Raw genomic sequence first — 70,943 nt, forward strand, 5'->3', positions numbered from 1 at the left:
CCCAGCTTCCCCACCCCAGATTCAAGCTGGAAACCCCATATGCATGACCCCAACCATGTCCACAGAGCCAAGCCAGTAGTCACCTCCATGCTGTCCTTCCCCAAACCCCAAGGGATCCCAGAGCACACCGAGCCCTAGGAGGATAGGTTTCAAGGCAATACCCACCCACTTAAGCCATTCCCTGCCTCTGACATCTAGGTAAAGGTAATACAGCAGAAAGGGCCCAGTGTTGTATCTTCAAATCATTAAGAGATACAATCAAGGATTCTCCTCTATCCTGGGACCATCGTGATGTTGGTTTACTCCCCTTTTGTATTCCAAATTGTCTTTGGGTGTCTTTGTGTGTATGGAGTGTGTGAATGGTTTTTATCCTTTTGTCTTTCTTGATTTGGGTACAGCTTTGAGTCCCTGCAAATAATAAGGTATTTTATGTCTCTTTTCACAAAATAAATAAATAAAGTCAACTTGCAATGTACACATTGCCAATGTCCTGAGAAGTCTCAAAGGTCCATTCTCGATAAGATCCTCAGAGAGTGGAGACATGGCCTTGGCCCCAAAGGCACAGCCAGGGAAGATCAAGTTGTCTGTCCACATCAGGAGGTCCCAAGGGAGAGCCCTGGATGGAGGTGGCAGGGCTCCAACCCCAGCAGGGAACTGGGGGAGCAGGGTGCAGGGTGGGGAAGAATAGCCATACTTCTGGGCCTGCCAGAAATATAGTGGCCCCACTCTGCCCCAATGTCAAGTCTTCAGAACTATATTTGTTTGTACTCTGTTGCTGGACTGTAAAACCAAGAGCGGAAACCTCCTTGAATGACTGAAATCCATGTTGATAAGAGACCCAATAGCTCAAATACACTGATTATACCAAATCCCACAAGATGGCTACTGTTCTCACCTTTCCAAACAGTGGCTTCCTGCCAGGGCATATTCTTCACAGCAACTCCAGCCAGAGTTGTACTTCCCTGGTTGTCCATTTACTCCAACCAAAACTCAGCCCTCTGGGTTTGACAATGGGTTGTATCTGACATAGACATTGTCCAGGAAATCAGAAAGAGCTGGGTGGTTCTTGGTGATGCTCCTGCCAGCTCTGAGGTGGTATGGAGTTCTGCTTCTGGGTTTGGGATAGTCATGGGGAAGGGCTTCCACTTTGGAGATACTCACTGCTTGGTCATCAGGCCCCTGGCCCCCCAGGAAAGGTGTTAGGGCCCAGGAAGGATTTTCAAATCTAGCCTCTTCTCAGAGACAGGGTAAGGGCTGCTATTTATGTTGCTTCTGGACACGGGGCAAGAACACTGGTGGTTTCTAAGATTGATAGCACATGGGGTTCAAAGCAAAAAGCCCATGGGGCACTGTGGGCTACCACACGGTCACCTAGTCCTGATCTCTCTGGGAGAAGTCTCCTTTTCCTGTCCTTTCTCTCTGCCAGGAGCCAATTGCTCCCTGCTGGTTTCCCCAGCCTCCCTCAGCCCACAGTCCTGCAGAAATAAAACCAAAAACACAGCCACAAAACAAGAAAGACACTAAGCCATAAATAACCTAAAATCCCCAAATAAAACACCCAGCCCATCCTGCGTTGAGCAATACTCTTCCCAGAGCCCTAAAGGCGGAATTCCAGACACTAGTTGTAACCATGGTGACCAGCTGGCTGACCTCTGCCCAGGAGGGAGAAGGCAGCCTTCTCAGGGGAGGGAGTGCATCCTGGTGTGACTTCTCCCCCAGGAGCACTCTGTGCTTTCTTCTTGGCCCTGCTCTAGTTGAGGACTGGCTAGAAATGGCAGGACTGTGAGCTGCCTTTTGCCTCCAGGGACCACAGCTGCTTCTGCCAGCCAGGCCCCAGGCAGCCTTCAAGTACGGACAGTGAGCCAGCAGAGCTGGTGGCGCCTTTGCCACACCATTTCAAAACATCCTGCCTGCCAGTGTAAGGATGTGGAGGGTGGGTCGGAGGAGGTAGCCATGAAAATCTAAGGTGGGCAGAGGCTTTGGACTCTGCAATTCCGAATCTGTTTAGTTCCAAACCTGGGCAGGACACTGTGCCATTGCCCTCCACTGTGTTTTCTTCCCTGCCTCTCCAAATAGTCCTAAAAATGCAATTACAGGCTCCTCATCAGGTGTGTGATACAGACAAACACTGTGGGCAAAAAGCAACAGGGAAGGCTGTCTGTATGTGTGTTTTATGTTTTGAAGATGCTTTTCTGTGTGTGTGGTTTGTACATTATGTCTATCTTTGTATTTGTTTGTGCTTTGTTGCTGTACACAGAGCTGATACTCATCAGTAGCCAGAACAGCCATCCTGTTTATGGAAATATTGTTCTGTACCGGTAGATAAACAGCCACTGTCACATTATAAGCCTCATATTCCACCCCTGATACCTTGGGCTGTCCCTGCATCTCTCCAAGGGCCCACCCATACAGGATTCCCCAAATTTAGAACAAAAGGGCTACAGTGATATAGCAGGAGGGCTGGCTGTGGCTGGCAGGTGACTTTGCCCCTTCTGGTTGTTAAACATTTGGACTCTGGCCCACAGGGTCTCCATGTATTAATGTGTGTGAGAGAGAGAGAAAGAGAGAGGTGCGTCGATAGGCCTGGGCCTGCCTAGGCCTGCTCAGAAAGCTGTAGCCCCTCAGGACTGGGTGACAGTCCAAAAAGGGACCAGGCACTGTCCTGTTCTCAGAGACACCCCAGGGCCTGTGGCTGCGGTGGGGATGCTAGCTGGCTGGGGGCCTACTGCTACAGCAAGGGGCTGCCTGCTTACGGGGCAGCGTCCCAGCCGCCCTCGGCGAGGGCTGCATCTCACCACTGGCCTGGGTGTGAGGAAGGCAGGGCGGGCCTTTTACCAGGAGGGGTACACAGGGCCCCAGGGCCCCTACGTGACCCAGAAGGTGCCCCGTTCCTCCAGCAGGCTGACGGAGCGGTTGGTGAGGGAGGCGGCATCCCGTGCCAATTTGTAGCCGAAGAGGTGCATGGCAGGGCCACAGGCGGCCTGCACTACCTGGGCCAGCTTGAAGGGCATGCTGAAGCGCCACTTCTCGAACTGCTCTGAGGAGTTCTTCTGGGTGGAATAGATGCCGCTGCTGTCGCGGGTGGCCTGCGTGTTCTTCTGGATCCAGTCCTCCACCTGTGGGGTCAGGGGGATGCCTGCGAAGCGGTACATCTCGCGGGCCTTCTGCAGGGGCCTGCGCGCCACGTCCTCGTAGCGCACCAGCATGTAGCGGCCCTGCAGCCAGGGCGGCTGCCGCAGGCCCAGCTCCGCCGATAGGCGGATGCTCTCGCAGTTGCCCCGCAGCCGCTGCACCTCGTCCTCTCGCAGCTGGTCCTCCCCCTCGGCCAGCCACTTCTTCCAGGTCTCGTACTTGCCTGCGAAGGCCACCATGCGGGAGGCCAGCACGGCCCGGGGGTCACGCACCAGCTGGATGACCCGCAGGTCCAGCCGGGGGTCCTCGGCCAGCGGCTGCAGGAACTCCAGCTGGCGGATGCGTACGGCCTTGAGCGCCATGTGCTCCTTGCGGCGGCAAGCCTCGGCAGCCAGCGTCACGTTGAGGGGCCCGCAGCGGCGGTTCTTGCAGTGGTACTTCTCAAAAACCTTCTTGACGAAGGGCGTGCAGACGGGGTCCTCGCAGAGCGAGCGGCTGGAGCCCCGGCGGAACATGAACTGGGTCAGGTGGTCCTCGGGCAGGGGCGAGATGAAATGCTCCAGGACGTACAGGTCGCACAGGAAGAGCTGCTTGAGCACGTCGCGGTACACCAGGGCCGAGGCCGCGGCGCTGGCGCCCCCCGACTCGAACGCCACCGTGCGCTCGATGTGCCACAGCGGCTCGAAGAGGTAGAAGATGTTGCCCTGCTGGTTGAAGAACTCGCCCACGAACGAGGAGCCGGTGCGGGTGGTGGCCATGAGGAGCACGTGGCGCCGGGGCCGGCCGGGTGGGGGCGCCGTCTCCTCCGCCTCGGCCTCCGCTGCGGGCTCCACGCCCAGCTGCATGCTGACGTTGCGAAGGCGGCTCTGCAGCTGGGAAAAGGCGGAATCCAGCTCGGTCAGGGACAGGAGGGACGCGTTCTCAGCCAAGACCAGGGCTGGATCGGTGCTGTTGGCATCTGCCAGGGTTTGGGGGATCTGCTTCAGCTTGTCGGAGACTCTGTGAGGACAAAGGAAGACCGTGGTCAGATGGGGACCCCATCTCCTGCGCAACTCTCAGGAGTCTTCCCAGCAGACCACCCAAAGGCTAAGTTGGGCTTCCCCCAAAGCAGACTCTGAGACAAGGACCTGAGTGTAAGTAGTTCATCTGGGACATGAGCTTAGGAAGAACCGGGAGGGGCAGGAAAAGAAGTCCACGAGGATGTGCTGCCGGGGAGAAGGCTGCCCCTAAGGCAGATGAGGCTCACTCTGACCGCAAAACTCTGGGAGGCGCCTGTGGCTGAAAGGAGTGGGGTCCCGGCGCCATATACCGGAGGTGGAGGGTTCAAACCCGGCCCTGGCCAAAAACTGAAAAAAAAAAAAAAAAAAGTTGCTGGGTACAGAGCCGCAGGGGCTTACAGTAGGACCCAGTAGGCATGAACCAGAACAGTTCATGCCCAGTGCCCCAAATGGAGCACTGACAGCGTCTGCTACACGGCTCTGTCCCCGCTGGTGCTTTGGCTGACCTACCCATCCAGGTCTAAGAAATCCTTCTACATCGAATAGGCCCACTGCACACAGAAATAAACTGCTGACTCAAGGAGGCTGGGGGCATCCCCCGAGGGCCTGTTTGAGAGACATTCCCCAGAAGTTGAACAATATACAACCCAGGAGGCTGCAGTATCCTGCCTTGCCATGGACTCATTGTCACACATGACATCAAGACTTCTATAGAGGATGTGCTGCTAACACTAGGTGTCATTCTAGGCCAATAACTAAGTTGATAGTAATAGTCACAGCCAGCAAATAATGGACACCAACTATGTGCTAGGCACTGGGCTAAATGCCTTTACATTTTCTTATTTAATCTTTATAATAAGGCAGGTCCCACTAACCACATTTTACTGAAGAGGAACTGAAGACTCAGAAAAGTGAAGTATTGGTATTATTAGTGTTTTCTTAAACTTTTCTTTTCTCTTATACCTGCCATCTCTCCCAAAATTGGGCATTAATTAATCTCTGAACCAGTAATTCCCTTAGTTGCTAACTTAGTAAGTGCCTTTCTTATAGAACCTTAATTTATTTAGGTGACAGGGATTGGGTACAGTGGCACCATCAAGGCTCACTGTAGTTTCTAAACTCCTTGGCTCAAGTGATCCTCCTGCCAAGCCTCCCAAATAGCTGGGACTAGGGGTGTACACCATCACACCTGGCTATTAAAAAAATTATTTTTGGTTAGACATGGTGGCTCACACCTATAGTCCTAGCAGTCTGGGAGGCTGAGGTGGGAGGATAGTTTGAGCTCAGGAGTTTGAGACCAGCCAGGCAATTGAGACCCTATCTCTACTAAAAAAAGAAAAATTAGCTGGGCATTGTGGTGGGTACCTATAGTCCCAGCTACTTGGGAGGCTGAGGCAGGAGGATTGCTTGAGCCCAGGAGTTTGAAGTTATTGTGAGGTAGGCTAAGGCCAAAAACTCTAGCCTGGGCAATCTGAAAGTTGGTCTCAAAAACAAAATTATTATTACTATTATTTTTTTGTAGAGATGGGGTCTTGTATGTTGCCAGACTCATCTCATACTCTTGGCCTCAAAAACTCCTCCTGCTCAGTGTCCCAAAGTGCTGAGACTATAGGCATGAGCCACTGCATCAGGCTCGAACCCCTTCTTAATGACTAATGTGCCTCCTTGGATTTTTTTTTTTTTTTGAGAGTCTCATTATGTTGCCCTCTATAGAGTGCTGTCGCGTCACAGCTCACAGCAACCTCAAACTCCTGGGCTTAAGCCAGTGGTTCTCAACCTGTGGGTCGTGACTGTATTAAAGGGACGCAGCATTAGGAAGGTTGAGAACCACTGGCTTAAGAGATTCTCTTGCCTCAGCCTCCCAAGTAGCTGGGTCTAGAGGTGCCTGCCACACCGGGCTATTTTTTGTTGCAGTTGTCACTGTTATTTAGCAGGCGTGGGCCGGGCTCAAACCTACCAGCTTAGGTATATGTGGCCGGTGCCCTACTCACTGAGCTACAGACCCTAAGCTGCCTCCTTGTATTGTAAAATCTTTCTGGTAATGCATTAGAAAATTTTTTTTGTAGATTAGTAAAAATGCCTTCCTGTTTCCATGTTCCTTTATTCAAAGCTAATAGGTGCTTTCCTTCGTTTTCCAGTAACTAAGTATAAAAATCATGTTGCTTTATAGTTTTAAAAATATTTTAGATATTTTTATCGATGAGCTTTCTTAATGTCACTGTCTTCACAGATTATTGACACTGTCACCTGACCCATGTGGCTACATACTTCCTGTCTCTACTTTGCCTAATAATGTTCCTTTGGGTCTGCAAGGTTCTTAAACTGGGCTAGCATTAATGATGTTTGTGCAACTTTTTTTTTTTTTTTTTGAGATAGAGTCTTCCTCTGTTGTCTAGAGTGCAGTGTTGTCATTGTAGCTCACAACAAACTCAAACCCCCGGGCTCAAGCAAATCTCCTGTCTCAGCCTTCCAAATCGCTGTGACGGCAGGTGTGCTTCATCACAACCCTCTAACTTTTTTGTAAAGATGGGATCTCACTCTTGCTTAGGCTGGCCTCAAGGGATCTTCCCATTTCGGCCTCCCAGAGTGCTGGGATTACAAGCATGAGCCACCGTGCTCGGCTAGATGTTCTGTACAATTTAACTCACTGGCAGAAATACAACGTTGGACCTTTTAACCACTAGAACAAAATTGTTTAAATTGACAGTCGCAGAATTGTGGTGTTTCACATTGATCTTTTGCTAATGCAATTAACAGTCTATTTGCATGTATGACTTAATAAAACTTTGAATCATTTTTTTTTTATATATATAGAAAGAAACGTGAAGTATCTTGCCGAAAAAGGCCAAGGCAGAGGACTCCAATCCAGGCTGCCTGAGTCCGGAGTCCACGTCTCATCCTGTGCTGTTATGAGGATATGTAACTGCCTGGGACATGGGAGGGGCCTGGTGATGACTGGTTGAAGAAAAGCATTTGCAAGTCCACAGAGAGTCTTGTAGTCACCTTCCATCCCCACTCAGCCCACCTTGGTAAGAAGACTTGTGCTTGTGTCCCTCACCTTGATATGATTTTATTTTCCTTTTCAATGAAGACAAAAACTATCACCACAAAAGCCAAGAAAAGGGCATATTTGCCCCGCATCCTCAGGCTGTGCACCAAGTCCCGGCAGTCCTGGGGCAAAGAGAATCCCTTCTCCATGGGGAAAGATGGGGACTCCTCAGGCTGGTCGTGGACACTCAGCTCAGGAACATCACTTGGGACCCGGCTTGTCTTTTTTGTCTTCAGGTGGGGGACACCCTTGTCCTGTGGAGAGACAGGCAGTTAGGACACCCATGTCTGTAGACAAGGAACATGGAGGATGCATCTTCACCAGACTTTTCAGCCAGGAGCCCAGGCCCATTCTCCAGACAGACATGCCCCCCGTAGACTTGAGGTCTCTTGAGTAGGTGATTTAAATGCTAACGAACTCTCCAATTCATCTATCCCACCTCCTCAATTTCTCCCTTGATTTCACAAGTCAAAAGCATGTGTATATGGAAAAGAATATTCCTTGCAGCATAAATGTTCATAACAGCAAAAGACTGCACACACCTACATTAAAAGATGAGGTCATAGCCACGCAATAGATTTTGTGATCACATAAAATAATGAGGTGGATCTATAAATGCTGCATGAAAAATCTAAAAATGCTTTATTTTTTTTTGAGACAGTCTTACTATGTCACCCAGACTAGAGTGCTGTGGTGTCATAGCTCACAGCAACGTCAAAGTCTTAGGCTTGAGCGATCCTCTTGCCTCAGCCTCCCAAGTGTCTGAGACTACATGTGCCCATCATAATACCTTTCTATCTTTAGTAGAGATAGGGTCTTGCTGCTCTTACTTAGGCTGGTCTTGAACTCCTGAGCTCAAGCAATCCACCTGCCTCAGCCTCCTAGAGTGCTAGGATTACAGGCGTGAGCCACCGTGCCCAGCCACAAAATACATTTTTTTTAAAAAGTAAGGTACATACACAGTGTGTTCCTGTACAACAGAGTTTTTCAACCTCAGCACTGCTGACATTTCAGACCAGATAATTCTTAGTTGTGGGGGCTTGTCCTGTGTGTTATAGAATGTTTAATGGTATCTTGGCCTTTACACTAGATGCCAGCAGCACCCCATTTGTGACAATCATAAATGTCTCCAGACATTGTCAAATGTCCCCTAGGGGTGGGGAGGTGAAGGATACAAAATCATCTTGGGTTGTGAATCTCTGATGCAGCATGATTCCATTTGGAAAAAAAGTAGAAAAAAATATAGATGCTGGATACTGGGCTGTGCCTACAGGGACACACAGCCATGGTGACCATGGTTACTTCTAGGAAAGGGGGATGGGTGGGTGGAGTGAGAATGGTGGGTGAGTCTTATGTTTACTGAGAGCACTGTACATTGTTAGACATTTTACCATGTCTGTGTATAAATTTTTAAAAGTCAACTAAACAGAAAAAAAAAGTCATAGCAAATACATTCTACCAAAATCTCTAACCCAGCCTTAGTCTTAAACTCTCCAATTTCTGGACAAGCTAAATTAGGGCTCCCTACAGCCCCACCACTGTACAAAGATCTCATTAGTACCTGATGCTCGTCATAAAGTGACAACTATACAATACTGAATTTCCCTTCGCAGGGGACAGGGAGTTTGTCTGGGCTTCTTATTACCCCTTAGCCTGGGCTAGGACTGTAAGAGACACTCAAACACAGTGGCTGAACGACTGGATGGATGGATAAAGGAATAAATGACCCTCAGCTAAAGCCATATGTATTTTTTAAAGCCAGAGCAATTACAACATTGCCCCGTGGAGCCTGAGTCACCGTTTTTTAATTCACTCTCATGACCGTGGCATGCCCTGTTGCTCCAAATTCCTACACAGCACCCCCCCCTCCAAAAGTCTCTCTCCTTTCTCCATAAGGACAGTCATGCATAGGGACAACCTCTCCAATTTGGAGTTTGGAAACATCTTACAGTGACCTGGTACAGGGCACCCAGGTCCAATTCTTGCTTGCCACCACTGCTTGTCCCTGTTTCTGGATAAGATGGATTTTCCCTGAGGGTTGAGGCTGATGTTGACACAGGAGAGTGGGAGGGGAGGAAGGAGTTTTCCAGGGCTGTGCTTTCATCATATAGTGAAGAGGCTTCAGGGATAGCCAGAAACATCTGCTCTTTAGGGAAAGCAGTGAGGTAGGTGGGTGAGCAGATGGGCACGCTGACAGTGGGAGTGGAGGTCTCCAGGCTGTGATGGGCAGAGGGTGCTGGGGGTACTCCGGAGTATGGATGAATAAACAGGAGCCCAGGAGGGAATCCACAGGACAGCTCCAGGGCAACTGGAATAGACCTGCCTCTTCCTGATTCTCTTAGGCCTTTCTCATGAGCTCATTGAGTGCTTGCTTCTCTGTGCCAGGTGCCACGCTAAGCACTGGCATTCCTCATCAAATTTTCAACAAAGCCCCACTAGGTAGCAATTACCTCATTTTACAGATGAGTAAACTGAGGTTGAGAGAGGTTAAGTAACCTGCCCAGGGTTCCTCCAGCAGCAGCCCCTGACTGTCCCTCCCAGGCCCAGGTCATGAGTCTCTTGGTGCACCCCAGGGACCCCTATTATAGACTACAGCTGGGCTTTCCTGCTGAGTATTTGCACTCCCTCCCTAGACCACAAGCTCCCTGAAGTTGGGACTGGCACCTAGAATATCACTTGGCACATACCAGCTGTCCAACAAATCACTGGTGAGAGCATATGTGGAGGCTGGTGCCTGGTGGGCTGCTGGCATGAGTGTGTAGGACGACCAGTGGGGCCACATTCCCCACTGTGTAGCCTGTTGTGGGCTGTGAGCCTGTTCTACCGAGTGGGTGAAACTCAACAGTGAGCCTTCAGAGCACAAGGTGTTGAAATCCTGACTTTCTGCCCTCTTGGCACTCTCAGCTGCAAGTTCTTGGATTTGATGATATGAGGGAAGCAGACGGAGCTCAGGTCAGAAGTGCTGGGTTCTAGTCCTGCCTCTGCCTCTGCCATGCTGTGCACCCTTGTATAAATCACTTAACCTCTCTGGCCCTCAGTCTGTTCACCTGTAGCATGAAAAGGGCAGTCCCTACTACCTAAGGTTGCTGTGGGGACCATATCTGGTGTACAGTAACGTTCATTAAATAGGAGAGGCGTTCATTAAATAGAAAAGGCGGGGTGGGTGAGGGCACGTGCCCTAGCTGCCCTTTCTCTTCTGGGTCTAGCACCTTTGGTAAGATTTAAAAGTTGAAATGTCTTCATGACAAACTCCTGAACCTCTTCCTATTCTCCCTTCCAAGGGCTGTTTCTATTTTTGAGTTGCTATCCCAGCCTCCTCAGCCCCAGAACAATACAAGGTTCAAAGATCCTTCCTGACATTGCCCTAAAAGGAAGCAGCAAGGGTGGAAACTGACAGGAAGCACAAGGCAGGCTGCTGGCTGCTTCGCCCTGGCCCAGGCCTGCTGCCCTCTGCTTGGCTTTGGAAGCCAAGGGGGCGATTTAGAGGGCATGAGGGGGGTGCAGCAGGTCCCAGGGCCAGGAGGTGGAAGAGGGTTAGTGCCAAGAGGTCACAGGGTCATGAAGGAGGGCACAGGGCCAGGATGGGGGTCACGCAGCAAAGCCCCAGGAAGAACCCGCCCAGCCGGAGGCTCTCTGTAAGAAGTGGGGCCGTGACATCTGTGACACTGAGTGAAACTTAGTGCCATCTCCTTCCCAAGTTGCACAGCACAAGGGCTAGTTCTGCCGCCCCTGCTTGGCTCATGGGAAGAACTGAAAAACCTCATCCTCCTTCTCTTGGCAGATACCCCTCCTGGCCCTGAATACTTACTTGATACTTTTCATCCCCTCAACACCCCAGCAACCATGTACAGTCCAAGAAAAGGGAGTGTTCGCCCGCCTGGATCCCAGCAGAGGCCGCATTTGTGGGGCAGCAGGGCCGACGGTGCCGTGAAGAATGCCAGGGGCACATGCTAGCCCCACTCTGCCCAGTGCAGAGAGAGTGGGACGGCTCCCATTGTGCCCAGTGCTGGCCCAGTTGTCTGCACACTGAGCACGGACACCAGAGGCAGGCGGAGAAGCACAAGCATCTGGCGAGTGCCCACTGTGTGCCGGGCCCAGGGCAGGTGCTGAGAGTCAGCCGAGGGCGCAGCACTGGCTCAGGCCCTCCAATTGCTGGCAGTAAGGTGTGGGACATGGGCTTATACACCACCTCTAACTACCATACGGTTCTCAAAAGCACCCTCATCCCTGTCTCACTTCCTCCTACCCCTCAGCCCTCCCTCTCCAGCTGGCTTCTGCCCCCATCTTCCACATCCCAAGAGCTCAGCGATCTCCTGTAGCTCTAATGTGGCTGCCACGTGGGTCCTTCAGGCTCCAGGCTGCAGACTGCCCACTCCCTCCCTGCCGAGACTTCCCCACGCCCCTCTCCTGCCTCCCCCCTGCCTCTCTGGCTTTCCCAGGCTTGGCCTCCTCACAGAGCACACGCAATCTTCCCACCCAGGTGGGTGAGCATTTGCTCACAGCTGCACCATCATCCAGCTCCTCAGCCACAGGGAAGCTTCTCAGAGGCACAGTCAGCACTCGGTCCTGCCAGAGCAGCTCCTGCTTACAACACCAATGCACTATTCAGAGTAAAACACAAGCCCTCCAACGGCCTCTGAGAGCCAGACCCTGCTCACCTCACCCACCTCTGCCCCTGCCCCCTGCCCTGCCTGCCACTCCCTTCGTGGGGGCTTCTGCACAGCCGGTCTTCTGGCTGCCTCCTCCTAAGCAGTCAGGCTGCAGCTCAAATGCCCCTGCTCTGGAGTCCCCCCCAGACCCTCGACCCAAAGCTGACTCCCCTTCTCTCCCCTCCCAGCCTCTGCCCCCTCGTGCTGCCTCATCTCCCTCCTAGATGGAAACACACCGTTAACTGCCTCTTCCATCACGTCCATGAGGGGTCAGCTTCACCTGGCTGTTTGTTCCCCCTTTGCATTCCCAGAGCCCAGAACTGTACCCGGCATAGAGTAGGTGCTCCACAAATACTTGCGGAATGAATGAGTAAATGAATGAATGAACGTCCTTCCCGATGCATTTAGCCCCGTGCAAGATGCTTAGTCATTCTGAGCTGACAGACAATGTGACGAGAAAGAAAGAAAAAGCAGGTGCTCACATATGAGTGAGCCCTGTGTCCACGCCGCGGGCACGGGCCCTGAGAGCACTCTATGGGCCTGTGCAAAGAGCTCATACAGGGAGCGTCGCTATGGACGGATGCCATGGGTGGGCTTGCTACCTGGGGCTTCACACACTTCAGCTTCTTGAGTTCTTTCAGTGCGAGACGCTCACAGCTGTGTACCAGTAAAGGGCAGGCAGAAAACAGCCTGAGACATCCCCAGACAAATGTCAGTGAGCGAACACCATGGAAAGAAAACTGGGCTGTGGGCAAAGGCCGGGCAAGCTCCGGCTAGCTGGGCCTCGGCTTCCCTTCCCTGCTCTCCCTGAGGGTCTTTCTGCTCAGGCCTCCCTTGTGACTTGGCAAGGTGCCTTGCTAGAGCAAGTTTTCTACTTGGATGGCCTCCAGCCTGGCCTTTCCACTGAGGCCCAAACTGGACTGTAGCCCATCTCTGTCTCCCCTTGGGGAAGGGGGGCTCCAAGCAAGCCGGCTGTGATAAGGAACGGCCCTGCCAGACATTGCATCAGGCAGCAAAACTCCACTCCCCTTGCTCACAGGGGCCAAGAGCATGGTGGGGATGGGGCCTCAGCTGTGGCAGGCCCAGCTCACACAGCCTTTCCCAGGGGCAGGAGGAGGAGGTGAGCAGAACAGAGGAGCTGAGGGAAGGCAGAAGCTGGTGGTGGAAGAGCTCCAGGCACAGAGGGGAGCATGAAAACCCACTGTGGGAGCACTGCAACTAACCTGTGAGCTGAGACGCTGCCCCTACCATCTTGTCAAACACCTGGGAAGGGGATTTTCCATCAGGGGCCTCTGAATTCCCAGACAGTGGAGACAGGAGGAGACACAGAACCCCCCAGGCAACAGGCACATTAGGACAGGAGGAGTTCAGATGGTGGCCTGCCTTGGTTTTTTTTTTTAAATTGAGACAGTCTCACTTTGTCTTCCTCTGTAGAGTGCTGTGACGTCACAGATCACAGTAACTCAAACTCTTGGGCTCAAGCAATTCTCTTGAGCCTCAGCCTCCCGAGTAGCTGGGACTACAGGTGCCCACCACAACGCCTGGCTATTTTCTTTTTTTGTTGTTGTTTGTTTAGCAGGTCTGAGCTGGGTTCAAACCCACTAACCCCAGTGCATGTGGCGGGTGCCCCAACCACTGAGTAATAGGCAGCCCCCCCACCTCCTGCCTTGGATTTAGGTAAGCGCTTGTTCATCTAGTGGCCTGTCCAGGCTAGATTCTATTTTACTTGGGAACCCCCTGAGGTGCTTGGGAAGCCTTTCCCCCAACACTTGTATCAGGAACTGCATGTCTGACCAGAGAGGGAATGCCAGAGGCTGCGAGACGGCCCAGCGAGTGAAGGACAAGGAGGAATGAGAGTGAGGATGTGAACGGAGGCTGAGGCTGCTCTGTGCAGCTGAGTGCCCCAGGCTCCAGCTCCCCCTCCCAGGGATGCACTCATCTAACTTCCTTCTGTCCAGCCTCAACCAAGACAGAGACAGAGCAGAAGCAGCCCAAGGAGAAGGTGTGTATAACCTGAGCGTCAGTGGACATCACAGAGTTGGGAGGTGTCACAGGCTAGAAGCCACAAGGGGCATACTGGGGCTGCCACAGACTCTCAGTGAGTTGGCCACAGCCAGGACAGGTCTCTCTGCCCCTGACTCCTCTTATGCCTGTGCAAGATGTAGGGCAGCACACTCTTTTCTTGACCCCATGTGACACAGCTGCATGAAGTTCAGGGCCCCAGAGAAGAGAGCCTCAGACCCCTATCAGCCTGTCATACTGAACCCAGGCCCTGGGCTACGTAGGAGCAGATCCACCCCTCCCAGCTTTGCTGAACTTGCAGGAGCCTCAGTGGAGGCTGGAGTCTGGAATGTCCATGGCCACGCAGCTGGGTGGCCTGAGGAGTCTGTTGGCTCATTCAGAACTGACCTGGACATGGACCAAGGTTCATGGCCAAGCATGTTCACTAAGCCCTGGAAATCTAACACACGAGAAGCTCCTTGAGCATCCTGTCCGAGTGCAGAGTGGGTGGGCTGGGCACCTGTACTGCATGATGAAAGCAAGCCATAGGGCCACAGATGTTGGTGCACAGCTACAAAAACGTAACATTAGGGGATGATTCTTTTCACTTTATGTTCACTTTATGTTGTCTGAATTCTTGATGACCATGCACTGGCATCACTTTAATATCTTTTTTTTAAATATAATCTCACTCTCTTGCCCAGGCTAGAGTTCCATAGCCTCATAGCTCACAGCAACCTTAAACGCCTGGGTCCAGGTAATTCTCCTGCTTCAGCGTCCCAAGTAGCTGGGACTATAGGCACCACAACGCCAGGCTAGTTTTTCTATTTTTTTTGAGACAGAGTCTCACTATGTCACCCTCAGTAGAGTGCCGTGGTGTCACAGCTCACAGCAGCCTCAAACTCTTGGGCTTAAGCCCAAGAGTTTTCTTGCCTCAGCCTCCCAAGTAGCTGGGACTACAGGTGCCCACCCACAACTCCCAGCTATTTTTTGTTGCCGTTGTTATTATTGTTTACCTGGCTGGGGCTCGGCTTGAACCAGCCTCAGGGTAAGTGGCTGGCACTGTAACCACTATGCTTCGGGCATGGAGCCTAGTTTTTCTATTTTTAGTAGAGATGGGGAGGAGCAAGTCTTGCTCTTGCTCAGGCTGGTCTTGAACTCCAGCTTGGATCCACCTGTCTCAGCCTCCCAGAGTGCTAGGATTATAGGCGTGAGCCATCATGCCCGGCCTACTTTAATACCTTTTTAAAACCTAACCTAAATTTTCTTTTCTTTTCTTTTTTTTTTTTTGTGGTTTTTGGCCGGGGCTGGGTTTGAACCCGCCACCTCCGGCATATGGGACGGGCGCCCTACTCCTTGAGCCACAGGCACCGCCCAACCTAACCTAAATTTTCAAAAGAGGAATGTAAGATCATTTGGGAAGTGCTTAGTTCTTCTTGAAATAGTCCAGGAAAGAGCAGGCACCTAGGCAAGGCAGTGACAGAGAAGGGGAGAGGAAAGACAGACCCACGAGACGTTCGGGAAGTCAAACAATGGCCAACAAGGATGTCCCTGGAGGATAACATGCTTGGTGAAGATAAGACAGTCACAAAAGGACACATACTGTAGATTCCACTTGTATGAGGAGCCTAAACTAGTCCAATTCAGAGACAGACAGCAGAAGGGTGTTTGTCAGGGCCCAGGAGCTGGGGAGTTAATGTTTAACGGGTACAGAGTTTCAGTTCTGCAAGATGAAGGGGGCTCTAGGGAGGGATAGCAGTGATGATCACACAATAATAGCAATACATTTAATGCCAATGAACTTAAAAATGTACACTTAAAAGTGGTTAAATTGGTAAGTTTTATGCTACGTGTATTTTACCACAATAAAGTAAACAAATCGATAAATAAACAAACAAACAGCAATGCCCGTGAACACGGGTTAAGGGGAACAGAGAATCTAGAAGGGTGCTTGCTTCCTGCCTTGGACAGCAGGCCTGTTCTTCACTGCCACCTGCCACACAGCAGGCTCAGTAAGTGTTTGCAAAGTGAATGAATGAACTTATGCACTGTCTTGAAGAGTTAGCTATTGTTTTTTGTAGATTGGTCTTCTCCTCCAAGGAGCTAGCAGGGTATTGGGCACATATAAGATGCTTAAATAATTCTCCACTGGAAAAAAGAAGACTAGCATTAAGTTAATTTCTCACCCAGAAAGATGCTTATGTTACGATGCTGCACCCAAAAAGCAGGACATACCAGTAGCTACAGTTACAGTCCATTTTATTATTATTATTTTTTTATTATTTTTTTTATTGTTGGGGATTCATTGAGGGTGCAATAAGCCAGGTTACACTGATTGCAATTGTTAGGTAAAGTCCCTCTTGCAATCATGTCTTGCCCCCATAAAGTGTGACACACACCAAGGCCCCACCCCCCTCCCTCCTTGCCTCTTTCTGTTTCCCCCCCCATAACCATAATTGTCATTAATTGTCCTCATATCAAAATTGAGTACATAGGATTCATGCTTCTCCATTCTTGTGATGCTTTACTAAGAATAATGTCTTCCACGTCCATCCAGGTTAATACGAAGGATGTAAAGTCTCCATTTTTTTTAAAGGCTGAATAGTATTCCATGGTATACCACAGCTTGTTAATCCATTCCTGGGTTGGTGGGCATTTAGGCTGTTTCCACATTTTGGCGATTGTAAATTGAGCTGCAATAAACAGTCTAGTACAAGTGTCCTTATGATAAAAGGATTTCTTTCCTTCTGGGTAGATGCCCAGTAATGGGATTGCAGAATCAAATGGGAGGTCTAGCTTGAGTGCTTTGAGGTTTCTCCATACTTCCTTCCAGAAAGGTTGTACTAGTTTGCAGTCCCACCAGCAGTGTAAAAGTGTTCCCTTCTCTCCACATCCACGCCAGCATCTGCAGTTTTGAGATTTTGTGATGTGGGCCATTCTCACCGGGGTTAGATGATATCTCAGGGTTGTTTTGATTTGCATTTCTCTAACATATAGAGATGATGAACATTTTTTCATGTGTTTGTTAGCCATTCGTCTGTCATCTTTAGAGAAAGTTCTATTCATGTCTCTTGCCCATTGATATAAGGGATTGTTGGCTTTTTTCGTGTGGATTAATTTGAGTTCTCTATAGATCCTAGTTATCAAGCTTTTGTCTGATTGAAAATATGCAAATATCCTTTCCCATTGTGTAGGTTGTCTCTTTGCTTTGGTTATTGTCTCCTTAGCTGTACAGAAGCTTTTCAGTTTAATGAAGTCCCATTTGTTTATTTTTTCTGTTGTTGCAATTGCCATGACAGTCTTCTTCATGAAGTCTTTCCCCAGGCCAATATCTTCCAGTGTTTTTCCTATGCTTTCTTGGAGGATTTTTATTGTTTCATGCCTTAAGTTTAAGTCCTTTATCCATCTTGAATCAATTTTTGTGAGTGGGGAAAGGTGTGGGTCCAGTTTCAGTCTTTTACATGTAGAGATCCAGTTCTCCCAACACCATTTATTGAATAGGGAGTCTTTCCCCCAAGGTATGTTCTTGTTTGGTTTATCAAAGATTAGTTGGTTGTAAGATGTTAGTTTCATTTCTTGGTTTTCAATTTGATTCCAAGTGTCTATGTCTCTGTTTTTGTGCCAGTACCATGCTGTCTTGAGCACTATGGCTTTGTAGTACAGACTAAAATCTGGTATGCTGATGCCCTCAGCTTTATTTTTGTTACAGAGAACTGCCTTAGCTATACGGGGTTTTTTCTGGTTCCATACAAAACGCAGAATCATTTTTTCCAAATCTTGAAAGTACGATGTTGGTATTTTGATAGGAATGGCATTGAACAGGTAGATTGCTTTGGGAAGTATAGACATTTTAACAATGTTGATTCTTCCCATCCATGAGCATGGTATGTTCTTCCATTTGTTAATATGCTCTGCTATTTCCTTTCTGAGGATTTCATAGTTTTCTTTATAGAGGTCCTTCACCTCCTTCGTTAGGTATATTCCTAGGTATTTCATTTTCTTTGAGACTATGGTGAAGGGAGTTGTGTCCTTAATTAGCTTCTCATCTTGACTGTTATTGGTGTACACAAAGGCTACTGACTTGTGGACATTGATTTTATATCCTGAAACATTACTGTATTTTTTGATGACTTCTAGGAGTCTTGTGGTTGAGTCTTTGGGGTTCTCTAAGTATAAGATCATGTCGTCAGCAAAGAGGGAGAATTTGACCTCCTCTGCTCCCATTTGGATTCCCTTTATTTCCTTGTCTTGCCTAATTGTATTGGCTAGAACTTCCAGCACTACGTTGAATAGTAAAGGTGACAGAGGACAACCTTGTCTGGTTCCAGTTCTAAGAGGAAAAGCTTTCAGTTTTACTCTATTCAGTAAAATATCGGCTGTGGGTTTGTCATAGATAGCTTCAATCAGTTTTAGAAATGTGCCACCTATGCCTATACTCTTCAGTGTTCTAATTAGAAAAGGATGCTGGATTTTATCAAATGCTTTTTCTGCATCTATTGAGAGGATCATGTGATCTTTATTTTTGCCTCTGTTAATATGGTGGATAACGTTTATAGACTTGCGTATGTTAAACCAGCCTTGCATCCCTGGGATGAAGCCTACTTGATCATGATGAATGATTTTTTTGATGATAAGCTGTAATCTATTGGCTAGGATTTTGTTGAGAATTTTTGCGTCTATGTTCATGAGTGAGATTGGTCTGAAATTCTCCTTTTTGTTTGTGTCTTTTCCTGGTTTTGGTATCAGGGTGATGTTTGCTTCATAGAATGTGTTGGGGAAGATTCCTTCTTCCTCAATTTTTGGGAATAATTTCTGCAGTACAGGAATAAGCTCCTCCTTGAAGGTTTGATAGAATTCTGGAGTGAAGCCATCTGGACCAGGGCATTTTTTGGTTGGAAGCTTTTTTATTGTTTCTTTGATCTCAGTGCTTGAAATTGGTCTGTTCAGGAGCTCTATTTCTTCCTGGCTGAGTCTAGGGAGAGGGTGTGATTCCAAATATTTATCCATTTCTTTCACATTGTCAAATTTCTGGGCATAGAGTTTCTGGTAGTATTCAGAGATGATCTCTTGTATCTCTGTGGGATCAGTTGTTATTTCCCCTTTATCATTTCTGATTGAGGTTACTAGAGATTTTACTTTTCTATTCCTCGTTAGTCTGGCCAATGGTTTATCTATTTTATTTATTTTTTCAAAAAACCAACTCCTTGTTTCATTAATTTTCTGAATGATTCTTTTGTTTTCAATTTCATTGATCTCTGATTTGATTTTGGATATTTCTTTTCTTCTACTGAGTTTAGGCTTAGCTTGTTCTTCTTTTTCCAATTCCATAAGATCTCTTGTGAGACTGTTGATGTGCTCTCTTTCTGTTTTTCGAATGTAGTCATCTAAAGCGATGAATTTTCCTCTCAAAACTGCTTTTGCAGTATCCCACAGGTTTTGGTAGCTTGTGTCTTCATTGTTGTTATGCTCAAGGAAGTTAATGATTTCCTGTTTTATTTCTTCCTTCACCCATCTGTTATTCAACAGAAGATTGTTTAGTTTCCATGCCTTTGGGTGGGGTCGAGCATTTTTGTTAGAGTTGAGTTCCACCTTTAGTGCCTTATGGTCTGAGAAGATACAAGGTAAAATTTCAATTCTTTTGATTCTGTTGATATTTGTTTTGTGTCCCAGGATATGATCAATTTTGGAGAATGTTCCATGGGGTGATGAGAAGAATGTATATTCTTTATCTTTGCAATGGAGTGTTCTATATGCGTCTATCAAGCACAGTTGTTCTAGGGTCTCATTTAAGTCTCTTATATCCTTGTTTAATTTCTGTCTAGAGGATCTGTCCAGCTCTGTAAGAGGAGTGTTAAGGTCCCCTGTTATTATGGTATTATCAGATATCATATTGCTCAGACTGAGTAAGGTCTGTTTCAAGAATCTGGGAGCATTTAAATTGGGTGCATAGATATTTAGAATTGAAATGTCTTCTTGTTGTATTTTTCCCTTGACCAATATAAAGTGACCATCTTTGTCTTTTTTGACTTTAGTTGCTTTAAATCCACATGTATCTGAAAATAAGATTGCAACTCCTCTTTTCTTCTGAATTCCATTTGCCTGAAAAATTGTCTTCCAACCCTTGACTCGGAGCTTTAATTTGTCTTTTGAAGCCAGGTGTGTTTCTTGCAGACAGCAAATGGATGGCTTGTGTTTTTTAATCCAGTCAACCAATCTATGTCTCTTCAGTGGGGAATTTAAGCCATTAACATTTATGGAGATAATTGATAAGTGTGGTAGTATTCTATTCGTCTTATTTGGTGAGAGTCCATTGCTTAGTTTTATCTTTTGCATCAGTGTGGAGGTTTGGTTCTGTCCTTTAATTTCTGAGTTCTTGCTTTGCTGCTGATCCACTGTGGTGGTCAGTGTGCAGAACAGGTTGAAGTATTTCCTGTAGAGCTGGTCTTGTTGTGGCAAATTTCCTCAATGTTTGTATATCCGTAAATGAATTGATTTCTCCATCAATTTTGAAGCTTAGCTTAGCAGGGTACAAAATTCTGGGCTGGAAATTGTTCTGTTTAAGTAGATTAAAGGTAGATGACCATTGTCTTCTTGCTTGGAAAGTTTCATTAGAGAAGTCTGCGGTCACTCTGATGGATTTGCCCCTGTAGGTCAACTGGAGCTTACTCCTGGCAGCTTGCAGAATCTTTTCTTTTGTCTTGACTTTGGACGGGTTCATCACAATGTGTCTTGGAGAAGCTCAGTTAGAGTTGAGGCGACCTGGGGTCCGACAGCCCTCTGAAAGCAGTGTGTCAGAATCTTTGGTGATATTTGGGAAATTTTCTTTTATAATATTCTCTAGTATGGCTTCCATTCCTCTGGGGCATTCTTCTTCCCCTTCCGGAATTCCTATAACTCGTATGTTGGAACGCTTCATAAAGTCCCATAATTCTGACAGTGAATGTTCTGCTTTCTCTCTCTTCTTTTCTGCCTCTTTTACTATCTTAGTTATCTCAAAAACTTTGTCTTCTACCTCTGAAATTCTTTCTTCTGCATGGTCTAACCTGTTGCTGATACTCTCCATTGCATCTTTAAGTTCCCTGATTGACTGTTTCATTTCCTTCAGCTCTGCTATATCCTTTTTATATTCTCCATATCGTTCATCTCTGATTTGATTCTGTTTTTGGATTTCCTTTTGGTTATTTTCCACTTTATTAGCAGTTTCCTTCATTGTTTCCATCATTTCTTTCATTGTTTTCAACATGTGTATTCTAAATTCCCTTTCTGTCATTCCTAACATTTCTGTATAGGTGGAATCCTCTGCAGTAGCTACCTCATGGTCCCTTGGCGGGGTTGTTCTGGACTGGTTCTTCATGTTGCCTGGAGTTTTCTGCTGATTCTTCCTCATGGGTGATTTCTTTTATCTGTTTCCTTGCCCTAATTTTCCTTTCACTTCCTCTTGCCTTTAAGTTCTCGTGCCTGTGGACGGTTTTCCACTGTTTTAGTCCTCCTCTTGGGGTCCAGAAGTCTCTCACTGACTCCCTGTATCCTCTCAGGGGTGATGATAGGCAGATCCCACCAGCCAGAGATGCCTGGAGTCCTATGTCCCCAGACTCACGGTGCCCAGATGCAAGGAAGCTGTTACTCAGCTGCCATCTTGCTCCGCCTCTCTCCCATTTTATTTTTTTATCAAGTGTGTGTATATACATGCATGCACACACACAAATACATGTAAGGACGGGAGAAGGGTAGGGGAGATGGAGATTTTGTCAGCAAAAAGCCTGACAAAGTTAGCAGTGATTTTCTCTGTAGCTGTGGGAGCTTTGGGCTTCCTTGGTTTTTCTTTTTGCTTTTGAAGCCCTGTGACCTTACACAGGAACATAGGCCTGAGTGTGGTTTCCTCAGGTGTGAAATGGAAACATCTACAGCATCTACTGTGTACTGAGGGTCATGAGAAGTTCAGTGAGATGATGGAGCTAAAATGCTTCACCCAAGCCTCAGATGTGGTGAGTGGCACCAGGAAGGACTTGCTGGCCTTAGTTTTACAGATATGGCCGATTTATTGGCTTGCACCCTGGTGATTACATGTTGGAATGTGGGAGTCTCAGACCCCTCCCCACCCCCCAACACAAAGATGAATGAAACAGTGATAATCTGCCCTGTCCACCTGTTAGTAATGTCCCATAGGCAGAGCCACCGCCTAGTCATTTACTGGGCAGCATTTGGCCCTGGGCATGTTAGCCTGTCTCTCGCCTCATCTGGGGATAAATTTGCTGACTTTCTATCCCAGATATACAGCTGCCTATGGCTTTAAGGCAGTAGAGTAGGTTAGCTACAGGGAGACTCAGACACACCACAGCCATACCCCCAAGCATGCAGTCTCTTTAGCTGCCCTGTAGGCCAGAGCTGCTCACACATTCTATGGCCAAAAAGGGCCGAGCAGGCCACAGAATGACAGGAGCCATGGGGTAAGGGCTAAAGACAACAGAGCAGCCTTCTGTGGTCCACTCTGACTGCTGTGTGAAGGGTGTGCACTTTGGGCCTAGGTGCAGGGCCTGAACTGAATAGGCCTCAGAGCCATCGGGCTGAGAACAAGTGCCAATGAATTTTGTCCCCAGGACATAATTATGTTGCCAGCAGCCTTATACAAAGCAGCTTGGCTTTCCAATTTTACTTGTACATTCCTTCTACTGTGGAAGTCTTTCTTTTTTTTTCCTTTGAGAAAGAGTCTCACTCTGTTGACCTGGGTAGAGTGATAGAGTCTCACTCTGTTGACCTGGGTAGAGTGCCATAGCATCATAGCTCACAGCAACATCAAACTCCTGGGCTCCAGCAATCCTCTTATATCAGCCTCCCGAGTAGCTGAGACTACAGGCAGTTGTCACACTGCCTGGCTAATTTTTCTATTTTTAGTAGTGACAGAGTCTCTATCTTGCTCAGGCTGGTGTTGAACTCCTGAGCTCAAGGGATCCACCAGCCTTGGCCTCCCAGAGGGCTAGAATTATAGGGGTGAACCACCATGATTGGCCCCTACTGTGCAAAATCTTTCTGAGAGGTTCAAGAAACATCTGGCTTATACATCACTCCACCAGTCAAGAGAAGACATGGCTCTTATCATAAAACTGTAGACTTCTAGGACTGGAAAGAGCTTGGAAATTTTCTTTTCCATTCTTCCTCACTTTTCACTTATAGAAACAGGCTCAGAGAGGTGATGTGCTAGACAAAGGTATAAATCGGTGGTACAAAACTTGAACCACCACCTAGCTCTCCTGTTTCTCAGGTTAGTGATGCCCCTGCCCAACTTTATCAGCTTGACTCTCATAGCTTAGCCCACTCCAGCATCTTCAGTATTGGGGTGGCAAATAAATGACACTCATTTCACCATGTAGCAGTCCTATGCCTGGGGCAGACATCACTAATCAATCATCATCCTTTATTTTTCAGCTGTGATTGAATATAACAGGGCCAATCCATTAGAGTTGACATGGGAGATAAAACCCAGTGGTGCTCACCACTTAAGAGGATCCTAACCAACTCTCAAACAAAATTCCTCACCATCCCTTAGTTTGGGATTCTACTATGTGACATCACACCACAACAGCTGCCCAAATTCCAACTCTCCTCTTGCTTATATAAACTCCCCATTTAAGGACCTACACCATGTGCACCTAGCCTTCACACCTTTATCCTATAAAGCTCTTCAATGCACAAAACATCACAGGTCATGTTAATTGTCAAGTTTATAAGGAGTTCTTTTTTTTTTTTTGGTAGAGACAGAGTCTCACTTTATCACCCTTGGTGAGTGCAATGGGGTCACACAGCTCACAGAAACCTCCAAGTCCTGGGCTTAGGTGATTCTCTTGTCTCCACCTCCCAAGTAGCTGGTACTAGAGGCGCCCGCCACAACGCCCGGCTATTTTTTGGTTGCAGTTTGGCAGGGGCCGGGTTTGAACCCACCACCCTCAGTATATGGGGCTGGCACCCTACCCACTGAGCCACAGGCGCCGCCCAAGGGTTCTGCTTCTTGAAAAGAACTGCAATGGAAGCACCCATGTCCCTTCTTGTCTTGTGCTTTTACGAATGAGAGGAGGTGGAGTGATAGTGAGCCTAGAACACTGCCCAGAACTGCTGCCAACCCATTTTATGCCATAGCTAGCAAAGATCTTGATCTGGATAATTTTATTTCACTGCTCACATGACTTTGGGTTTTTATGAATACAGGCTCACCTCACTTTATTGCACTTCACTCTGCTGTGCTTCCCAATAGTGCATTTTTTACAAATTCAAGGCTTGCGGTAATTTTGCATTGAGCAAGTCTATTGGCACCATTTTGCCAAAAGCAGGGATCACTTCGCATCTCTGTGTTACACTTTGGTGATTCTCACAATATTTCAAACTTTTTATTTTTTAATTTGAAAATATTGATGGCGTACAAACGTTTTTGGCTGCATGGATCGCTTTTATAAACCTTGAGTCATAGCCATAAGCGTGCCTATCACCCAAATAGTGTTCACTGTTCCCATCAAACTTTCATTATTACATCTATGATGGTGATTTGTAATCAGTGATCTTTCATGTTATTGTTAAAACTGCTTCAGAGCACCACAAATGGTGCCTGTAGCAGATGGCAAACTTAACTGATAAATGTGTGTGTTCTGACTGCTCCAATGATCAAACGTTCCTCCTGTATCTCTCCCGCTCCCAGAAATAATTGAGCACAGCGAGGAAGGCAGGTTGAAACCCAGTACAGGCCAAAAGCTAGGCCTCTCACACCAAATGGCCAAGCTGTGAATGCAAAGGAAAACCTCTTGATGGAAATTGAAAGTGCTACTTCCAGTGAACACATGGGGGTGATAGGAAAGTGAGACAGCCTTACTGGTAATATGGGGAAAGTGTTAGCTGTCAGAACAGAAGATCAAACCAGCCGCTACATTCCTTAAGCCAAAGCCTAATCCAGAGCAAGGCCCTGACTCTCTTCAATTCTAGGAAAACTAAGAGGAGTAAGGAAGCTGTAGAAGAAAAGTTGGAAGCTAGCAGAGGTTGGTTCACAGGTTTAAGGAAAGAAATCTATAATGATGTAAAAGTGCAGGGTGAAGCAGCAAGTTATCCCTGAGATCTAGCCAAAATCACTGATGAGAGTGGTTACATCTGACGATAGATTAGCTGAGGAGACGAAGGCTTACATGGGAAGAAAATGCGACCAAAGGCTTTCCATAGCTAGAGAGGAGAAACCAATGCTTGGCTTCAAAGCTTCAAAAAATAGGCTGACTCTCTTGTTAGGAGCTAATACAGCTGGTGATTTTAATTTAATTTAATTTAATACAGTGATCATTGACCATTCCAAAAATCCTAGGGCCCCTAAGAATTATGCTAAATCTACTCTGCCCATGCTTTGTAAATGGAGAGACAAAGTCTGCATGACAGCACATGACAGTGTTTAGAGCATGGTTTATTTTATGTATTTATGTATGTACTTATTTATTTATTTAGAGACAGGTCTTGCTCTGTTGCCCTAGCTAGACTGCAGTGGTGTCATCATAGCGCACTGCAACCTCAAACTCCTGGGCTCAAGTGATCCTCCCTCCTAGTTGCTAGACTATGGCTGCAGGTGCATGCCTCCATGCCTGGCTAATGTTTTAAGAGATCTGGTTGTGCTGTGTTGCCTAGGCTTGTCTAGAACTCCTATACTCAAAGAATACTCCTGTGTTGGCCTCTCAAAGTGCTAGTATTATAGGCATAAGCCACTATGCCCAGCCTATTTAATATTTCAACCCTACTGTTGAAAACTACTAAAGAGAAAAAGTTTCCTTTCAAAATATTACTGGTCATTGACAATGCTCTTGGATAACCCAAGAGCTCTGATGGACAAGGAGATGAATGCTGTTTTCATGCCTGCTAACATAACTTCCATTGTGCCACCCGTAGATCAAGGGGTGATTTTGACTTTCAAGTCCTATAATTTAAGAAATATCTTTTCTAAGGCTTCTGCTGCCATACATAGTAATTCCTAGCGCTGGATCTCAGCAAAGTAAATTGAAAACCTTCTGGAAAGGATTCACCATCCTAGATGCCATTAAGAACATTTGTGATTCATGGGAGGAAGTCAAAATAGCATTAACAGGAGTTTGGAAGAAGTTGATTCTAATCTTTTTTTTTTCCCTAGAGAAGGGGTCTCGCCATGCTGCCCAGGCTAGAGTGCGGTGGCTATTCACAGGTGCAATCCCACTACTGATCAGCATGGGAGTTTTGACCTCCTCTGTTTCCAACCTGGGTCAGTTCACCCCTCCTTAGGCAACCCGGTGGCCCCCTGCTCCCAGGAGGTCACTATATTGATGTTGAATTTAGTGCGGATCAGCACTCAAACTCCTGAACTCAAGTGATCCTCCTGTCTCAGCCTCCTGAGTAGCTGGGACTACTAAAAAAAAAAAAAAAAAAAAAAGACTTCAGTGGAGGAGGTAGCTCTACTGTTTCTCCAGCGGTAGAAACGGCAAGAGATCCAGCATTAGAAGTGGGACCTGAAGATGTGACTGAATTGCTGCAATCTCTTGATAAAATGTGAACAAGTGGGGAGCTGCTTTTTATGAATAAGCAAAGAAGTTGGCTTTTTTTTTTGAGACAGAATCTCACTTTGTCACCCTAAGTAGAGTGCCGTGGCATCACAGCTCACAGCAACCTCAAACTCCTGCGCTTAAGTGATTCTCTTGCCTCAGCTCCCTGAATAGCTGGGACTATAGGCACCTGCCACAATGCCCGACTATTTTTATTTTTTGGTTGTAGTTGTCACTGTTGTTTGGCAGGCCCGGGCTGGATCTGAACCCACCAGCCCTGGTGCATGTGGCTGGCACCCTAGCTGCTGAGGTACAGGTGCCGAGCCAGAAGGTGACTTCTTGAGACAAAATTTATTCCATAAGGCCAGGTGTGGTAGCTCACACCTGTTAATCCCAGGGAGGCAGAGGCAGGAGGATCTCGAGCCCAGGAGTTTGAGACCAGTAGGGAGACCCCCAACTCTACAATCGATCAATACAGGAATTTATTTTGTGAAGACATTGTGAACACTGTTGAAATGACAGTGAAAGATTTAGAATATTCCATATTGGTGAGAGAGCAGCAGCAGGGTTTGAGAGCACTGACTCCAATTTTGAAAGAAGTTCTACCATGGGTAAAATGCTATTAAATAGCAATTCATGCTATAGAGAAATCTGTTGTGAAAGAGTGAGTCAATCCATGCAGCTAACTTTATCATTGTCTTATTTTTTTTAAATTGCGACAAGTGTTACAGCTCTTTTAGAATAAGTCTAGCAGGTTGTCTGGCTTCACTGGAAAATCCTCAACCCCCCAAAAGAAAAGACTGCCACCCAGCCCAACTTCAACAACCACCACCCCATTAGTCAACAGCCAATGACACTGAAGTAAGATTCTCCACCAGCACAAAGATGACAACTTGCTAAAGGTTGATCGTTAGTATTTTATAGCAATAAAGTATTTTTAAATTAGGTATGTATATTGTTTTTATGGACATAATGTTATCACACACTTACAGACCGCAGCATAAACGTAACTTTTATATGCATGAGGAAAACAAAAAATTTGTGTGACTCACTTTATGCTGATATTCATTTTATTTTGGTAGAACATGTAATACCTCCAAGGTATGCTTGTAACAGCCAAAGTAAAAAATCTTTTCTTTTTTTTTTTGAAACAGAATCTAGTCGCCTTTGGTAGAGTGTTGTGGTGTCATAGCTCACAGCAATGTCAAACTCCTGGGCTCAAGTGATCTTCTTGCCTCAGCCTCCCAAGTAGCTAGGAGTACAGGCACGTGCCCGGCTATTTTTTTTAAGAAACAGGTCTCATTCTTTCTCAGGATGGTCTTGAACTCTTGAGCTCAGGCAATCCACCCACCTTGGCCTCCCAGAGTGCTAGGATTATAGGTGCAAGCCACCACACCCAGCCTCAAAATAAAAAATCTTAAGGCTTCCCCACAAAAGGTTGAGGGGTTTTAGGAAAATCTGGGCAAGCCCACATAACGTGTCTCAAGTATAAACATAACCTTCTCCCAGCACTTCAGCAGAAAAAGGCTGAGAGCAACCGCCTGGAAAAAGCACAGACGTGCGAATCAGAACGACAGTCTACAAGATGCAGTGTTCTCACACATTCCACTGGTGAAGAACAAGATGTCCCGGAATACACTGTGTGGGTGAAGTTCTGGAGAAGAGATTGGCAGAGATGCGATGTTCATCACGTGGACATGCCCTTCTCCACATTTCCAGCCTCTCTTGCAGGTGGCTGAGGCCAGATGACTGGACCTGACCAATAGGAGTGGTTGGAAAAGTGATGTCAGTCACTTCAAGGCCTGGTCCTTAAAACCGTCCCACGCATTCCTTGGGACTTCACCCCCTTGCTGTGGCAACACTGAAGGCCACATGTTCCGACTGGCTTAGTTCACTGTGGAAGCAGCCTGGATGCCTGAGATGCTACTTAGAGAGCCACCCCATCTGCATCAGAGGTGATGTAAGAGAAAAATAAACCTGTGCTGTGTTTATCAGTGCAATACTCTGTAAGGATTAAAAAGAAAGAGGCAGCTAGCTCTCTTTGGGGTGATAAGAAATGCTGTTCAATGGCGGCGCCAGAGCTCAGTGGGTAGGGTGCTGGCCACATACACCGAGGCTGGCAGGTTTGAACCTGGCCCAGACTGCTAAAAACAACAATGACAGATGGAGGGAGGGGGGTGGGGCCTTGGTGTGTGTCACACTTTATGGGGACAAGACATGATTGCAAGAGGGACTTTGCCTAACAATTGCAATCAGTGTAACCTGGCTTATTGTACCCTTAATGAATCCCCAATTAAAAAAAAAAATAACAACAATGACAAATGCAACAAAGAAAATAGCCAGGCGATGTGGCAGGTGCCAGTAGTCCCAGCTACTTGTGAGGCTGAGGCAAGAGAATTGCTTAAGCCCAAGAGTTTCAGGTTGCTGTGAGCTATGATGCTACAGCACTCTACTGAGGGCAACAAAGACTCTGTCTCAAAAAAAAAAAAAAAAAGAGAAAAAGAAAATCACTTCAGCCCAGGAGTTTGAGGTTGCTGTGAGCTATGACATCATAGCACTCTACCAAGGGTGACAAAGTGAGACTGTCTCAAAAAAAAAAAAAAAAGCTTTGAGATGAACCTAACCCAGAATAAGCAAGAGGGAGCCTGACAAAGATGATGACTTGGCTTCCAGTGTCTTGAACCACAGAATGCTGTTGAGCTGAGGGCAGCAAATAGTTTTTAACCCCATAAGTAAAAGTCAATAGGCTGGTATTGGAAGTCTAGAGCACTATGATGAGAAAGTTTTCTGTGTGAAGGAATGTGGCAGTTGAATAGCAAGGTCGCTATGTGTGCTGATAGAGGAAGGGTTGACAGGCATGTCACATATTTGCTGCCCCTACTTTATTCCTAACGAAGGCTAGGAATATTCTGGGCCCTGGAGTTCATGTTCTTCTCTCATTCCTCGTGTCCCCTGTTATTCCTGTTCTGTGCTCACTGGCGGGTTTTGAAGCTTCTGTCAGTCTTATTGATCAGCAGCTTTTTAACCATATGTGTGCATGCACAGATTCAGGTCCATGCGGCGGGGCCAGGGCCAGCCCCCAGTGCACACGGCTTTCCTATTTTGCTCTGCACCTCTGTAAAGACAGCTCTATGATGGAATTTCTGAGGTAAGTGGGTAGAGAAAAACTCCCCATGGACAAGGCCAGGACTCCCCAGTCCTGTTCTGTTCTACTTGGGGACTTTCCTAAGGAGACTTTTCAGTTTTTCTGTTCCTAGAGAATCCAGTAAGGGACGGGACAGAGAGGAGAATTTCTTTTGCTTCCTGTTTTCTTCCAGCCCTACTTCTGAGTGTTCCCTGTCTTCATACAGAGGAATCAGAGTCACCTCAAGCCCCCATGTAATGGCCCCAGTGATAGCAGAAAGGGGTTTTATTCCTGTGACAAAAAGAGGAACCCCAGCCTCTTCTCTTTTTCACCAGGAACTTGGGCTCACCATCTGAGCTCTGGATCTGTGGGACAGCAGGGGTTGCTGCCGCATGTGTCTGCTGCTGTCCTTTGGGCTAATATATGGCCACAAAGGAACCCGTCCGTACTCTGCCCTAGGAGAAGAGAGCTGGGATCTGCAGGTGGGAACAGAGGCCAACTGTCCAGCTGCTCTGAGCATTGGACAGATGGCCCTGGACTGAGACAGACTTGGATGGGTCCCAACTCTGCCACCTACTCTCTGCTGATGCTGGGCAAGGAATTTAACTTCTCTGTGCCTAGGCTGGCCCCACAGGCTTGTGAGCATCAGAGAAGCTGTGTGGGACTCTGAACACAGGGAAGACTGCACACAGGCTGATCATTATTGCTAGCCTGGAAAAATGTCACCGAGAGCTCATCTATGCCAATGGGACTGCTGGTTTCTTTCTTTCCTTTCTTTTTGAGACAGAGCCTCAAGCTGTTGCCCTCGGTAGAGTGCTGTGGCATCACAGCTCACAGCAACCTTCAGCTCCTGGGCTCAAGTGATTTTCCTGCTTCAGCCTCCCAAGTAGCTGGGACTACAGGTGCCCGCCACAACACCCGGCTATTTTTTGGTTGCAGCCGTCATTGTTGTTTGGTGGGCCTGGGCTGGATTCGAACCCGCCAGCTCAGGTGTATGTGGCTGGTACCTAAGCCGCTTGAGCCACAGGTGCCGAGACGGGACTTCTATTCCTTGGGAACATCACTCTCCCCGCTGGGCTACAAGCTGCTGCAAGGGAAAGACAATGGCTGATTCACTTTGGCTTTTCCTATGCACCAGCCCAGACATGTCTTGCCTGCTGTGGCTATTGCTATTGATCCAGTGCCCACCTTTCCAGCATTAATTTGGGGAAACACACACACCTAACACACCAGGCCTCAGGCCTGGAAACACCTGGATGTGGCCACAGCCAAATAGTTTGAAGTTGCTCAGCTTAGAGGGTCAGTCCATTTCAGCTCCAAGCCACGGCTATCAATGGGAAGGGGGTGCCTGGAGGGCTGTAATTGAATGGGGAGAGGGGGTACCCAGCTGGAAAGGTGCCACGATTGTGGGTAGACCCTGGGTGTCAGGATTCTTTAAAGCTCCTTAGGTTCTAATCTAAAATTAGCAAAAATTGACAACCAGTACTTTTAGGGCACCCAACTTCATCTCAGGGAATCTCAAGAGACAGTAGGGGCTGCTGTCTATACCCAGGGGAGCTGCCGGCGAGGCCAAATGGGTAGAGGGCTGCAGAATCTGCTGCTGACCAGGGAGGGAGGCCAGGAGAATGGCTCTGTGCTCCTTGCTTAACTCAGGACACAAGTGCTTGGGGAGCTTCCAGGACCATTTGTGAGTGATCTATTAAAGACCAGCTGTACCCGGTATCCAAGAACCACAATATCCTAGGCAATGGGAACACTGATACACACAAAAATTTGGATGAATCTCAATGGAACTGTGCTGAGTGGAAAAAGGAATCACAAAAGGTTACATACCATATGATTCCATTTATATAACATCCCTAAATGATAAAGTGATAAGAGAGAAGATTAATATTGCCAAGAGTTAAGGAAGGGATGAGGGTGGGAGGGAAATGAGTATAGGTATAAAAGGGCAACATTTGCCAGGTACAGTGGCTCACCCTGTAATTGTAGCACTCTGGAGGCAGAGGTGGGTGGATCACTTGAGTTCAGGAGTTCAAGACCATCCTGAGCAACAGCAAGACCTCTTCTCTACAAAAAAAGAAAAATTTGGCTCAGCGCCTATAACTCAAACAGCTAAGGCACCAGACACAAACACCAGAGCTGGTGGGTTTGAATCCAGCCCTGGCCTGCCAAACAACAATGACAACTTCAACCAAAAAACAGCTGGGTGATGTGGCAGGTGCCTGCTGAGTCAAGAGAATTGCTTAAGCCCAGGAGTTGGAGGTTGCTGTGAGCTATGATGTCAGGGCACTTTACCTAAGGTGACAGCTTGAGGCTCTGTCTCAAAAAAAAAGAAAGAAAGAAAGAAAAGAAAAATTAGCTAGGTATGGTGGTGAGCGCCTGTAGTTCCAGCTACTTGGGAGGCTGAGACAGGAGGATTGCTTGAGCCAGGCATTTGAGGTGGCTGTGAGCTAGGCTGAGACCACAGCACTATAGCCAGGGGCAACAGAGTGAGACTTTGTCTCAAAAAAAAAAAGGGGGTGGGGGACAAACAAGAGATCCTGTGGGGATCTGAAGTCAATTTGCACTGAACTATCACCTGGAATTGCTGCAGTTCCATTTTCAACTTCACGATGTTTTTCTTGTCCAAGAACGCACTAAGTTGTCTCCAAGTTCGATACATTCAGCAAACAATGGCAAGGGCGAGCCACCAGAAATGAACACCTGATTTTCATGATAAATATGGTAATGCTGTATTAGCTAGTGGAGCCATTTTCTGTATTGCTGTATGCACATATGCAGTGACACGAATTGGAATAGAATGGAACCTGTCCCCTGTTGGCAGAGTCACCCCAAAGGAATGGAGAGATCAGTAATCATCCCAGCTGGTGTAATACTGAATTGTTTCAGAACCAACTCATAATTGATGCCAAGTAAAAGCACTGTGGACCCATTAAAATATGGCATTATTGAAATAAAGTACATTTGAAACCTTCAAAAAAAAAAAAAGAGATCCTGTGATCCTTGTGGTGATGGACTTTCTGCATCTTGACTATATCAAGGCCAGCATCCTGGTTGTGATATTAGACGAGAGTTGTGCAAGATGTTACCATTGGGGGAAACTGACTAATAGGTATATGAGATCTCTTTGTATTATTATTCTTTTTTCTTTTTTTTTAGAGACAGAGTTTCACTTTGCCGCCCTCGGTACAGTGCCGTGGCGTCACACAGCTCACAGCAACCTCCAACTCCTGGGCTTAGGCGATTCTCTTGTCTCAGTGTTGCGTGAATCGAGACGCGAACGAGCAGCAGCTTTGCTGTAGGTGTAAACTCGCTCCTGTAATTATTAAGTCAAGAAACAGACTATACACCGTTTGATGGCATATAGCAAAGTTCTTTATTCCACGTTTAAGTTTTATACTCTTCCAGTCATGTACACACCTAATCCATTATCTATAAGCTGAATTTGAACTTGAAAGGAAATTTATCATATCAATGTAACCACTTGTGTAGTAAATCTCTTCCTCTAAACCGTGACTAGTTTTCCGAGCAGGGCACAAAGACAAAAATAGCTATAGGGGAACAGAGTTAATCTTCAAGCATTCACTCAGTTTACTCAGTATGATGTAACGACTGTGTCCTTCCCTCAGGGCAGACCACCTATAGACCTCTGACAATATGTTGTTAACATATGTCAACCCTCTGGCCCGTATCTCTGAGGAAGGGCGGCATGCCCTTGGATCTCAGGCTTCACGGGGTGTACTGCTTCAGAGAAAAGGCCTAAGGAATTTTCCAAAGAGCCTAACTCTGTGAGTAACCCAGGGGGGTCCAAGCGTCTTAAGCCTCTGGAAGAAAAGCATGTCATTTTAAACTCACACTGATTTTACTTTGTGTGCTTGCTGTAGGATAAGTTTATTTCTAAATATTATCCTACATCTCAGCCTCCCAAGTAACTGGGACTACAGGCTCCTGCCACAACGCCTAGTTATTTTTTGTTGCAGTTTGGCCGGGGCCGGGTTTGAACTCGCCACCCTCCGTATATGGGGTCGGCACCCTACTCACGGAGCCACAGGCGCCGCCCTTCTCTGTATTATTTTTTAAACCTTCATGTGAATCTACTGTTACTGAAAAAAATATAATTAAAAGAGAAAAAAGGAAAACAAAAAAGAAAAAACAGAAGAAAAGAAAAGAAAGGAAAAGGAAACAAAAGAAAATTAGTTCCACAACAGTAGGAAGGGTTTTAAGAGATCACTGAAAAATGGAACTAGCTGGGTGCTATCGCACAGTGGTTAGTGCACCAGCCCCGCACACCAGGGGCAGCGTGTTTGAACCTTGCTCTGGGCCTGATTAACAGAAACAAAAGAAAACAGCAACAAAAAGAAAAACAAAAGGAAGATGGGAAAATGGAACTAGAGGTGGGGCAGTTAGATTGAGTAGAAATGGCCTCCCTGGGACAGAAGAGTGAACTAGTTGAGTTCAACCTGGAACTAACTGAGTTTGGGTTTTTGCATAACTGTGGGCAGGTGACCGCCTGGGATCTACTCATGTGCAGTGATAAACATGAGGACTTTCTAAAGAGGAAGCTGAAGAAGGAAGCCCCATCCTCAAGCAAGGGGAGAAGAAAAAGGGGACTCTGGAGGAAAGGGCACGGTATCTGACCTTCTATCACCAGTCCCAGGAAAGGAGCTGGGACCAGCAGGTGCAGGCTCTGAGACCTGTGAGAACAAACCAGGCCAGGTCCTCAAGCAGTGTCCCTGCAACTGCCCTGGGAAACCCCAGCAGGTCAATTAGGCATGGCCTTGGAGTGAAGAAGACTAGGGGACCATGCCAGCAGTGCAGCACTGGCTGGGGAGATCCGGAACATCTGGGTTTTCTCTGAACTGCAGTGAGCAGATCAGTCTTGGCCAGGAAATGGTCTTGCAGGACCTGTCACCAACTTGTGTGGCTTTGGACAACTCTCTGAACCTCTTTAATCACATCTGCAAAGTCCCTTTTATGATGCAAGGTAACAATCCACAGGTGCTATGGATTCATATGTGGACATCTCTAGATAGGCTGGTGATGCTTACTCCCAGTTGGGCACAAAAATCACTTTGAGAGCTTTTAAAATGTATCAGTGCTAGAGGTTCCCCTCTGAAGATTCTGGAAAGAGAGGTTTGTGCACAGGATTTTTTTTAAGAGGGTCTCAGTATGTTGCCCAGGCTAGAGTATGGTAGCTACAGGTGTGATTGTAGCTCACTGCAGCCCAACTCCTGGGCTCAAGCAATCCTCCTGCCTCAGCCTCCTGAGTAGGCGGGATAGGCATGTGCCACTGCACCCAGCTTGCATGTGACTTTTTTTTCCTTTGAGACAGTCTCACTCTGTCGCCCTGGGTCGAGTTCCATGGCATCGAGGCTCACAGCAACCTCAAACTCCCCCACTTAAGCAACCACCTTGCTTCAGCTTCCAAGAAGCTGGGACTACAGTCATGTGCCACAACACCCAGCTAGTTTTTCTATTTTTAGTAGAGACAGGGTCTTGCTCTTGGTCAGGCTGGGCATGGGAGTTTGTATAAGCTCCCTGGTGACCACTGGGCAGCCAGGGGTGGGTTGCATGTCCAAAGCACTGAACTCATGTTAACAGCTATTCTCATTCCCCACGGCTACTTAGTACCAAACCTTAGTGCCCAGGAGCTATTCCATAAATGTCTGCTGTATTGGACTAAACTGAATTACTCCTGGGGTCCCCCACTGCCCCAGGGAAGGAGTGGGAGAGGAGAGGAGAGAAGTTTCTCCCTGCCACACCAGGGGCCAAAGAATGAAGTTGTGTGGGCAGAAGGAGGCTCAGGCCTCTGAATCAACCTCACACCCAGAAATGGCTGCCTGGGGGGCTGCAGTCCTTTCTCCTCCCAAAGTCCAGTGAAGGGGGTTGACCCGGGCAGAATCAGTCATCAACGGGCCATTGTTACTAGAACAGAGGGGCTCTGTGCTTGTTTAACACTCCCCTCCCTCTCAAAGCTACTCCCAACTGAGGGCTGGCTTCTAGAGGGCTTGGAGGCTGGGGAGGGGGCTTGGGGGCCCCAAGGCTATATGGAGGAGGATTAGGGCTGGGAGCTAAGAGTCCCCGAGTTGGAGGAGCAGAAACAATTTGGGATATATATAGGCTGTTTTCCAAAGTTGGCAGGCTGTAAAGCCTCAGTGCTGCTGTGGGCACTTGGCTGCAATGCCAGGGAAGGTTCCGGTTAAAGCTGGGGAACCCTGGAGAGCCAGAGAGATCCACCAGACCCCAACCAGAGCTGGGGGTGGGGGGCAGGCAGCCTTCCCTGCAGTCAAGCCTGACCTACCTTCTTCCTTTTAAAAAAACAGAAAGTGAAACCCACATGGTAAATGGTGCCTTTCACTGCCTTTGGAAGAACAGTGTTTAAAAAAAAATCTGGGAGGGTTTTATGTTCTGTGGGTTTGGGATTTGAGACGCAGGTAATTCAACCAGAGTAGGGCATAAATGTCCTTTCGCTTAGAGACCTTTTCTACATTCAGCACTTTATATCAATAATGTGAGCTGGATTTTGGGAGGATGGTGTCAAAGATCTCACAGCATCCTCAAAAATCTCAGAGAGCCACAATTCTTAGGCTAGTCATCAGCAATCCTCAGCTGTTCAATAAAGTGAATCCCCTGATGGTCTTTGCCAAAAGAGCACTTTGCCAAAGGGGTAGGGCACCAGTCCCATATGCCAGAGGTGGTGGGTTCAAACCCAGCCTTGGCCAAAAACAAACAAACATATATCCCAGGAGGGTGAGTCTCAAAATGGGGTCCTCAGTCCAGCAGCATCTGCACTACTCAGGAACTATGGGGAAATGCAAATTCTCAGGCCCCACCCCAGATTCTGAATCAGAATCTCCGGTGGGTGGGGGCAGCCCAGCAAGCTGTTTAACAAGCTTTGCAGGTGAGTTTGATGCATACTCATGTTTAAAAATCACTGCCCTACAGTGACACTTTTCAAACTGTAGATTGTGCAACTTGATAGGTTGGACAGCTTTTTGTTTTAATGCAAAAATATTGTGTAGATTAGAAAATACCTCATGCTGGGCAGTGCCTGTGGCTCAATGAGTAGGACGCTGGCCCCATATATTGAGGGTAGCAGGTTCGAACCCGGCCCCGGCCAAACTGCAATAAAAAATAGCCAGGTGTTGTGGTGGGCATCTGTAGTCCCAGCTACTCAGGAGGCTGAGGCAAGAGAATCGCCTAAGCCCAAGAGCTGGAAGTTGCTGTGAGCTGTGACGCCAAGGCACTCTACTGAGAGCGACAAAGTGAAACTCTGTCTCAAAAAAAAAGAAAGGAAAATATCTCATGCCTATAATCCTAGCACTCCGGGAGGCCGAGGCAGATGGATCGCCTAAGCTCACAGGTTTGAGATGCGCCTGAGCAAGAGCCAGACCCCATCTCTAAAAAACAGCTGGGCTTGTGGGAATGCCAGCTAATGGGACCTTTTTGGAAAGAAGTTTGGAGAATACTCAAGGAACCAAAAGTAGACCTAACATTCGATCCTGCAATTCCTCTACTAGGTATATACCAAGATGATCAAAAATCACTTTACAACAAAGACATTTGCACCAGAATGCTTATTGCAGGCCAATTCATAATTGCCAAGGCGTGGAAACAGCCCAAGTGCCCAGTGACCCATGAATGGATTAACAAATTGTGGTATATGTACACCATGGAATACTATGCACTCATAAAAAGTTGGAGACCTTTATGTTTACCTTGATAGAGCTGGAACATATCCTTCTTAGTAAAGTATCTCAAGAATGGGGAAAAAAGTATCCAGTGTACTCAATACTACTATGAAATCAATATATAATCACCTACACATTCATATGAATGATAAAACTATATAACTATAGTCCAGAAAGCAGAAGGAAAGAGGAGAGAGAGGGGAGGGGAGGCGGGAGGCGGGAAGAGGGAGGGCATTTGGGAAGACCTCACCTAATGTGCATGATGCAATGGTACATTTCACAACTATTAAGAAAAGAGTATTGGCAGTGCCCATAGCGCTGTGTGTAGGGTACCGGCCACATACACTGAGGCTGGTGGGTTCGAACCCAGCCTGGGCCAGCTAAAACAACAATGGCAACAACAACAAAAAAATAGCTGTGCATTGTGACGGGCGCCTGTAGTCCCAGCTACTTGGGAAGCTGAGGCAAGAGAATCACTTCAGCCCAAGAGTTTGAGGTTGCTGGGAGCTGTGATGCCACAGCACTCTACCAAGTACGACAGTTTGAGACTGTCTCAAAAAAAAAAAAAAAAAAAAAAGGAGGATAATTGTCTTACCACAATAAATAAGTGAGGAGATGGATGTGCTAATCAGTTCAATGTAAGCATTTCACATTGTGTATCAAATCAGTACACTGAACCCCATAAATGCATCAATGTACACAGTTATGATTTTAAAAAAATTTTTAAAAATTAAAAAAAAAATTAAAAATAGCCAGGCATTGTGGTAGGGGCCTATAGTTCCAGCTACTCAGGAGGGTGAGACAAGAGAATTGCTTGAGCCCAAGAGCTGGAGGTTTCTGTGAGCTATGATGCCACGATACTCTATCAAAGGCGACAAAGGGAGACTCTGTCTCAAAAAAAAAAAAAAAAGAAAATATCATAGTGCTACATGTATGATAATGATAAATGAGTTTTATAAAACTTTCATTCCGTCGTGTGTGTGTGTGTGTGTGTGTGTATGTATGTGTGTATGACTGAGGTTTTGGTCAAACAGTTTGAAAGCTACTGTTCAGGGCTGGAATGCACTCACTGAGGAAGGCGCCTCTCCCGTCATCTGTTTGAATGGGGGAGATTTTAAAGATCATGGTGTGAGTTCCCCTTCCCCCATCCGATGCTGTCATGTAGGTGGTGAACAGATGAGAAGGACTGTTTTCAGGGCAGACAACCTCTTTACAACTCTGGCCTAAAGTTGAATTAAACTGTACATTTACCCCATGCTTATAAAACTTTCTGTGCCCTCCTCCCATGCAGAGGTGCCTGGGAGGTGCCACAAGTATGTGGACCAAATAGCTAACCAGGGACAACTAGGCAGTGGGACTAGGGGTGATTTGTTACTTTCTTCTCTGTATTTATCCATCATATTAAATACTTGAGGTATTTTCACCCATCTGTTCATGGATAAAAAAAATAAATACTTGAAGTTTGCACACTAAGCATCTAGCATTATCATAAAAAAAAGTTCAAAGCTGAGGGTCCGTCACTCTGTGTAGAAATACAGAAAAAGGAAGGCAGTCCCCAAGGGAAGGCAGGCAATCATTACTCTAGGACTGATGGGGCTTTAGCACCATCCCCACCCCCATCTGCCCCTGGCCAAATTCTACCTGAGGCTGAGTCCAAACTCCTTTCTGATTCTGCCCCACAACCATAACCAATCCCCCAAGGGACTAGTACTAACCGCCCTATATACATCTGTCACCCTTACCTCCTTAGAAAGCCCTTTTGTTACCTCCCAATTCTCACACAAGTCCCCTGTTCAAGTTAGATTCTTATCACCACCTTCTTCTTCATTATCCAGAGGAGAAACAGAGATCCAAGAGAAACTAAGAGACCTGCCCAAGGTCACCTGGCTGGAGTGAGGCCAAGAAGTGAAGGGCAGGGTCTCCTGACCACACAATCCTCTCCCAGCCCTATTTTTCTCTCTACCTTATAGTAATCTTATCATCTTTCACCTCTTATCAGAGGTAACATGCTATATAACAGCAAATAAATATGCAAGGGAAGAAGGAAGAAAAGAACCTATCCTAGGGCCAAGGAGAAACCTGCTATGTTGTTGAACTTCCCCTTGACATTGGGCTGCCAAGGTCAGACATGGAGGAGGCAGCCTGGTGGGGAATGGGGCAGGGGGGTGCAGACATTACCTAGCTGTGCCTTGAATGCTCCTGTTTTTGGGCCACCAAACTGTGCTGAACAAGTCCTTCAAGGTCAGTTTTCAAATAATCAATAGAGCAGATAGAGGCAGGATGCTCTCCTCTGCATATAGGAGAGTAATCCTTGCAATCCCAAAGGCTGCTCCCTCGCTACCCTTTCCTCAGAGGCTGCTCTCTATACAAGCTCCTATGTCTCAGCCTTCCAACCTGTAAACAGGGTATGATGACAGTGCCTAAGCTCCTAGAACAATGCCTTGCACAGAGTAAAGAGCTGAGAGTTACTTACTATGATTACTAATCTTTGTTTTTGTTTTTGTTTTTTTTTTCAGACAGAGTCTAGCTCAGCCTCCCCGGGTAGAGTGCTTCATAGCTTATAGCAACCTCAAACTCCAGGGCTCAAGTGATCCTTTTACCTTAGCCTCCTGAATAGCTGGGACTACAGGTATGTGCCACCGTGCTTGGCTAATTTTTCTATTTTTAGTAGAGACAAGGTCTCACTCTTTCAGGCTGGTCTGGAACTCCTGAGCTCAAGCAATCTACACGCCTGGGCCTCCCAGCGTGCTAGGATTATAGGTGTGAATCACTGTGCCCCAGCCTGATTACTGGTCTTGTTATTAAATTAGCTGTGGGGAATGAGAGGTCACCCTGCAGAGGAAGTGAATTGGTCACTGAGCCCTGAGATACCCTGCTGGGAGGCCAGGCAACCACCAGCTTTAGGAACCTGGTGACAGGCGCCCAGCAGCATGTTGGGGTTCCAAGCCCTGCTGAGCCACTTTCTACAGGTGACCAAGCAAATGACTGACTTCTTTGGCTTCATTCCTCCTTTGTCAAGTGGGGACAGCAATGCTGCCTCACAGGGTTACCATGAAGACAAAATGCCTGTAAAATGGCTGGTGTGGTGCCTGGGATGGAAGCAGGGTTCAGTTCAAAGAAGCGGTGGTGGTGTTACTACCTTTACATGTTGTATGGACCACCCTTCTTAACAAGTGGCTCAGAGCCAGTTGGTGGGAGGCCTTTTTTAAGAAAGTCAAGTTTAGGGGACTCTGAATACAGAGTCTGGCCAAGAGGCAACATAGTCTGGTCACATCACCTTTGCCAGCCTCTGATCTCATAGCTCCCACAACAGAGAAACATGGAGGACAAGGTTAACTGCAGCCTGGAGAATGGTAGGCCTGAGCTGAGTGGACAGGCTGGGGCTGGCTCCCAAGAGCTACAGGGGATGGATGGTGGATGTGGGGATGTCCGTTTGTGTTGTATGGACAGAGTCCAAGGTGACTGAGACTGTGGGCAGCCAACCTCTTAGCAGTGATCATAGGCAATTATCATAATAACAGTCCCAGGCAGAGCTGGACTCTGCAGGGGGGCCCTCATGCTATTTCCAGGGCCAGTAATTTTCCAGGTTGTGCCTTGGTAGACCTCATGTTGAAACAGGGAACCCATTAGGATAGAATTTTAATGATTTTAAAACTGAGTAATTTAAAACCAGTTTATCCTGGCCATGGTGGCTCACCTCTATAATCCTAGCACTTTGGGAAGTGGAGGCAGGAGGATTGCTTGAGGCCAGGAATTCAAGACCAGGCTGGGCAACATAGCAAGAGACCCTACCATAAAAAAAATTTTTTTTAATTAGCCAGATATGGTGGCATGCACCAGTAGTCCCAGCTACTTGGAAAGCTGAGGCAGGATTGCTCGAGGCCAGGAGCTCTAGACTAGCTTGAGCAACATAGGAAGATCCTATCTCTACAAAAAAATAAAAATTAAAACAAAACAACACAAATTAGCCGGGCATGGTGGAGCATGCCTATAGTCCTAGCTTCTCAGGAGGTTAAGGCAGAAGGATCACTCAAGCTCAGGATTTTAAGGTTGCTGTGAACTATGATCGTGCCCCTGTACTCTAGCCTAGGCAACAGAGAGACACTGTCTCAAAAAATACAAAACAAATTTGAAAAATAAAAAAAAAGCGGCTTTCACATATGAATGTCATAATGCTGGTTGCTTCTACGGAGGGACCTGAGGTCTGAGTCGGGCATGGAAACATGTAGCTTTTTGTGCCTTTTCAACATGGTACTATGATCATGTATTATTTATTTTATAAAACTTAATACGACTAAAGATAAAAGTAGGTATGAGTTTCCCACCTGTAGAGGAAGTGGCAAACTTCTTTTGAGGTTAGACTCTTTTACTTGGGAAAAGTCATTTTAACAGGTCTTTGAATTTAAGCAGAGACAAAGATAAAATCTTATCCCAGAAAGGAAAATTGGGGGGCAATGAGAAGCAAAACTGACCTTACAGTCTGACTTCAAAGTCTACCTTTTCTGCAAGAAAGTAGACACCTCTGCAGAAATTATCAATGTAGCAATCAGGCCTGAGCCTGTGTAGGCAGAGGGTTGGGGATTAGGGCTGAGAAGGGAAGTGCAGGGGAACCACCCTGCCCATGTGACTTATTAGCATTCCCAGGGGTTCTCAGAAATCCTTGGGCAAGGGGGTCTGGGGTTGTTCAGAACACATAGAACTGGGGCCTGGGGTACAATGATGTGCAGAACTTTTCTCTTACCCCAGAGGGTCATTCACTCTAACGCACAGGCACTGAGTGACTACAGAGTGAATCAGAAGTGCCAGCCCAGAACAGAGAGAGCTTGACGGGCCTGCACTGCCCACTGGCAGAGGGCAGGGCAGGCTGGCTCCACACTCCTCTAGGAAGAAACTGGTTCTCTGGCCCTCTCTCTGCGGAAGGAAAACTTAAGTTCCACCTCTTTCCTGCTGAGAAAGCCTCTCCAGGCCTCGGTGTCTTTACCTGAAAATGGAGATTACCATGCCTCCCTTGCAAGGCTGCGGTGAGAGGGTGCCATTCTGCACAGGGCTTGGCCCAGGGAGGTACCAGACAGGAGCTGGGAGTCACAGCAGCAGCAGGGTTGGCATCCTGCACTCACACACCGGGCCAGGGAAGCTGGCACTTGGCCCCTAGCTTGACTCACACTCCTTTTCCAGGTCTGGCCCACCAAACACCTCTCTGAGTCCCTGTGATCCTTCCAGAGAGAAGAATCAACAGAGGTTTAAAGAAACCTCTCACCCCAAATGGATTTGCACAGCCAAGGAAGCTGGGCACTCTCTGCCACCTCTGGAAATGCATCTACAGTCTCCAAGAAGCTCTGAAGAGTGACCCACACTCTGAGCTGAAAAGTCCTCAGCACTTCTTGTCTGCACTACACAATTCATTGGGCAAATGTTGGGTAAACTCCACCCCCCTGTGGTTCTCTGCTGGCTTCATTTATGGTTGATGGCTCCAGCATATTTGGAGTTTGACAGCCATAGGTGTGAACCCCAGCTGGGGTGACCTTGGACAAATAACCCTAACCTCTCTGGGCCTCTGTCATCCGTAAAATGAGACTTTATAGGATTGGCACCCATAACATAGTAAGTAGGGTGCCAGCCACATACACCAAGGCTGGCAAGTTCACGCCCAGCCTGGGCCTGCTAAACAATGACAACTGCAACCAAAAAAAAAGAAAGAAAAATAGCCAGGCGTTGTGGCGGGTGCCTGTAGTCCCAGCTGCTCAGGAGGCTGAGGCAAGAGAATCACTTAAGCCCAAGAGTCAGTCTGAGATTGCTATGAGCTGTGACACCATAGCACTCTACCAAGGGCAACATAATAAGACTCTGTCTCAAAAAAAAAAAAAAAAAGAGAGAGAGACTTTATACAATCAGATTAACGCAAATAAAGTACACTCCGACACTCAACTGCATCCCCCAGGGAGGCGGGACCTGTTTATTAGTCTCTGAATCCCCTTTAGGACACGAAGCACATCAATCAGTCTTTGATTTTTATAAGTGATTCCAACAGAACAGCAGCCAGCACTGTCTCAGAAAAGCAACTCTTAAAACTCAGCACAGGCTCCTGAGCCATCCCCTTCTTGCCTAGAATTCTAGTTAGGAGCTTGGCATGGAAGCCCTTTTGGAAGCTCCATCACCACTTCCAGAAGCTTCTGCTCAGCAGTGTGTGGGGTACGGGTCCCAGGGGGATGAGGGGAGCTGACTTGGCTGCTTCCCGGGGTGTAAGTCCCCTTATAGGGTTGTGGGCACTGAGGTCATCGGAAGAACCACAGAGGACAAACAGCAGGTGGGCGGCAGACAGTAAAAGACTCAGTGATGTCATGTTTTCCCCAAATGACTCAATGGGTTGCCACTGGGCTATGAATGGTGAGCTGTGTGCTGTGGGTAGCTGTGAGCTACACTTCCTGGCCCAGGGACCCATGGCTGCAACATGCCTGCCCTGCTTCTGGCTGCGGCCCCAGCCCAAGCCATGTCCCAGGCTGCCCCTGCCATGTATCTCCAAGCTCCACTTTGAGAGAGGACTCCAGTGACAGCCAACATGAGTGTCATTACTGCCCTGTGACTGAGTGACCATGGGCAGAGAGCCTCAGTTTCCTCATCTGTAAAATGGAGACATTAGGAACACCCTTGCTGTGTTGTGTAGGGCTTGGTGGGGATGACTGTAAAGCACTTGGCACACAGCAAGTGCTTGGCAAGTGGAAAGCATGACATTCCAGGGTTTCTGTGATTTGACCTAAATTTACTCTTCGAGCTACATTAAAATCTATCTCAACAATAGCTCCCCCTTTTTGAAGTTGACTGTGTGCCAGCCACTGCTCTAAATGCCTGTATAGAAATACATTTTTTTTCCTCTCTTATCATCCCCTGACATGGTGGGTATCATTAGTAAAAATACTGAGGCACAGAGAGGTTAAGCAACTTGCCCATGGTCACACAGCCAGTGAGTGGGGAGTAGGGATCCCCATGTAGGTAGCCTGGCTCTAAAGCCTGCAATGAAACCAAAACGCCCCCTTATCTTTCTCTCTTCTTGTGCAGGCTACAAATTACAGTTCAGTCCTGCCAGATTCCTCACAAGTCCCTGCCTTCCATCTGAACTTTCCCATCTCCAGGAAAGAGATGGGAAATGCTTCCCTGCATGTGCTGGAATGCCTACATCCTCCAGGAAACCTTCCTACGTCTTCCCCCATGCCCACCTTTCTCAGCTCACCACAGTGGACTCAAAGGTGGTTACTGGTAGGTCTCTGTTCTTCTAGGCTGAAAGTTCTTCCTGTCATGCCAGGGCCACCCTGCACAGTGTTTCAGTCATGAACAGGTGCACAAGTGGTGCACTCTAGGCCCCACTACTTTTTTTTTTTGAGACGGAGTCTCACTTTCTTGCCCCCAGTAGAGTGCCATGGTATCATAGCTCACAGCAACCTCAAACCCCAGGGCTCAAGTGATCCTCTTGCCTCAGCCTCCCAAGTAGCTGGGACTATAGGTACCCACCACAATGCCTGGCTAGTTTTTAGAGACGGGGTCTCACTCTTGCTCACATTGGTTGAATGCATGAGCTCAAGCGATCCACCAGCCTCAGCCTCCCAGAGTGCTGGGATTACAGGCATGAGACACCATACAGGCCTGGCCCCCACTACTTTTGTGAAGATGGCTTGACGGGTGCAGCTGGAACCGCAGAATGCTCCTCCCTAGCCCCTGGGGAGACAGCTTCCTTCTCTCTGCTCAGGGGAAACCACTCAGCCATAGGGTTTGGGGACTAGAACTTAAAGAGGTTGAACAGATACCTACAAAAGGGACAGAACTGCTAGTGGGGTTGAGGAATAGGCCCAACTCCTGTAATTCAAAGGCATTTCCATGGACCAACAGGAAGGGACAGGACTGGGGGGCCTCTCAGAGGGTTTCGGGTCCACCTGCAGGATCCCAGCCCAGTACCCACAGGGTAATGACCTCAAGAGACAACATGTGCAGGGTCCTGCCCTCCCCATCCCCTCCATGGCCTGTACTAGCCATCTTCCCACTCACTGTGACTCCCACCCTCCTGACCAGACATGAACCACCAATGAAGGAGCTTCCCGAACTGGGACTGTCCCACTTTCCCAGACAGCAGCCTCGGGCAGTCCTGCATCGAGTCTGTTCTTGCTCCTCTCACTACCAGGCATGAGCCCTCACTGCATGCCTCGGGCTGTGCTGAGCACGGGGGACACAAGTGTGAACCAGGCAGATGCTGTCCTGCCCTGGCAGAGCTCATTAGCTGGTACAGCAGTGGTTTTTCAACAGGTGCACCATGGCACACTGGTGTGCCATGAGAGGATCTTAAGTGTGCTACGAAAAATTTTAAAGACCATTATTTAAATTATGTTCCAAAGAAGTTCAAAGCATAGTAAGTATATTCTTTTTTCTCCACTCTCCCCCCCCCCCCCCAGTTTTTGGCCGGGGCTGGGTTTGAACCCACCACCTCCGGTATATGGGGCTGGGGCCCTACTCCTTTGAGCCACAGGCACTGCCCTCACTCTTTTTTTTTAATCAACATAATTTAAGTGTGCCATGGAAGTTCAACTATAGGTTCAAGTGTGCTGTGAGATAAGAAAGGTTGAAAAACACTGCAGTACAGACCATAGGCCACTGAACAGGCAATCACAATAGAGCTGGTAAAATTTAATGGGACAGACCCACAGGCAGCCATCAGGAGGACCACGGACCTGGCTTTCAGGAGATGACATCCAAGTTGAGCAGAAAAGAAGGAAGGAAGGAATGCCCTTGGCAGCTAGAAAGGCTACAGAGAGCAGGGTGTGTACATTTGGAAATGAGGACAGTTTGGAACTTAGGGCACAGAATCCAGGTGAGGACTAAGGAGAGAAGAAACTGGGGAAGAAATACTCACTGAAACCCACAAGGCCCACAGAAGCCACTCGGCATCCTGAGCCTATGCTTACCCTGGGTGGGGCTTCTGTCTTGCTGCAGCAGCTACTGGGGAGACAAAGGCCTCCCATGGGCCAGTTCCCCTTGCTAACGCAGACTGTGCCGCCTGCCATCTGAACCATTTCCCTGAGACCAGAGCAGAGAGCTACAAAATCAAGCCTAGACAGCTGGGCCTTGCAAGAGGCAGCTGTGGCTCAAGCGGCTAAGGCGCCAGCCACATACACCTGAGCTGGGGGTGTGAATCTAGCCCGGGCTGCCAAACAACAATGACGGCTACAACCAAAAAAAAAAATAGCCGGGCACTGTGGGGGGCGCCTGTAATCCCAGCTACTTGGGCGGTGGAGGCAGGAGAATCGCGTGAGCCCAGGAATTGGAGATTGCTGTGAGCTGTGACGCCATGGCACTCTACCCAGGGTGACAGCTTGAGGCTCTGTCTCAAAAAAAAGGGGGACAGCTGTACGATCTGAAATGCCCTGCCTAGGTCAGCCAAGCACCCAGGTCACACTCCATTCACAGTGCCCACAAAGGGCTGGGCAGTGCCAGCCTCCCTAGAGCTTCCTAGCCAGAACCCAGCGGCACGCCCTGGTGACAGCTTTGACATGAGTGCCTGAGTGTGCCTTTTCTCTCTAAGCAGCCACAGAAGGACAGACAGACACACAGGTGGTTTCGCAGCAGGGCTAAAAGCACACACTGGAGCCAGCCATGGAGTTCAGGCCCAGCTTTCTCCTCACCAGCCCTGGGACGTCGCAATTCATCCAGCCTTTCTGGCTCTGCCTTCCCATCTGTAAAATGGCAGGGAAAAGAGGAGCTACCTCAGGAGCTTCCAGAGAGAGCTCAGTGAATGGATGGTGCCCAAAAGGCACTCAGGACAGTGCTGGGCACGCGAGCTGTCGTTATTACTGTTTCCTGTGTAACCCATCCCCAGGCAGCTGCACCAGATGCAACGGGAGAAAGAAAAGTGAAAGAAAAATGGCATCTCTCAGAATAAAAATAAGACAGGTGCCTGACCTTTGTGGTCATGGCCACATTGATTCTTCATCTGCTGTGGAGGGTGACATCCCCCTCTCACTCACAGGTTCTAGGTTTCTAATCTCAGGGCCTCTTCCAACACATCTGTCCTTAACCCACGGGACAGGTCTTCAGCTTCTGTCTCTCTGAAAAGCCCTGGGAAGTCTCCAGAGGAAAGTGGGGTGCCGGCAGCCGCACTGCAGCCCCAGTGGCCAAGTTGTCATGTGGCTGGAGTTGTGAAATTCCTTCCTGAAAATCAGTGCAGTGATGGGGGGGTGGGGAAGAGTGTGGCCCAGTTTGTTTTCAAAATATTTCCTCAGATAGCACTGCTTTGACTCAGACACGTTAACACTTTCCAGAATCCTGCAGATGGTGAGGCAGCTGGAGAGGAGGGACCTGGGGGGAGAGTGGGCGGGGCCCCGGGCCAATCTCAGGTAGCTGTACGGGCTGGGGCTGGAACAGGCACAGGCTGGTGCTGGTGTGGCGTGTGTGAACAGGAGTGTGCACACAACACAACATGAAGCTGATCAACCTAGAGATGTGGTTTGCAAACATCTAAGCAGTAGCACCTTCTTATGAACCAGAACTTTCCTCAGAAGCCCAATATGCAGAAAAGATAAACAGGAGAGAGGTCTGGAGTCCCCCTCCCATCAGGCCTCTGAGGGGTCCCTGCTGACTCTGGGACTCCAGGGAACCTAGCCTGAAACCCCCACTGCTAAAGGAATCATACCTTTCTTGGGGACTTAGCACCCATACTGTTTTAAAATAATTAGTTTCCTGGGGAAGTGGAGATTATCTTTCTAATAAATTCTAATTAGAGACAGAAAATGCCACACATCCTGGAGAACAGGGGCTCAGAAAGTGTAAAATGATTGGTCCCATTCACTAATAAGTTTGTGGGTGTCCCTGGGAAACCTTGTACACTTGGGCCTCTGACAAGCTGGGGCAGAGAACGTGTGGTGGATAGATAATAGCTACCTAACTCTCACTACAAGCGGACACACTTTAAGCTACTTATGTATATTAGCTCACTAGCAACCCCGTGCTCAGGTAGGTTACTATTACCATCCCCTCAAACAGATTTGGAAACTATGTCCCAGAGAGGTTAAGTAACTTGCCCAGGACCACACAGCTCCTAAGCAGTACCTCGTTTGGCTTTAGAATCAACGCTTTTAACCACTACATAATTTGCCTTTCAAGTGTGTCCTGCACTCCGGGAGGCCGAGGTGGGTGGATTGCCTGAGTTCAGAGGAGTTCAAAACCTGCCTGAGCTAAGAAGTTTGAGCTCAGAAGTTCAAGACCAGCCTGAGCAAGGTAAAAATAGAAAAATCAGCTGGGCATTATGGCAGGTGCCTATAGTCCCAGCTCCTTGGGAGACTGAGGCAAAAGGATCTCTTGAGCCCAAGAGTTTGAGGTTGCCGTGAGCTATGACATTACAGCACTCAACCCCAGGGCAACTGAATGAGTCTCAAAAAACCCCCAACAACAACAAAAAAACAAACAAGAAACGAAATAAGTGTGTCCCTGTGTTATGTATATGTGTACACACCCTTGTGCCTGTAGTGGTTGTGTGGGTGTGTATCTGTAATATGCTGGTTGTTTACTAAAATATTTGTGCGTGTGTGGGGTGGTATATCTGAATATGCGTGTGTGCATCTCTGCCCACAGCGATGCATATGCTGGTCTGTGAATATACAGATATGCAGCCCAGCCCACCAGCCCTTCTCCCACCAAGGCTGCAGCATATGTAGCACTCGCCCCACAACCCCACCCCCCTCCAGCAGCCTGGAAGCATCAGGGCAAAGTAGCAGGACCCAGAACCTTCCAGTAGGGCCCTACTCTCCAGATCCCAGAGGTGTAGGGGTTTGCAGACCTAGCTCAGCACAGCCACACAAAATGAGAAGGCCCCTTGGCCACTCCCTGGCTACGAGGTGGGTGCCCTCTGCTGCTGACCCCTGCCTAGTTCTCCCCTCCTCATTGCTGGGTTTTTGGAGTTGGTCACCAAATAAACTGAATTCAGGAGACTGAGAATTTGCTTCCTATCCCACAGACTCTGTTAATTACAATAGTGCTGAGTTTCTCAAAATCATTGGTGTGACCCCACACCACCACCACCCCAAGCTGATATGACTGGTGTCAAAAACAAAGAAACTTGACGTTTTAGTCCAGGAAGCCTAGAAAGAAAAGGAATATACGGTTTTTGAGCATTTCTTTACAGGTTGGTCCCACCTTGGAGAGACATGATGAGAAAATTAGCATTGGCCCATCTACCCTATTGCAACGTTCAAGACACAAAGCTTCCTTAAATGCCACAGAACTGGAAAAAAGCCCCACTGGTCTCCACCATCAAAGTCAAACTCACCAACCAACCAAGAAATCACATCTGCCCACTGGGGAGGGCAGGCGCTTGAGACTTACTCAGATGGAGCAGGGCTAAGCTGGGACCCCCAGTGAGCTTCTCTCCCACACACGTTCTTCCTGCCGCGGCTACGAGCTATGAGCGTTTCTCCAGCACAAGGACTGGCAGCACAGGGTGTGTTCCTGACTTTTAGGCTCCCAAAATCAAGGAGGAGGGGCTGGGCAAGGAGTGGGCAGGTGTAACCAAGGGAGGCCAAATAAGAACATCCCAAGTCGGCTTCCAAGGTGCTTGTTTACTTGTGGTGTTCAGGAAAGACTGAGCTGGGAACTGGCTTGTTTACTTCCATACTTTTCCTCCAAATCGTTTTCATACAGTCCTCCGGAACCCCAGTGATAAATTTCTCAGAGCCCAGAGAAACCCACAGTCCCTCAGCACACAGCCATCTTTATTAGGAGGCCAGGGCAGGGCGGTAGGGGGGAGGTTGGAATAGAAGGCCTGAAGTTACTGGTGGTCAGAGGAGGCCTGCCCCCTCCGTCCACACTGGCCTGGCCCCAGGAGCAACTGGCCAGATTTGGGGGATGGAGACAGGAGGCTGAAGTGTGTCCACCCTCAAGCACAAAGCTAAGTGTCCAGGCCTGCCCACACCCAGCTGCGGAATCCACATGCCCCGGGTTAGACTAGTAGCATTCTATCATCTCTTGAGGCCTCAGAGAAGAAAAGGTGAAAAGTGTCACTTCTGTTTAAGGAATGAAAAGGAGAACTGTTCCCTTTCCAGCTGCATGACTTCTCCAAAGCCAGAGATCTCTCTGAGTATCCCCACACAGCACCCCCTGCTCTACAATTTCTCAGCAGAGACACTCACAGCCCCTCCCTGGACTTCACCCATCACCTGACACTGGTCCCAAGATCTCCGACGCATACTGCTTGCGTGTCAGGGACTGAGGCAGAGTCAGTGGTGCGAAGCCCCTGCCCTGCAGGTGGACTGGCATATCCTCACACCTAGTCTCTCAACTTCCATCCCAGCAGCATGTCCATTCTACAATGGAGAGGAGAGCGGGCTCCAATATCTCTGCAACTTAGCCCTGCAAAAGGCTCTGGAACCCTGGGCTTCCTGTGGAAGTGGGCAGCGACCAGCAGGGCAGTACTCATCCAGTGCCCCTCACTTCCTTTTAGAGGTGCCAGCCTTTCCCCTGCTATGACTATCAGTTAGCAGCTCTTGGGACAGAGATGGGGGTGGGTGGGGCAGAAAGACCTTGCCCCAGCAGGGCGGATAACCCTTGGAGGACTGGAGGTGGTCCTAGCATGGTGGCTTATGCTGTAATCCCAGCACTTTGGGAGGCTGAGGTGGGCAGCCACCTGAGACTAAGAGTTGGAGAACAGTCTGGGCAACATATCAAAACCCCCATCCCTCAAACAATTTAAAAAACATTAGCTGGTTGGCTCAGCGCCTATAGCTCAAGTGGCTAAGGCGCCAGCCACATATACTAGAGCTGGCGGGTTTGAATCCACCCAGGCCTGCCAAACAACAATGACAACAACAATAACAACAACAACAAAAAGCTAGGCATTGTGGTGGGTGCCTGTAGTCCCAGCTACTCGGGAGGCTGAGGCAAGAGAATCGCTTAAGCCCAGGAGTTGGAGGTTGCTGTAAGCTGTGATGCCAAGGCACTCTACCCCGGGTGTCAGCTTGAGGCTCTGTCACACCCACACACAAAAAAACGCATTAGCTGGGCATGGTGATACCCGGCTGAAGTCCTAGCTACTCAGGAGCCCAGGAGTTCAAGGCTGTAGTGAGCCATGATGGTACCACTGCACTCCCACCAGGGTAAAAGAATGAGATCCTCTCTCTTAAAACAAAAATGAACAAATAAATAAATAAATAAAATAACCCTAGTCTAAAGAATGACAATAGGGGTATCCCGAAGGCAGAACAGCTACAGTTCCCTGGCTTCACAACCTTGGCCATGCACTGCACCTCTCCAAGCCCCATCTCTTCATCTGTAAAGTGGGGATGACAGATAACTGCTGTTCCTCTGTGGGGCATATGTGGACCAGATGAGCCAAGTAGTTTCACCTCCCCTAGACACCCCAGCTCCACCCAATCCATCTCTTGTGTGGGCTAGACAACACTGAGGTCCAGCTCTCCAGAGTACATGATGGGGGTGGGAAGGATGACCCTTTTTTTTTTTTGACACAGAGTCTCAAGCTGTCGCCCTGGGTAGAGTGCCGTAGCGTCACAGCTCACAGCAACCTCAAACTCTTGGGCTCAAGCGATTCTCTTGCTTCAGCCTCCTAAGTAGCTGAGACTACAAGTGCCTGCCACAACACCCAGCTATTTTTTTTGTTGTTGTTGTTAGTTGTTTTAGCTGGCCCGGGCCGGTTTGAACCCGTAGCCTCGGTGTATGTGGCTGGTGCCCTTACCCACTGAGCTATAAGCACTGCCCAGAAGGATGACCCTTTATATTTACCAGTTAAGTGACAAGGGGAAGTGACAGGGGAGGGCTGATTTCCCCTGGTAATATATTACTGTGGGGAAGGCTGAAAAGGAAAAGGAATACAGTAATTCATTTGAGGATACTTCCATTTACCTGGCAATTTCTTCCCTATGTAAGACATGGCTATAAGTGGCAGCTTTATCTCCAGTTCTCAGATAGGCAGCAAATCATCTCTCACTGGAGTTACTGCACATCTTCCTGAATTCACTCCCAAACCGTTCACTGTTTCCTGACTCCAGATTCACATAGAAGACTCACACAGTCTGGTACTACCCAGCCTTCGATTCCCACGGCCTGTAGTATAACCCAGCTGAGGGGAGTGTATGGAAAAAAAGAACGTGGTCAGAGCCCCTCATACGGTTTACTAACCCTGCTAGTAAATAGCATCCGTGTTGTTTCCCTATTGCCATGGAGAACCAGTAGGGACCTTACAGACAGCCTGGCATAGTGGAGAGAGCATGGGTTCTGGAGTCAGACAATCTAGGTTCAAATTCTGACTTTATTTCTCATCATCTATGTGACCTTAAAAAAGTTACCTAACTTTCCTGATTCTCAGTTTCCTAATCTGTAAAATGGAGATGAACTACTAATCTCACCGGGATGTAACAGCTTAAAGAGATGGTGTATGTAGGGGTCCTGATTCACAGAAGGCGTAAGCAAGGGGGAGAGGAGGTATGAGCAAGGGACTGGCTGTCGTGTTCCACCTGAAATTAGGGGTGGCCGTGCCCAGATCACCCCTTCTCTCAGCTGAAGCCACAGTCCTTGCCTTTGCTAACTTCAGCATTTAAAAGTCTGAAATGCATCCTGAACCTAGTCAGAGCTCTTCACCAGGGGGAATGAGTGGAGAATGCCCAGGACGCCCCCATGTCTCTGTGTGCTCTCAATCATGAGACTACGGGCAATCAAGTTTTAGGCACGTGGATGTTTCTGCTCCTCTGGGAAACGCACACCAACTAGTACAGAAGAATCCATACCAACACTCAGTTCAGGCACTGTGACCACCCCTCCACCTGCTGCCACCACAGAGCCAAGCTGCTGCTGGCAGACACTGCTCCTAGACCCTTCATGAGACCCGTCTAGCCAGGCCAGAAGGAGCCAGGAAGAAAACCAGACACCCCCCAACCCCACACGCTCCCACGTCCCCTCTACTCTCACACACGCTCACCAGCCTGGCCCATCTCTTTTTCCACTTACCAACCTCTCCCTCTTGCAATCAGGGGATGGGAGGACTAATGGAAACAACTCCTGCTATAGATCTAAAGTTATTTTTGAACTGAGACCCCACTGAATCTGCCAAACCCCACACCATTCCCAGCTTGGCCAGATACAGAAACGGAACTTTTCCTGCTGCCCCCTTAGGGAGACAGAAGACAGAGTCCAGTGACATGGCTTAAGCTGCCAGCACCAGGTCACACTGTGGAACATGCTGCTTGGGCCACTCACCCAGACAGATCAGGCAGGGCTCCCTGTAGCTACTCCGGGTCTCCTGCTTGGTGGGAAGACCAAACCCACTGAGGCCCCCGGGGCTTGGCTCTTCATCCATAATAAATATTAATTACTGGTGACACTGTTCATTACATAACTACTTACCTAGTACTCACTGTGCCCGGCACTACGCTAGGTCCTGGAAAATCCTTGGTGCACCTGGGGCCCCAGGACACCAAACATCAGAAACCAAACACAACTTCAGATGCTAGTAAAATAAATAAGGCTTTGGGAATGCCATGGTTTCTTCCTGACCTTGGAGGCTTAAAATTCTCCCATCTTCTCTTATACATGCACACCCCATGCTGCAGAGGCTGGAGTCGCCTCATAAGGTCCCCCTGGAAATCCCTCTGAGGAAGCACATCCGCTGGGGGGAGGGTCTCTGCTTCTCTCAAAGACCCTGTGACCAGCACCGCCCCGCTGTCCAGCAGGGCGCGGACCTGCCAGCCTTCTCCACTCTGTCCCAGACCCCAGAGCGCCGGGTCTGAGTTTCTGAATCACTCCCTCCTCTCTCCCTGCTTCGCCTCCGGAAGGGCAGCACACGCCCAGACACATCACCGAGTTTCCGCACCAAATCCGCCCCGCTCGCTGAACCCCGAGAACTGCTGCAGTGTCTGCTTCCCTCCTCCCCGCTCCTTGGCTTCGGGGTCCCGGCCACGACTTTCCAAAGAACAGGCAACCCTTCCCCTCCCGCTGCGCTGGGGCGGGAGTGTTCTTTTCCCTGGGGGGCTGCGGGGACAGCAGACAAAGACAAGGGATTTATGTGAGGGGCATAGCGACGGGCCTGGTTTAAAGGCCAAACCCCCGCGCTCCCAGGAATGTGCATTTCGCAGGGCGGCTCAAGGTGTGGCGCGTGCTCAGATCCGTACCCGCGGTGTGTCTGGGGCCCGAGTGGTGATGAGCGATGTGTATGGCAGGTGTGAATCTGGGCGCGGCGGGTTGTGGGTGTCGCCGTGGGGTGTTCCCCGAGCCTGAACTCCCTCTCCCACCCTCCGCTGAGCCCCCTTCTTCCCCTAAAGTTTGGCGCGCGCGCCGGGACGCGGAAGGCGGGGGGCGCACGGCCGGGCGGCCTCCCCCAGGCCTGGGAGGCGGTTCCGGGACGCCGGCGCCCCACTTACCTCGGCCGCCGAGCCTCCTCCGGCGCAGGCGGATCTGCCCCTCCGAGGCTGGGGTCGGGCGCGGGCAGCATCCGCTTGCAACTTCGTCCTTGCCTCCAAAGATCCCGGCAAAAGCGACCCCAGCTCCTGCGCGGCCCGGGCTCCGCGCCCTCGCCGGGGGCGGCAGCGGGGAGGGAGGGAGGGAGGCGCGGCCCGGCCGGTCGACACGCGGGGCTGGAAGCGGCGCCAGGCGGGCGCCGTCCCGCCTGCGCAGCGAGCGAGCGAGCGAGCGGTCCTGCCTGGCGCCCTCCCGCTCCGGCCCGAGCCTGAGAGCTGCCCGCGACTGTGGCGGCAGCGGCAGCGGATTCCTGAACCGCGTCCAAGGCGCCCGGGGAGCCTTCCTCCTCCTCCTCTTCCTCACCCCACCCAGCTCCCACCACTGCGCGCCCGGCAACTTACGAACAGTTGGCGAAGTTGGCGCTACTCGGGCTGCGCGCCGGCCGGGCCTCTAGGGGAGGAAGAGGAGGAGGAGGAGCCGAGGGGGGGTGGTAGGAGACCGGGACCCGCCCCCAGGGAGCCGCTCTCTCCAGGACCCCTCTGTAGGCCTTTGTTCCGGGCGCTGCACCTCTGCCCGCCAGTCCCCTGGGACTCGCTTGGGGTCGCTGGGATCCCCACCCGCTCCCAACAAGGCCAGGAGGAGCTCCCACCCTAAGGGCGGGGAAGGAGGCCGCGTGGAGATCCCCGCGGCTTCACCCCGCCAGAGACCCCAGGCCATCGGCGACCCTCCACCCCACTTGTCCGGGAGAGCCCTCTGGCTGCGCAGGTTTCTGACATTGTGTCCTCGGGGAGGATCTTCCTGCCTCGCCTTTGGGCAAGGGCACTAAATGTCAGGCAGGCCCCTTAGTTTCCAAAGAGCACAGCAACCTCTCCCTGGGTGGCAACAGGTCACCCTTCTGCCTTCTGCGCTTTCTTCTGCGGCCAGGCAGTCCAGGGATCCCGGAATGCAGGACCCGGGAAGCAGGAGGAAGTAGGGTCCTCTCGGGGCAGCCAGAGACTCTTGGCATATCTTCGGACCATCCTAGAGGGATGGCTTCTCTGGCTAGGGGCTGCCGTCGCCTTCCTGGTGTGGGGCAGTGGGCGACTGGGCAGCGCAGGCTCTGGGGTGATGATAGCTTCGCCAAGATGATAGTTCTTGGCTTCAGAACAGAACCCAGACCCAACCTCCCGGTTACTTGTCCAAATCCTGGTGATGGCCAAGCTTCTGAGAATGGCTTGTACTCTGCTCTTGGGACTTTCCTCCTGGGGCTTCTGAGTAATTCACATCCTGAGCGAAGTCAGGCCTCTCTAAGACAGCAGTCTTGGGGGTGGTGCCTGTGGCTCAAGGAGTAGGGCGCCGGTCCCATATGCCGGAGGTGGTGGGTTCAAACCTAGCCCGGGCCAAACCCCCCCCCAAAAAAAAAAGACAGCAGTCTTGACATTTAATAGGATGGTATGGGGTTTAGACACAGTAAGTTCCTGAGGAGGAGAAGCTGGGCAATCCAAAATAAAAGGGAAAACCTCAACATCTGCGCTTGGCCTCCCTCTGTTATCCTCAACATTTACAGATGCCAAAAGAGAGAACAGACACTGCTTCAGGCAGCCTATACAGAACCAGATAGAACTGAGCAGAGGTAGCCTTCCCAGGAGCAGGGCCTCTAAGCAGTGGGAGCTAGTGGTCCCTGTTCATTGCCTGGGTGCAGACCAGGGAAAGCGTCCACTAATGCTGCCCATGGAAGGGGCTCAGGCAAAGTACTCCCTGAGAAATCTTGGTTTCTCTTTTAGCAGAAAAACCTGATGGAGTGCTTTGGCCCTATTTATTACTAACAGTGCTGTGACCAGTTATGGGGAACCGGAGATTTGGTGAGAATTTAGACCCCATTTCACCGCCTTGACAAACTTCCAGAACCTCTCTCTCTGCGTCGAACACAGGCCTAGTTGCCTTTACCTCACTTCACTGGCTGTCTCTGTCTTAAAGTCAGTCTTCGTGCTCTCAGACAGGTTTTCAGTGAGGGTATCTTTGCACATGGTTTCCTCCAGACTCCATGGCCTCTTTTCAGAAGGGAGGGCTGCCCTTTCAGCCTCACAGATTGTCAAGAAGCTACATTTAACTGCACCTGCTGGCCTTACAAGGGAGACTTTCCTACTGGGACATAGGGAGTCTTGGATTTTATTATGGAAACTTGATGATGCACTTCAGGGAATACAAAGGGCCAAAGCCAGAACTGTGTTGCCATTATATTAAAGCAGTGTTTTTCAACCTTTTTTAATCTCACAGCACACTTGAACCTATAGTTAAACTTTCTTTAGCACACTTAAATTATGTTGATTGAATAAAACGGAGGAAAAAGAAGAATATATTTACTGTGCTTTGAACTTCTTTGGAAAATGATTTAATCAATGATCTTTAAAATTTTTTGCGGCACACCTAAGATCCTCTCAAAACACACCAATGTGCTGGGGCATACTGATTGAAAAATCACTATATTAAAGCATATAGGACTCTGAGCTGTTGTTGGAGGAAGGGAAAAGTGGAGCATGAGTGATCACTGAGAAATTCCTGTGTTTGCCCAGCCCTTGCTGAGCACTTACTGGATCCTAGGACTTACAGAGGTAACAAGCCTTAGTCTAGAAAAGACAGAAATATGATATAATGTGCTGGCTGAGTAAGACTAGTGGACTGGTACACCTCCACGGGGCACCAGGCACACAATATGTGATAATGACTTTTGGCCCCTGGGATTATCCAATACAGTAGCCTATTCCTGGAGATAAAGACCCTGGCCTGGCCTTAAGAGATGACCTGGAGTTCTGCAGGCAGAGAAGGTGGTAAAAGTGATCAAGGGCTTTCTGAGTGAAAGGACCAGCAATTGAAAGAAATAGAAGGCTTAGTGCCCGTAGCACAGTGGTTACAGCGCCGGCCACATGTACTGAAGGTGGCAGATTCGAACCTGGCCAGGGCCAGCTAAACAACTATAACAACTGCAAGAAAAAAATAGCCAGGTGTTGTGGCAGGCCCCTGTAGTCCCAGCTACTTGGAAGGCTGCCGCGAGAGAATTGCTTAAGCCCAGGAGACTGAGGTTGCTGTGAGCTGTGACGCTACAGAACTCTACTGAGGGCAATGTAATGAGACTCTGTTTAAAAAAAAAAAATGTGAAAGGACATTCATTCCCCAGGCTGTGGGCTGGTGTGGCAGCCAACCGTTGGGACTCCCGTGAAGATATCCTTTGTGCAAATGCGAAATAGAGGTTAAAGGTCTGATCCAAGACATTGGGAATTTTCACCCTAAAATAGTTTCAGGGCTGAACTTCTTCCCGCAATTGCTCAGCCAAGAGAATTGGTCTCACTTTTTACCCTGTTTGAGAAATGCAAAGAACTTTCCCAACCAGAGGCAGAATTGCAAAGTGGTTAGGAATATGGTAGCCTGGGCTCAGCGCCCATAGTACAGTGGTTACGGCGCCAGCCACATACACCGAAGTTGGTGGGTTTGAACCTGGCCCGGGCCAGCTAACCAACAATGACAAATGCAGCAAAAAATAGCCAGGTGTTGTGGCGGGCGCCTGTAGTCCCAGCTACTTGGGAGGCTGAGGCAAGAAAATCACTTGAGTCCAAGAGTTTGAGGTTGCTGTGAGCTGTGACAACACAGCACTCTACTGAGGGCAACATAATGAGACTTTGTCTCAAAAAAAAAAAAAGAGGGCGGCGCCTGTGGCTCCAACAGATAGGGCGCCAGCCCCATATGCCAGAGAATGGCGGGTTCAAACCCAGCCCCAGCCGGAAAAAACTGCAAAAAAAAAAAAAAAAAAGAATATGGGAGCCTGGCTCAGCGCTTGTAGCTCAGTGGCTAGGGCGCCAGCCACATACACTGGAGCTGGTGGATTCGAACCCAGCCCGAGCCTGCCAAACAACAACTACAACCAAAAAATAGCTGGGCATTGTGACAGGTGCCTGTAGTCCCAGCTACTTGGGAGGCTGAGGCAAAAGAATCACTTAAGCCCAAGAGTTTGAGGTTGCTGTGAGCTATGATGTCACACCACTTTACTGAGGGCTACATAGTGAGACTCTGTCTCAAAAAAAAAAAAAAAAAAAAAAGAATATGGGAGCCTGAGCACCATCTTAACCAAGCAGTCCAATTGAACATCCCTAATAAAAGGAGAAACTTCCCGACGTGATGCAGTGAGAACACAATGTTGAGCAGGAAGTATTCCTGCCAAAAAACAGTGCATCAGTTGAATCTAATAACGAAGAAATTTCAGACACAAACAGATGTTTACAAAACAAGTGGTCTGTGATATTTAAAATATCGATGACATGAAAGACAAAAATAAATCAAAAGGCTAAGAAACCATTCCAGGTTAGAAGACACTAAAGAGACAGGAGCACTATGATAGGCAGATTTCAGTGATGAGATGTCACTTTTGAGATTAGATTACAAAAGACTTGAGATTTCTGTCTTGCTAGAATTCTCTCTATGGCTCTTATCAGCTTGTTTGCTCTGATGATGCAACTTGTCAAATTGTGAGTTGCCGTATGGAAAGGCCCATGTTTCAAGGAACTGAGGGAGGCTTGGCCAATAGCCAACAAAGAACTGAAGCCTGAAGTCCAACAGTATGCAATAATCCTGAATCCTGCCAATAATCATTGAATGAGCTTGGAAGCAGATCCTACCCCATTTGAAACTTGAGATGACTACACCCAACACATTGGTGTCTTGTAAGGGACTCTGAGCTAAAGAGCCCAGCTAAGCCAAGTCCAGATTCCTGACCCACAGAAACTGAGAGATAATTCTTTTGTTTGTGTGTTTGTTTGAGACAGAGTCTGACTCTGTTGCCCTGGATAAAGTGCTGTGGCGTCATCATAGCTCACAGCAACCTTAGTTTCTTGGGTTCAAGCAAGCCTTTTGCCTCAGCCTCCCAAGTAGCTAGGACTATAGGTGCCCACTGGAACACCCAGCCAGTTTTTCTATTTTTAGTAGAGACAGGGTCTCGCTCTTGCTCATGCTGGTTTTGAACTCTTGAGCTCATGTAATCCACCTGCCTCAGACTCACAGAGTGCTAGGATTTCAGGTGTGAACCAGTGTGCCCAGCCCAGATAATTGTTTTAAGTCACTAAGTTTGAGATAAGTTGTTATTCAGCTAAATAAAACTAAGAGAACCACTAAATGCAATATGTCATCTTGAACTAGATCCTGGTACGGAATAAAAATGTTACTATGAATGATAGTTAGATAATTGGTAAAATATGAACAGGGACTGACAAGATAATAATATTGTACCAATGTTAAATTTTCCGACTGATAACGACTCGGCGCCTGTAGCTGAGTGAGTAGGGCGCCAGCCATATATACCAAAGCTGGCGGGTTCGAGCCCGGCCCAGGCCTGCTAAACAACAATGACAACTGCAACCAAAAAAAGAATAAAATAAAATAAGAAAGAAAGAAATAGCCAGGCATTGTGGCAGGCGCCTATAGTCTCAGCTACTTGGGAGGCTGAGGAATCATTTAAGCTCAAGAGTTTGAGGTTGCCATCAGCTGTGACTCCACAGCACTCTACCAAGGGCAACATAGTGAGACTCTGTCTCAAAAACAAACAAAAAAGGACATTTCATTCATTAGAGATATATACTGAAAGATTTAGGGTCATGATTTCTTCCACTTCCTCTCAAATGGTTCAGAAATAATAATAATAAATATTATACATATTACATGCCACATATATAGTTACAGAAAAAAAGGTTATTTCATTCATATGTTATCTGGTGCATGACAAACCACCCCAGAACTTAATGACTTAAAACAGCAAAAATGTATTATTTTTCACAATTTTGTGGGTTGACTAGATTTAGCTGGAAGATTACGTTGCTCCATATAGCATCAACTTAGACCACTCACTGTACTGCAGTACCAGGGCGGGGCTGGACTGGAATGTCTAAGAAAGCGTCATTCACGTGTATGGTGCCTTGCTGCTCCTCAGCATGCTCTCCCCCCCACCCCCGCCCTGTGTGACTAGCTTGGGCTTCCTCATAGCATGGTGGTTTCAGAGTAGACAGATTTCTTACACAGTGGCTAGCTTCCAAGAGAAAACATTGTAAGCTGCCCATCCTCTTGAGGGAGCCCAGCTGGATGCTGGGCCAAAAAATTGATAAGCCATCTTAGGATCTAGGACAAATTCTTTTCTCTAGGCCAGGAAGACCTAGTTGGGCAGTGACTCAGGGAAGAATCCAAGGGACCCGGCTGGAGGAGGAAGAGGCAGAACTCAAACAGGCTTCACCCAGCTGGAGGTTAAAGGGCCTAGAAGTTCAACAGCTTAGAGTAAGCTCTGCTCTCTCCTGCTGCCTCCCCATCTCAGCTTCCTTTGCCCCTAATTTTTCTTTTTTTTGAGACAGAGCCTCAAGCTGTCACCCACCCTGAGTAGAGCACTGTGGCATCATAGCTCACAGCAACCTCCAACTCCTGGGCTTAAGCAATTCTCTTGCCTCAGCCTCCCAAGTAGCTGGGACTACAGGCGCCCACCACAACGCCTGTCTATTTGTTTTGTTTTGTTTTGGTTGTAGTTGTCATTATTGTTTGGCAGGCCTGGGCTGGATTCGAACCTGCCAGCTCTGGTGTATGTGGCTGCTGCCCTAGCCACTTGAGCCACAGGTGCTGTGCCAGCCCTTAATATTTTGAATCTAAAAGCTCATTTAAAGATATCAAGGGGTCAAGGGAGAGGAAGAAAAAATGTTACTTCTTTAGCATAAAGTGGCAAGAGCTTAACCCATGCTATTGCATTTAATTCTCACATCAACCCTGTGAAGAAGCCATCATTATCCATTACCTTTGAAAAGAAGAGATAGCCAAGGTCCTATGACGTGTAGTGCCTTGAGAAGACTCACACTGCAAATGCTTTGGACCGAAGAATATATTTGCTTCTTTATTCAACAAACATTTTTAGGTTGGGACTATCCTTAGAAACACAAGGATGAATGATGTCTTAGTTAGCTATTGCAGCAATAATGCTGCATAACAAACAAATCTCAGTGGCTTACAACACCAAATATTTATTTCCCTCATTCATAGGTCAATGGGTTAGCAGGGTTGTTTCAGGTCATGGTTGGCGGGGCCAGGCTTTGGGCAGGGTTTAGGTCTACTCATAAGTCCACATTCTACTTGGACCAGTGGCCACCCTGAGATATGTGACCTGTGCATGCAGGTGGATCCCTGCAGCCAGCTGGACATCTGGGAAGTCTTTCTAGAGAAGGAAATGCCTGAAGTATAAGAGCAAAAGGATAAAATAAGAGCTCCTGGTTGAGACAGAGAGAAGTAGGTAAGGAAGGGCTTTACAGGCAGTCAAAACTGTGAGCCAAGGCAAGGAGGCCAGGAACAGGATGGTATGTGCAGGGAAAGTGAGGAGCAGGTTGCTGTCACAGGAGCACAAAGGGAGAGGCGGTGGGTGTAAGGAGAGAAAGAGCCGTAGAAGTAGGCAGGAGCCAGGAAGGTCCCTCCCTTCTCAAGGCTCTCAAAACAAATAAAGCAATTATCTCTTAGTCCATGTTAGATTGCTTATAACAGAATATCTGAAACTGGGTAATTTATAAAGAGGACGAATTTATTTATCATAGGTATGGAAGCTGAGAAGTCCAAGGTCAAGGGCTGCATCTGGGGAAGCCTCCTTGCTGGTGGGAACTCTCTAAAGAGTCCTGTGGTGACACCAAGCTTCACATGGCAAAGGGGCTGAATATGCTAGCTCAGGTCTCTCTCTCTCTTCATCTTTTTTTTTTTTTTTAGAGACAGAGTTTCACTTTGTCACCCTCGGTAGAGTGTTGTGGCATCACAGCTCACAGCAACCTCCAGCTCTTGGGCTTAGGAGATTCTCTTGCCTCAGCCTCCCAAGTAGCTGGGACTACAGGCACCCCCCACAATGTCTGGCTATTTTTTTGTTGCAGTTTGGCCAGGGCTGGTTTCGAACCCACCACCCTCGGTACATGGGGCTGACGCCCTACTCACTGAGCCACAGGTGCCGCCCCCTCTCTCCCTCTTCTTATAAAGCTACCAGACCCACTCCCACGATAACCCATCAGTCCATGAATCCATGAATTTATGGGAGCTCTACCAATTACTTATTAAAGTCCCCACCTCTCAATGCCTCATTGGGTATTAAATTTCTACTTGACTTTTGGAAGAGACAAACATACAAATCATAGCACCTCTCTTGCTCCATTTTGCTCCATGTCCTGAATAGCTGGCCTGTGTGGGCTGTGCCCAAAGCCTCTCTTATTTTGGGCAGATGAAGATGGCAGAACGTACTATAGTTTTGCCTTTCTCCAAATTCGTCCGTTATAGATTCAGGCGTGCCCCACCCTATTCCTGTGTTGAAGCACTAAGCCTCAGAGGAACTGTATTCTGAGTTATGTTATGGTTTGAATGTATTTATGTCTCCAAAATTCCTGTTGGAACTGAAGCTCTAAAATGATGGTGTTAAGAAGTGCGGCTTTGGAGGGTGATTAGGGAGGGCATGAGGGCTCTGCTCTGATAAATGGAATCAGTGCTCATATAAAAGAGGCTTCAGAAAGCTGGCTGGCCTTTCCATGCCTGACAACTTGAAAGCACAGACTAAGCCTTTATCAGACACTGAATTTGCTGGTGCCTTGATCTTGGAATTTCCAGACTCCAGAGCTGCGAGAAATAAATTTCTGTTCTTTATAAATTACCCAATCTCAGGTATTTTTGTTATAGCAGAACAGACTAAGGCCCTTAAAATTAAATAAGGTCAAAAAATTAAATGACACCCCCCATAATTAGGCGCGCACTAGTCCTGTAGGATTAGTATCATTATACGAAGAAGACACACCGTATAGCGTTCTTTCTCTGCACATGCACAGAAGGTCCAGTGAGACACAGCAAGAAGGTAGCTGTCTATGACCTAGAAGAGAGGCTTCACAGAAATCAAGTTAATGGTGCCTTGAGCTTGGACTTTCAGCTCCAGAACTTTGCTAAAATAAGTTTCTGTTGTTTCAGCTACCCAATCTGTGGTATTTTGTTACAGCAGGACTAGTAGAATAATGCATCCCCAATAATAACAAAGCTAAGATTAAAAATACCCAGAAGATCCATAGACAATATTTACAGCAAAACTAGGGGGGCAAACTACAGGTTCACACCTGTAATCCTAGCACTCTGGGATGCCGAGGCAGGTGGATTGCCCTGAGCTCGCAAGTTTGAGACCAGCCTGAGCAAGAGAGAGACCCCGGCTCTAAAAAAAATAGCCAGGTGTTGTGGCGGGTGCCTGTAGTCCCAGCTACTTGGGAGGCTGAGGCAAGAGAATCACTTGAGTCCAGGAGTTGGAGGTTGCTGTGAGGGTGACATAGTGAAACTCTGTCTCAAAAAAAAAAACAAAAATAAATTTTAAGACAGCATCAGCAGAGCATTAAACTAAGCCTGGAGCCCTGTGCATTTGCACAAGTTGCACTGATGAAGCCGGCCCTGGATTCATCAAATATTTGGTGGATATCACCTAACCCATCACTGGATTAGGCCTTAGGGATACATTGAGAATAAGACAAAGGAGAGTAGAGACCTGGGAGCCTAGTTGTGATAAAAGCAATTCTCACCAGGGAGCTGTAAGAGTTTCAGGATTACTGAAATATAAAGTGAGAGACAGGGGTCTTGAGAAACAGAAGTTCCACGTGGTCCACAGAGAGGTGTGCACACCAAAGGAGACAGTGAAATGTTGGGGGAGGGGGGTGTACCAGCACTCTGGACAGTGAAGGGCTGGATTGGAGAGGGAGGACTACCTGGGAGGATCTCAAGGCTCTGTGATGGTCTAGAGGAGAGAAAAAGAAGGACCAAGCCTCAGCAGGGAGAGGCAGGGACACATGTTAACTGATTTGAGAAATAACCAGTGAGTGCCCAGAACTGGGGGCCAATGGGGAGGGAGGCTGCATGGGACTCAGCAGACTGGGCTCTGATCCTCTTACTCATCTGTGTAGCCTTGGGCAGTCATTAATTCTCAAGGCCTCAGTTTCCCCTTCTGCAGGTCAGGAGTACAATGCCATGGCTCTGAGCACCCTTCCCTCTCTGGGATTCTGAAGTGGGAAGCAAAGCCGATTGCTCTGGGCTCTGCTTCTGCCCCCTTATTTCTGTGCACACACTGGTCTGGGGCATTTGAAGGAGGCCCACGTCTCCCAGCAAGTTCTCAGAGCATTTCTGGAATGCTCCTGTGTATGAAGCCAGGCCATTGGTTGGAGCTACATGTGTCGATGACTTGTCCGGGCATTGCCCATCTCGTTTTGGCTTTCAAACCGTCTCCTCTTCCATCTCCCCCATTAGGATGTCTTGTTTCCAGCAGCTCAGGGTAGGAGCATGACAAGAAACATCTGAGTACATGGAAAATTCACTGGACTTGGAGCTGAGGAGTTGGTCTCAGGACTGGCTCTGCTGTTAACTGGTGTATGACCTTAAGCAAGTCACTTGCCTCCTCTGAGCCTCCCCTTCCTTTGCCATACAATGAGAAGAAATTGAATGATCTCTGCAGCAAATAAGATCTTTCCTTCCATCCCCCACTTCTCTCCCTTACTCTTCTGGGCACTCCCCTCCCAGCAGCCAGTGCCTGGGTTTCTCCTGGAGAACTACTTGGTGCTGCCTGGACCTGCCTGCTCATGCTCATGAGGGAGCCCTGGAAGGGCCTAAGAATTCATACCCTCTGGGGCAGCTCTTTGTCAACAGCCACCTGGTCCCCTGATTGGGACAACTCTGAGGCATGTCAACCTAAATAATAGAGAGAGGCTCTCTAAAAGAAAAGATTTGTGGCTTGGCGCCTGTAGCTCAGAGGCTAGGGCGTCAGCCACATACACTGGAGCTGGTGGGTTCTAATCCAGCCCAGGCCAGCCAAACAACAATGACAACTACAACCAAAAAATATCGGGGCATTGTGGCAGGTACCTGTGGTCCCAGCTGCTTCAGAGGCTGAGACAGGAGAATCCCTTAAGCCCAGGAGTTTGAGGTTGCTGTGAGCTGTGATGCCACAGCTCTCTACCCAGGGTAACATACTGAGACTCTGTTTGGGAATAGAGCATTGCAATGGAAATAGACACGCCATAGTAAACTATGTCATATTGAGGGAAGCGAAGGAAGACAAAGGTTTTTTTTTTTGGCCAGGGCTGGGTTTGAACCCGCCACCTCTGGCATATGGGACCGGCACCCTACTCCTTGAGCCACAGGCGCCACCCGAAGACAAAGGTTTTTAAAGGAAAAAAACAAGTAGGATTATGACATTAGTGTTATAAAATAATTATCCTTGGCTATAATGATCAATAACAAGGATGATTGGAGTTCAAGGCTGGACAGGCAGTTGCTGAGCAATGTCCTTGCAGAAGTATTTTTTGTGTAAGGCTGCTATGGCCTTTGAGCAAGGTTGTGGGTTTTCCGGTCTTTTGTGATGGTATTTTTTTTTTCTTTGAGACAGAGTCTCACTATGTTGCCCTGGGTAGACTGCCGTGGCGTCATAGCTCACAGCAACCTGTAACTCTTGGGCTTAAGCAATCCTTTTGCCTCAGCCTCCCAAGTAGCTGGGACTACAGGCTCCTGCCACAATGCCTGGCTGTTTTTTGTTGCAGTTGTCATTGTTGTTTAGCTGGCCTGGGCTGGGTTCGAACCTGCCAGCCTCGGTGCATGTAGCTGGTACCATAACCACTCTGCTACGGGGACCGAGACTGTGACAGTTTTTGTTATCAGACAGACAGTTGGGAGAACCGTCTCTCTTCATGACCTTTCCTAGCTCTGGCTGTATTTTTCAGGTTTTATTATTTATTTATTTTTTTTTTTTTTTTTATTGTTGAGGATTCATTGAGGGTACAATAAGCTAGGTTACACTGATAGGTTTTATTTTTTTAATTTTGATTTTGATGACTTTCAGTGTGACTCATGATGCCTCTAGAGCTGAGCTCCCTGCAGGCCTCAGTCCACCTGCCACCCATGGTGTCTGGCATGATATCATCTCCTTGCTTGGCCTTTGTCCCTTCTCACTCCCATTTAATAATTCCAAGACTTGCATGACTCCTAGACTTGCTTCAGAAAATCCTACTTATAACGCTTCCCAGCCTGACCCTCACACCCTGGGTCTCTTTGGGCAAGTTATTTCCCCTCTCTGGGCCTCAGTCTCCCCATCTGGACAACAAAGACAGTGGACTGGTTAGTGCTCAAGGTTCCTTGTAGCTCTGGATCACCAACTCCACCGTTTCCATTTTCTAGCCCTTGAGCCCCTGCCTTCCCTGACAAATGAGCGTTCTCTCCTTTCTTGGGATCCTGGTAAGAAATTGTGTCAACATTTCAGCCTTGCAGCCCTGGAGATGCCAAACCATTCTGAGCTTCTCCCCAAGGTGGACTTGGGCAGCAGGGGCTCCTGGGCTAGTGGGATACTTTCACAAGATGTCATTAGAAGGAAGACAAGGGGCTTGGTTTCCATGGTGACCAGAATGCCCTCTTGGAGCTGGTGAAGACTCACAGACCCACCTGAGTGTGCTTACAAGCCTGGAAACTGGGTATTGGCCTTAGTCCAAGCTGGTTAAGGGTTTTCCTCCCTGAATGGGGAGGGAAGGTAAGAGACTGGAAAGTGGATGACATGCCAAGAGGTAGAAGTTAGTGCTGTGAAGAAATATAATACAGGGCTAGGTTTCTTTTTTTCTTTTGTTAAGGTTTATCTATGCATATTAATGCATTTGTACTTATTAAATAAATATTAATATTAACATTAAACACTAATATAAAGTAAGAATAACCAATTAAAGTTACTTATATTTACTTTAAAGATCAAAAAAACTACTCAATGTTAAATTAGGTAAAATTAAATTAAAATGTAAGTAAATATTAATACTCATGAATTTTATTAAATAAATGAAAATCTGCAAAAACTCTTAACTGTGTCAGCATACTGTAACACACCATAAGATGCTAAAAAGTAACTGAGGCTCAATAGAATTACGACACAAGGGGAGGCTTTTATGGGATAAGCCCAGAAGTAAAGTCAAGAAAAGATATGATTGGTTACAGTTGTACAGTCATCTTATTTGATCTATTCCATTGGACAATTTCTAATTACATAGTTGTAAGTTTGTTGGTGGCTTCTGATTGGTTGAGCTTAAGTTCTGTTTTCTGTAATACAAGCATTCATGAGAAATAGCTCAAGTTGGCTGGATGTGGTAGTTTGCCCCTGTAATCCTAGCACTCAGGGAGGCCAAGGTGGGAGATTGCTTGTGCTTGGGAGTTTAAGACCAGCAGAGCAAGAGTGAGAGATCTCATTTCTACTGAAAATAGAAAAATCAGCCAGGCACAGTAGTGTGCACCTACAGTCCCAGCTACTTGGGAGGCTGAGGGAGGAGGATTGCTTGAAACCAGGAGTTGTAGGTTGCAATGAGCTATGATGATACCACTGCACTCTAGCCCAGGTAACAAAGTGAGACCCTGTCTCCAGAAAGAAGGAAAAAAAGGAAGAAAGGAAGGAAAGGAAGGAAGGAAAGAAAGAAAGAAAGAAAAGGAGAAAGAAAGGAAGGAAGGAAGGTATGGGGAGGGGAGAGAATAGGAGAGGAAAAGGAAAGGAAGGAAGGAAAAAGCTCAAGTTAAGTTTTACCTATGTTTGCAAATCACGCAAGCCTTAGTTCACTTATGATGTCAAACTGGCTGTATCTGTTCAGGGATTCTTTAGGCCTGGTCTCTGTTTTTGTTTTGTTTTGTTTTTTCTTTTTTTTACTGAGACAGAGTCTCACTTTGTCACCCTTGGTAGGTTGCCGAGGTGTCACAGCTCACAGCAACTGCAAACTCTTGGGCTCAAGCAATTCTCCTGCCTCAGCCTCCCAAGTAGCTGGGACTGCAGGTGCCCGCCACAAGGCCTGGCTATATATTTTTTGTTTGCTTGTTTGTTTGTTTAGCAGGCCCAGGCTGGGTTTGAACCCACCAGCCCTGGAGCATATGGCCAGTGCCCTCACCACTGAGCTACGGGCATCCAGCCCCTGGTCTCTGTTTTAATTTACTTAACACATGTTAGATTCCCTTCGTCCTAAGGAGTTAAGGCTTTATTTTGTGGATTCTGGAGAAGGGCAGGATGGAAATGGAGTTTCAGTGAAATAACCCTGACAGGCACACAAAAGGCCCTTAGTGAGGCAGAGTGGTGTGCAGTCTGCTGCATGACAAAAGCCCAGATAGGCTGCAGAGGAACATGAGTCCTCTGAAGTGACAGTGCGCCAGGCAGTGAGAGCTCAAGATGTGCTCTACTAAAGGTGCCCTGGCACCTGAGCAACAAGATCTCCCAAGCTGCCCCCACCCCCAGCCTTGCTGGTTTAAATCAAGCCCCACACCCAGCAGCAACCTGTCTCCTTTGAAAAGCAGTGGCACACCCATATTCCTGAGACAGCCAAGTGCAACATTTTTTTTTAGAGACAGAGTCTCACTTTATCACCCTTGGTAGAGTGCTATGACATCACAGCTCACAGCAACCTCCAACTCCTGGGTTTAGGCAATTCTCTTGCCTCAGACTCCCCCATAGCTGGGACTATAGGCTCCTGCCACAACATCCGGCTTTTTTTTGTTGTTGTTACAGTTTGTCTAGGGCTGGGTTTGAACTCACCACCATCGGTATATGGGGCCGGCGCCCTGCAACTTTTTTTTTTTTTAATTTTTTTTATTGCTGGGGATTCATTGAGGGTATAAGAAACCAGGTTACACTGGTTGCATTGTTAGGTAATCCCTCTTATAATTGTTTCTTGCCCCAAAAGGTATGGCACACAGCAAGACCCCACAACCTCCCTCCTTCCCTCTCTCTGTTCTCCCCTTCCCCCAACTCCCGCCACATACTAGGTTATTAATTGTCCTCATATTAAAATTGCGCACATAGATTCATGCTTCTCCATTCTTGTGATGCTTTACTAAGAATAATGTGTTCCACTTCCATCCAGGTTAAAATAAAGGATGCAAAGTTTCCGTCTTTTTTAATGGCTGCATGGTATTCCATGGTATACATATACCACACCTTGGCTTCCTTGATTTTTTTTTTTTTTTTTTGAGACATATTCTCAAGCTGTTGCCCTGGATAGAGTGCCGTTGTGTCACAGCTCACAGCAACCTCAAACTCTTGGGCTTAAGTGATTCTCTTGCCTCAGCCTCCCAAGTAGCTGGAACTATAGGCACCTGCCACAATGCCCGGCTATTTCATTGTTATAGTTGTCATTGCTGTTTGGCAGGCCCAGGCTGGATTCGAACCTGTCAGTTCCCATGTATGTGGCTAGTGCCCTAGCTGCTGAGCTACAGTGCAGAGCCTACACTACAGCTTGTTAATCCATTCCTGGGTTGGGGGGCATTTAGGCTGTTTCCACATTTTGGCCATTGTAAATTGAGCTGCAATAAACAGTCTAGTGCAAGTGTCCTTATAGTAAAAGGATTTTTTTCCTTCTGGGTAGATGCCCAGTAATGGAATTGCAGGATTGAATGGGAGGTCTAGCTTGAGTGTTTTGAGGTTTCTCCATACTTCCTTCCAGAAAGGTTGTGCTAGTTTGCAGTCCCACCAGCAGTGTAAAAGTGTTCCTTTCTCTAGCCGGGCGTTGTGGCGGGCGCCTGTAGTCCCAGCTACTTGGGAGGCTGAGGCAAGAGAATCGCTTAAGCCCAGGAGTTGGAGGTTGCTGTGAGCTGTGTGAGGCCACGGCACTCTACCGAGGGCCATAAAGTGAGACTCTGTCTCTACAAAAAAAAAAAAAAAAAAAAAAAAAAAAAAAAAAAAAAAGTGTTCCTTTCTCTCCACATCCACACCAGCATCTGCAGTTTTGAGATTTTGTGATGTGGGCCATTCTCACTGGGGTTAGATGATATCTCAGGGTGGTTTTGATTTGCATTTCTCTAATAATTAGAGATGATGAGCATTTTTTCATATGTTTGCTAGCCATTTATCTGTCTTCTTTAGAGAAGGTTCTATTCATCTCTCTTGCCCATTGATATATGGGATCGTTGGCTTTTTTCATGTGGATTAATTTGAGTTCTCTATAGATCCTAGTTATCAAGCTTTTGTCTGATTCAAAATATGCAAATATCCTTTCCTACTGTGTAGGTTGTCTATTTGCTTTGGTTGTTGTCTGTTTAGTTGTACAGAAGCTTTTCAGTTTCATTTAGTCCCATTTGTTTATTTTTGTTGTTGTTGCAATTGCCGTGGAAGTCTTCTTCATAAAGTCTTTCCCCAGGCTGATATCGTCAAGTGTTTTTCTTATGCTTTCTTTGAGGGTTTTTATCTTTTCATGCCTTAAATTTAAGTCTTTCATCCATCTTGAATCAATTTTTGTGACTGGAAAAAGGTCTGGGTTCAGTTTCAGTCTTTTACATCTGGATATCCAGTTCTCCCAGCACC

General features: G+C 48.0%; 1 protein-coding gene, 1 non-coding gene and 1 pseudogene across 8 annotated transcripts; 2 read left to right on the forward strand and 1 right to left on the reverse strand.

Moving 5' to 3' along the window:
• Positions 1-237: 237 nt before the first annotated feature.
• On the reverse strand, positions 238-55,147 carry CHST3 (carbohydrate sulfotransferase 3). 7 transcript variants are annotated; one of them, XM_053586215.1, is made up of 4 exons: positions 54,571-55,147; positions 31,460-31,550; positions 7,189-7,433; positions 238-4,131 (listed from the first exon to the last, which is right to left on the reverse strand). In XM_053586215.1, the coding sequence occupies exons 3-4, from the start codon at positions 7,326-7,328 to the stop codon at positions 2,865-2,867; spliced, it is 1,407 nt and encodes a 468-aa protein (XP_053442190.1). In that variant the 5' UTR covers positions 7,329-7,433; positions 31,460-31,550; positions 54,571-55,147; the 3' UTR covers positions 238-2,864. The 7 variants fall into 7 exon arrangements, with proteins under 7 accessions (XP_053442190.1, XP_053442192.1, XP_053442191.1 ...); XM_053586217.1 differs by having other exon boundaries at positions 55,009-55,118; XM_053586216.1 differs by lacking the exon at positions 54,571-55,147 and adding an exon at positions 53,558-53,940.
• Positions 27,077-27,137, forward strand: LOC128582826 (U7 small nuclear RNA). Its single transcript, XR_008379256.1, has one exon. It is a non-coding gene; the product is annotated as a U7 small nuclear RNA (small nuclear RNA).
• Positions 31,813-32,396, forward strand: LOC128582363 (cytochrome c oxidase subunit 7B, mitochondrial-like; annotated as a pseudogene).
• Positions 55,148-70,943: the final 15,796 nt, after the last annotated feature.

Source organism: Nycticebus coucang, chromosome 3 (genome assembly GCF_027406575.1).
Source record: "Nycticebus coucang isolate mNycCou1 chromosome 3, mNycCou1.pri, whole genome shotgun sequence".
Lineage (NCBI taxonomy): Eukaryota > Metazoa > Chordata > Mammalia > Primates > Lorisidae > Nycticebus > Nycticebus coucang.

Bases quoted from the DNA above. Each gene is read 5' to 3' on its own strand.
- CHST3 (XM_053586214.1), bottom strand. From the start codon at position 7,328: ATGGAGAAGGGATTCTCTTTGCCCCAGGACTGCCGGGACTTGGTGCAC. The intron at 4,132-7,188 runs GTGAGGGACACA...TTGTCCTCACAG, and splicing joins GAAAATAAAATCATATCAAG to AGTCTCCGACAAGCTGAAGC.